Below are 61030 nucleotides of genomic sequence, written 5' to 3'. Positions count from 1 at the left end.
TACATACTTTATTTAGGAAAAAGTGCATAAATCCAAACAAACAATGGGTTCTCAGGGCATTGCCAATGGAAAAAAAATAGAAAAGACACATAGGGTGGTATGTTTTCATACAGCCTTTTACTTTGGGAAAAAATTCCCTTCCCTCCTACAGGTTGCAAATTAAAAAATGGCCATTTTTTTCTCATATAATTTCTTGCTGATCTGTGCAGACCTGAAAAGTCAAGAGGTGGTACTGGTCAGATGCAGCTATGCTGGCTGAACTTTGGCAAAAAGCTGGTGCAGTTTTTGCTTTCACTGTACTCAATTTCCCAAAATATCCTTGGCCCCTCACTTTCAGGAACATTAAAATTCATTAAGTATTTTTTTATTAAAAAAGGAAAAATGACACACTTCTTTAGCCTGTGATTAGGAAGTACTTGTTTATTTATAGACCCATTTGTTGTTTAAAAGCATTTCTTTTACATAATTGCTTCCTCAGACTGTTTGCTTATGTCGATCAGGAAACGTATTTTGGAAGATTAGGTCATTTATACTTGCGTAAATCTGAGCAATAATTCATATAAAGCAAGGTCAGTTTAAATGAATACCATATCTAGCTCAGGGATAAACCTATTAAATTAAAATCCCTGAACGTAAGACTCTGTTGATCACATACTTACAGTGGAAAATGCCAAATGAAGATACTTTCTATTTACTAATTTATGTCAATGCCACCAAGATGAGATGAAATTCCCTTTAAAGTTGAAAGGTGGTTAGTACATATCAGGAGATCAAATAGGAACCAATTTTCAGTTGGCAGTAAGTTAATGCTACTTCTATCAGTCATTGTAAATAGCTAACAAACAGTTGAATTTATTTAAAAAAAATAAAATTAAAAACTCAAGAGTAGTAACAACACAGGCAGCCAATCAAAGGAGATGGGTTGATCTCACTGTTATGTCTTAAGAACATGAAACAGAGCAATTACATTTGTAGTATCTATTTATTTTTTGAAACAATATGATAATCCTTACCACAATACTGGAGTCTCAATGATTCATGGATGAAAGCACAATTTCAGATGTATACCTCAGGCCTGCAAACTTTACACGGGTGCTTAACTTCACACATGAGAGTAGTTCCACTGAATGCAGGGCTGTATCCTCTCCTAACAATGGAGGTCAAACTGTTTTTTATTTCTAATAGTCAGAATTTGTTGAGAATCATTACACTGGATGAGTGATTTTTTCAGGTTTGTGTTAAAAATTTTGATACCTAAATTGCACAGTATTGTCTTTTATTCTCTCTTGGATGACTGAAATGGGAACTTATTCAATGAAATTACATCCACCTTGACATTTTGCACGGCAGGCTGGCCTTTGGCCAAAGCCCCATGTCCAGCAGCCTGCTGCCTGGTGACACCACTCATGATGCAGCCATTCGACTGGAACAGGCTGCCCAGAGAGGTTGTGGAGTCTCCTCTGGAGACATTCAAAACCCGCCTGGATACGTTCCTGTGTGACCTGGTCTAGGTGATCCTGCTCTGGCAGGGGGGTTGGATTGGATGATCTTTCGAGGTCCCTTCCAACTCCTAACATCCTGGGATTCTGTGACCACCGTGGCACATGCTGGATATGCTGTGTAGCACGGTACCACTCCACCCATTCTGATGGGCTGCAGATGTAACCATACTAATTAATCACATGTGTCATCTGGTCTGTGATGCTACAGTTGTCTTTCACACAAACAGCCTCTCTCGATCTCCCAAAACATGGCAGCTACTTCCTTGCCCAAGAAAAACCATGTGTTAGACGGGAGACGGCAGCAGTCCCAATGCTGAGAGATGTTTCATTCACAGAGAGGTTGTGTGGTTTTTCTATACTTGGTTCACCAAGAAGGGATAAGTCATAATTTGTAAACAAAATTGAGTTTAAATAAATTTTTGTGATACATTCTGCTTCAAGTATCCCCTAAAATGTATCACTTAAAGCTAGCATTAGAAGAAAATGCTATTAAGAGGGCATGAGGTAAATTCATTGAGTTGGTCAAATTGTATAACGCAATGAATTAATATGGTAATGTATCTTCAGAGACCAGAAGTAGATAATAGAGGTGAGCAGAGGTTTTCTAGCTTGGCTTCAGAAAGGCAAAAGTAATTTATCATTCTGCTGCAGTTTTGGAGGGAAGCATTTCTCATTTCTTCTGACTTTCCCTCTGAAATTCTCTTAGTTTCATTTTTAAACCATCCATTTTTCAAGGTTTTGTTTTCTTTTTATTTCAGACAGAGCTCCTATTGAATTCAGCCATACACAACTTTCCCTGGAGAGGCAGCAAGCACCAGATACTTTTAGTTTCAACCTTGTGCTTACAGGCTTTAAAGGTCTGCAGCAACCTAGGACTTGCCTCTCTTGGACGTTCAGCTCACTTCCCCAGCTACCATGAGCAGGATATGGAAATAATAAAATAATACTTTTTTTTTTGCCTCTGTTTTCAGGGTCAGCTATGATTGGTGGTCTATCAATAACCCCACTCATTTTCTTTATGGCCACACAAATACACATTATGTCTTTCTTACTTACATGCATTGTCCTGTATAAGCCTATTTTTAATTAATAGAAAACAAAGCCCTTTTAACCTTATCCACAGGAAATGTTGCCTTATTGATACTAGCCATAAATTAGGCTAATACAGCCTGAGTGTTCAACACATTTCTCTCAGGTAACATTCACTCAAATATTAAACAGTGAGAGAAAAGAGAAATCCTATTACTAAACCACTGGCATCAAGATGGACTCTGTAATTGCTAAAAGGCATATCAGAGAGAGATATTTTACTGTGCCATAGTAGTTTCAGAAAGTAGAGAAAAATATCTGATACAATTGAACCAGAGGGAAAGTTTAGCAATGGAAAATCTAGTTGCCTGAATGGGAATTTCATCTGATGCTATAGTGAGGCAAACATCTTCAGAGGAATTCAGTGGAGTAGAAAAATCTTTACAGGGGAGAATAAAAGCTGCTGTACAAACACATACTAATTAACCTTACTAATTTGTCTGTATAATGGGATAGTCTCTTTGTTTTTACTTTTGTTGTTTGGTTTTGTTTGGTTTTTTTACTTCAACCAAGGCACAGCAGTAGCAATACAAAATATTTTACTTTGCCTTAAGTATGCTCAACGCTGGCAAACAGTAGATATCTCTTCACAAATGAGCTGTCACAAATTACTCCTTGTTTGGTGGCGACATCCTTGGTCTACAAAATAGCTACAGGAAGCCTAATCAATTATGCTCCTAAAATGAAATAAGAGCTCTATGGTGCCAGGGGCATAGCTCATAAAATTAATTACAAGGCAAGTTTACATATTGAAGTATCAGTTTATGGAGGGACTAATAACTTTCGATGAGACTTTGACAGGATATTACTCACAGAGATTATGAAAACACAAAAATAATTTGCAACTGGCTACTCAGACAGTGGCTTGCATCTCGCAGCTGCACATCCTGGCCATCACCCAGGGTCTGCTCCTTTCCTTTGTCAAGTGCAGACAAAGATACCCAACGTTACTGTGATATCATTACTCATGCAGAGAGCACAGAGCTGTCCCCCTTAGCTGTCCGCATCTGCTTGGGCCACATCTCGTCTCTTTGCCTCTCTCTCCTACAATTCTCTGTTACTTCCTGCAGATTATGGCAATGTGGGGAAAACAGAACTAATTTTTTTTTTTAAGACTGGGCAACCTCTATGATGAAAAAAATACAGGATATTATTAGTGGCTGCAGTGAGGACAAGGCTGGAGGGTGAGCCCTGGGGTTCCAGGGAATCCAGCCAGGAGAGGGACTTCACAACTGCCCCGACCTTAGGGCACTTCCAAAGGCTGATAATGGGAAATATGATAACTCAGACATTGGTGTTTGCTCAACTGTGGAGCATAAAAATGTAAAAAGTGAATACTGACAGATGGTAGATCTTTGGGGAAAACAAGTAATTTTAATGGTAGAAACAAACAAAGCAAATCGTGGCATGGATTAATGTGGAGCCTGTCATGCAAAGCTTGAAAACAAGTTGTTAGTCAGCCTACCAAATGGGTGAGAAGGCAGGTAAATACTGGTATAACCATTACACCATTGGATAAACTGAGGCACCGAAAGGACAAGCACCTTGCCAGTATACTGCAACCTAAGGCAATAACAGTGGAATGCCATGGCCAGCGCTAGATACCAGCCACCAGCTTTCACTGGCTCTCTGAGTCATCTCCTGGTCTGGCTAAAGCTGTTTAATGAATTGCCTTCATGAAGCTTGAAGACACTGAGAGCCATGTAGAACATCAAATGATGAATAGCCTGCCTCAAAGATGCCATTCATAATCAAATCTTAAATGCAATTCAGCTGAATGGAGTCATTGCTCTTCTGTGTACCATTTACAAGCCTGGATGATGGTCTCTGTGAACTGGCACACTACCTTCTCCTGAAAGACAAGCCTTGAGCTATCCTGCACAGGAGCTCAAGAAGAAGATGTACAAAACCACAGATTAACTCATCACAGAAAGAGTTACAAGAGAAATGAGATGTGTGAAACCAGGGAGCACATAGGTGTGTCTGTGTGTCTGTGTACAAGCATCTTAACTTTAGAATGCACTGGCCAGTTTCAAGCAGGCACGATTGATTACTCCACAAGTAGCAACCTGGGAGATGCTGTGATTTCCCAGGTATTGAGTATGGGGAAAAGAGGTTGCTGAGTAGGCAAGAGGGGGACCCTATCCATGCCCCATTTGGGGAAAAAACTAAATGATGAGCCAAGGACACTGTCCAGAAAAGTTGAAAGGAAAGTTTTACAGCACCTTAAAGCAAACCGTTCAATTCCCAAGCACAAAGTATGTGTGTTCTTTAAATTATCATTACAGAGGTCCTTGTTACTTAGACTGGGCAGCAGATTTTCATTTAAATGGAGGTCTCTTCAGAAGTGCAAAGAGTCCTTTGGGGAGTTGCAGGGGAGGAAAAATGTAATTTTTCAGGCTCCAAGTGTTCTTTTGTGTTTTATAAACAGCTGAGTGACAGCCCAGTGATTAATAAGTTACATAAATAATTATAAGCGACATGTAGCTGAATCTAGTCCACATTCCAGACATGGTACATTAAATAAAGAGAATTCTGCTCTTCCCCTCAGAAGAAAATTTATCTGGCAACAGGAGATAAATCAGAAATGATACTGTTAAAGCACATCCAGTTTTTTTGGAGAGATAGTTCATCAAAACCAGAAGTTTCTACTGAACACACTTTCTCAAGCAAATTGTTTCATTTATTTCAGTCCTACCTTGCACTCATTCAGTATAAAAAATTACTTTCTTCCTTTATTCATCCTCTCCGGTTGAACTTATTATTTACCCAGAAGCGCCCCTCTGAAGGAGTTTTGAGCCTCATACATAGGAAGTTAAATGCTAGTTTGCAGTGTCACCACGAGGCTCATCAGATGTGTTTAATTGGTCACATTTTGCAGCACCATTAATAAATTCAAGTTGAATTGACCCCCCTTCCTTCAGTTAGGCACTGAGACAAAATTAAAGACAGTGCCTATCTATGTTTTCTGTTGTAAAGACACATTTTTTTAGTACACACAAATTGAGCAGTATCTCTATAAGAGAAAACCTTCCTAAGGTTTTTAGACCACCTTTCTGTCTCCCACAGCAACATGTAAGAGGTTGTAACAGAAAAGAGTAGAATGGCCCAGCACAGTGCCATAAGGTTAGGAAACACCTTTGTTTGTAACCCAGCTATGCCTCAAGGTCTTCATGTTGTGTGGAGGTTAAGGATGTGACCTCCGGTTAAAAAGTTGTATGGTTGGAGTGATCCCAGTGCTCAGAAAACATCGAGAAGTATTTTGAAATGTGTCTAAGATGATTTAAAAGCACTTAGCACCTCTCTTCCCTCCCCAGATTCTTCTTGTATACATTATTCAGGTGTGTATATACTTGACCATGATCCTCTGACATACCTTTCCCTTTCCATGAGTGCTTCATGCCTTCCTTGTTCTTACAGGGAAGGGGGTCACACAAGGTGTGCCACAGACACACTTTGGTGTGCCTTAATTTATGTCACTTTTATATTATAACACTGAATGGTTTTCTGTATTTTGGAGTTCTAATGAGCTTATAGAAATAATAAAAAAGAAAAATTCTGGTAACAAACACTGTTCTTTTCATGAATTTCAATAAAACACTGATCATCTGGTATATCATCTTAGCAGAAAGTAGCCACATTTCCAAGAAATGTGATTATTTCAATAATGGAAGTGTGTTTTTAACGATTTGGATTGTGAAATGAGGCATCATTTCCTAGATTCATAGATCTTAGGGCCAGAAGGGACCTGAATGAGCATCTGCTCCCAGTTCTCCCATAAGAATACCACAAGTTTTTTCACTGCTTATGCTGAATCAAATGCATTACTTCTAGCAAAACTAAGCCAGATTTTTCCAAAGCAGATTTAGTTGCAGTTGGTTTTGTTTAGAAGCTCCTGCCCAGCACCTGAAGCAGCAGAGAACTTGCCAGCAGATCTTATTCATGTCTTGCCCGTTCCCTCCCCAGGATACAAGGTTAGGCACTCATTCAGCCCTTGCTTCCCAGGCTGTGGCCATGAGCAGGAAAACCCTGACAGCATCCGTGAGATCTTCTATGCAAATCTTATCAACCTGACTTTCTTTTTTAACTAACCTTGATGTCTTGTTTTCCCCAGTGTACATAAAGTCCTTCTGGCAGAAATTTCACCTTTAATGTGCTCTTTATACTTCTGCAGTACATGCTAGTGACACCTATTTTCTTTTGCAAACTTTGCCCTGACACAGCATCAGCTTAATTCCCTCATTTAGGCCCTAGCCAAGCAAAACTCACCTTGTTTTCATCTCTTGTTGTAATTCATCCAAAACTCTTCCAAGAACTTCCAAGATTTATTCTGTCATTTAATCTGCTCTGGGGAAATGGATTATCCAAACAGATGCACACTTTATTTTTAGTTTCTGATTTGTAAGCTGCAGTAAAAGTAGAAAAAATGCAATCTTCAGTAGTAACTGAAATTTTCAGGGAAATTCTGATACATCTCAGTGACTATATGAGAAACGCAATCAAACAAGGCAAGTGCTCAAAATATACTGAGGAGAAATGGGTGAGAAAGGAACATTTGCTTGTTTATCAGGGCACAGAACTGCTGTGCAGAACAAGGCTCTTTCTTCCAAGGCTTCAAGTTCATTGCAAAAATAAAATCCTCCAGCAACCGATGGAGATGCCATATAACCATATCAAGTGTCCTCTGACTCGTTATATGTTTTCGTGATTGGTTGAAAAATGAACCCAAGCATGAATTTCAAACGTTTCTTATTGACTTACCATACTGCACATCATAGCACTGTTCTATTAACAGCAGATTTCAGGAGAAAAGCTCAAAAGACAACATGCTGCAGATCATGTGCAAATTGTTTTATTTAATTTAGTCACATATTGCAATTTTTAAAGGTTTTAACTTTAGAGACAATGAATGAATCTTATGAAAAGGAAAGCCATAGAAATAAATCATCCATCAGTAATTAAAAAAAGAGAATGATATAATTTCTATTTGTCAAGGTATAATGATGTCACCACCCATTTATCCTCTGCACTTAAAGGTTGAAGCTGTTCAACAAATCTCTCCTGAGCCACATACATCTGTTGCTTTAATGGTGGCTATAGCAAAGCTCTCTGATTAGTTCACACATCATTCATCAATAAGAACAGAAGGTAGAAGTTATTTCTCCCTACCCACAGTGCTTCATTAAAAAAATAACCTTTAATGTAATGAATGACAGCAGAATCAAGAAATAAATAAGATGAGAGATGGTGCCTTAGGAGGTCACTCTTTGAAGAATTCCACCTTTTTCTAGAGCAGAGGGAAATGAGGAGTCATGGGGAGATGGGGACTTAACATCTGGCACAAATACAGGCTTTTCTGTGGCTCAAGACAGTGGCTGTTAGTACAACCAGATACATATGCTATGTTACATGCCACTCTAAAAAAGAAATTACTAAATAATAAGAATGCAATGCTACTTACACCAAAGTTTGCATTGAGTTTTGCCCATATTGATAATTTATCCTCAAAACTCTTGCAAAGTAGAATGGAATATTTTAACCAATTCCAATCAATTCCAACAAGGAAGCTAAGCAATTTGTTAAGATTTTCATATGAATCTTTAGCTGAGCAACTTTGTTCTTGTAAAGTGTACATGCAGAAAGATAGAGTTCCTATTTCTCCAAATGTGTTAGCAAACAGCCCTCTGTGTTGACAGGTAAGATATTCAGCTGAAAGTGAAAGATATGGATCCTGTTTTCAACAATTTATTCAAAGAGAGCAGCAGCAACTGAAGACTCATCGTGCTTCCTCCAAAATGGCATACAGCCTTATCTCCATGTCTTATAGCCGTGCAGGTCGTGGAGGCTTTCCTCGAGGACAGGGGCCTGTGATTGACTTCAGGGAGAGGAGCAGATCTGAATCCAGATTCCACATTTTAGGTGAGCGTCCTAACCACTAGGCTGAGGAGGAGGATGAGGAGGGATCCTCCTCAGGATGAGGAGTCATCGTGAGTCTAACCCAAGGCTTTCTCTTACAAGGACCCAAAAAGGAACAACTGTATTTTTTTCTGTTTTTCTTTTTGCATCTCAGGCAGGACATTTGGTGTTAAAGTAATCCATTTTATTAGGAAGGGGTTGAAGGAGGAGATTGGTTTTGCCATTTAAAGTGTTAATAGAAATTACTGATTCAATCCAAATTGAATTCTTTTTCTTCATTTGGTTTGTCCAGCAAACCAAAATATTAGGCTCAAGTCAAGTATTAATTTGTGACACAGCTGCTGCAATTACAAATTTAGCTGCCCTTCCTGGTTTGTCCTGCATCAAACACAGTGAATAGCTACAAGCAAAGGCAACAGGAACCCTCAGGGTGATCAAAACGAACTTATTTTCATTTTCCTGGAAATGGACTTGGAGCTGTCACAGGGCCAGCTACAACACCCCATTTCAGTAACGCACTGCAGCAGGATGGTGCCATGGTTTAACCTGGGAGGCAGCTAAACACCATGCAGTCACTCACTCGCTGCCCCCCCTACCGCAGTAGGGGAGGGAAGAGAATTGGAGGAGAAAGGTTGAAACACTCTTAGATTGAGATAAAAACAGCTTAACAATTGAAATAAACTAATCTAAAATAATAATAATAACAACAATAATAAATTGTAATAATAATAGGAATAATGATAATAAAACACATAAAGTTATACTCAACTCATATAGCAGTTGCTAGCTATGCGGTCCCAGCGATATTAGATAAATAAACACTGCGAGCACAACAGCTTCAGCAAAAATGCAGCAGTCACAATAAGCAGGTGAAGTAGAAGGCTTCAGGAGTGGAACAATGGGCAAAATCCTCTGGGGATGGTGATCATCAAGGAAAGAGAGGGCACCCCCAGTAAACTGCCCAATTTATAGCGAGTGTGATGTTTATGTTATGGAATAATTCTGTGGGTCAGCTTGGATCTGCTGCCCTGGCTTTCACTCCCCTCAGCTTCTGCACCTGGTTAACTCAGAACTGCTAAAGATCTTGATCACTGCATACCAGTGTTGGCCAAAAACTAAACCAAAGTGTTTTATCATCTTTGTTTTCCACTAAATCAAATACCGTAGTCTTCTTAGGAATGCAGTTTTCCTGAATAGAAAACTGATTCTATGATTCTATCCCAGCGAAACCAGGACAGATGGGAACTTAGGCAGTCTCAGCTGTTTCTCAGGTGGATCCCTGAGAGTGCCCTGAGCAATTCACACTGCTACAGCCATGGCTGGTTTCAGCTCGACCAGCTTTGCAGAGCTCATTGTCTTCGTGGCTTCTCACGGCTGTCCAGTCTGCAAGTCAAAGCATGATTTTTCCTCTCTACAATGCAACCAGTGACATTAGTGTAAACTCTGAACTAATTTGTTTCCCACTGTAACTTCATCAGTAGTAATTATTTCAGCTGAGGAGAGAAATCAAACTGCAGACTGAGCCCACCATCCAATTAGTGGAAAAAGTACAGGGTTGGGCTCTAAGCTGCTGACTGCCAGGGCATGATAAGCCCAGACGCAAACTCCTTTTCAGCAGCATCTCCTTGCCAGCACCCCTGAGACTGTCATCCCTATTACAGCCCCTGCACTGGCTTTGCAGAGCTACAGCAACCTGTGTGAACTACACAAAATCTGTGCAAGCTGGGGCTGAATTTTCCATCAATCCCAATGGGCTTACATTGATGTAAATACATGGGAAATCAGAGTTAGAGGTGGGACATCTATTATCGATTGCAGTGCTGAAGGTAGCAGTCTTGATTTTCAGTTTTCAAATTGAATTTGCTTTGAGAAACAGTCAGTGGAATCAAACCAGCAGACAACTTGGCCATATCTTCTGTTTACAGTCTCTTTTAGTTAGAAAGCGCAGTTTATGGTCTGAGTACCAGTCATGCTGACTGTACAGTTGTCAGCACTCAAAACACTGTTGCTGACTCAGTCTGGGTTCAGTTTTGCCACCCTTTGGAGAAGCCTTCAGGGAAACACTTGGTGCAGGCTGTCAGATATTTTCCATGTGTGATCGCCCTGGTCTGGTAGGGATGGGATAGAGCAGGAGATGAGATGACCCCATTCATGCCCCATAAATGGGATGATGTTTCTGGCACCATTTCCTACATGGAGCTGGGAAGAGACAATCAGAGCTGTGTCCTCACAAACAGTTTGAGCAGGGATAAGCAAAGCCATCACCCAGTCAGCTCCCTGACACCTGTGGTTTCAAGCAGTTGACAATGTTGGCCTATGCTTGAGGAAGTTTGACGAGTCAAGCAAGATGGTGTAAATCTTCATCTCCATTTCCTCCTGAGTGAGAAATTTCTCAAGAGCACTCATGGCCACAGGAGATGGCTGGGACCACTTCTCTTTTCTGAAACATACAATGAAGTAAAGCTTGTTCAGAACCAACTCACCCTTCCTGGCTTCATGCAATGCATGAATTAATCCCACATTAGCATGGGGATGGACTTCCTCCCATTGTGGGTATCTTCATCCATCTCTAATTTCTATTCTCCTGAAAGCTACTTAGAAAAAGCATTGTTTCCTATTGATAAGCTAGAATTTTCATTATGCCCATGGGTTATGTATGTAGGGTAGACCGCACACAAATGTGTTATTTTAATACTGATTGCACTTGGTTTCCTCCCATTTGTTACCTATTGATTTTCAGGGCTTTGGTATAACCATTCTTGCAGTTAGTAAAATCCCCCATGTCCCAGTGGAATGACACAGGTTAAACAGTACAGTATATTTGTGCCTGGATGCGCATTTCTGCAATCTGTGAATTTCAAGGGCTATAAGCACAAGCTTACCTGTACAAAATGCATTTTAAGAGCTGACATTAAAGTTAATATGAAAGTTCAGAGGTGCAAAACAATTTAAATGCACAGAAGAGGTAGCAATAACGTTTCTAAACCAAGGCAGTGAATTATGTATATAAGAAATATTAAAAATGCAAAGCTGACTCTATTTGCATTCGGAATGCCCTGTAGCTGTTACCAAGGAGGAGGAAATTGCTTTATGCTGAATTCAAGGGCATACTACTTAGTGCTGTATTTAAGTCAAGGAGGAATATCACTCATTTTTATTCTACCACTTAACTTGGGCTTATGTAATCTGTCTGATAGCCGAGTCAGTTGTCTTATATTATTTTCTATCACAGAGAGAGAATATATAATTCAATCATTAAACCTTTATTTTCAACCAGTTCTGAGATCCTTCAGAACCATATTGCTGTGTGTAAATCATGGGCTGTCATCAGCCCAAGACAATGGAAATATCAGTATTGGGCTGTGCTCTCCCAAATGCCTTTTGGGTAATCACAGGACAAAATTAAACTTACCCACCAGTTGGGAAATATGGAGATGATGTGGAACATCAAATGATGCCTGCTTTGCTCACAGGGAGCTGGGGTAAGATGTCACTTCAGGGTACCAAGGTCTAAAAACAGAAGGTTGGTTCATCTAAATGGATTTAAACCTTGTCTGGGATGAAATTTGTGAGTGAAATTTGCCTTTTTTGGCCCCCAGCTCCATCGGCGGTGACTGTGGGCTGGACATGAGCAAGTGGCATGAACCAGTGCATGAGCAAATGCCGCCAAAAGCAGTGAGGAGGCAAAGGTCTTAAGCCATAGGTAGCAAACACACTGCTGGTGTCAAAGCCTCTGTACTGCAATCATCAACAGGGATTTTTCTGTAGTCTCAACAGCAAGGGGAATTAAAGTAGAAATAATTTTACAAACTAACAGTTCCTGTCTGTCTCTGGTCATATTGTTTCTTTGCCACTTCCATGTTTTCCATCCTGACCAGGGAAAATCAGCCAAATTTTTACAAGGTTTTTATTTAAAGTCAGCTTCACGTCCAAGATCTGTTATGCATGTGGCAGGAAAATATCACAAAACAGCTGCTTCCACCTATGGCTCTAAAAAGAGAATAAGAAGAAGACTGAAGTGGAGTTTATACATCTCTCACCCACAGCCTTCTGCATGCTGACCCAGAGACAGCTATGTTTTTTGTTCAGAAAGCCTAGATTTAAAATGCCTGATTAAATTAATCCTAGTTCACTGTGGTAAACAAAAGGAAATGGTAGCCAGGATGAACATATGCAAGGGCAACAGCTCTTTAAGTAGACAAGCAGTTTGCTAATGTTTCTGTTTACTTCCATTTATATTATATAATACCATAATATTATCTTGTATTTTCAGTAGCCCTATTATTTAAGGAAAAACTAAAATAAAAAACATTCAAAGTGTATCACATCCCAAAAGTCTCTCCATCCTAAAAACTACACAATACAGTAGGAATACAATTTTTCCAAACTGCCACGTCCTTACAATTAAAAGAAATTATCCTTTCCTCTTCAGGTGCCCCAAAACTGCCTCTGAGAGAACAGTACAGAGAAGGGGTATTCAAGCTCTGTGTTAGGTCACAGCATTGCCTCTGTCACTAATGTTATGAAAGTATTCAGGCTTGAAGGTGGTGCTGTAAGAAAATCTTGTTTACCATTATCAGGATATTTTAGCTCACAACAGCAGTAAGTTGTCAAAACTGAACTCACTTAATGTCAGTAATTCTGGAGTTCTCATGGGATTCACTGTTTTCCTGAAAAGACCAGGTCCCTCTTGATGTCTCATAGAACAACACTTATTGCATGGTTTTGGTCATTTTTTAAACAAAGGGACAAAGATGGTAGGAGGATTACAGCCAAAGCCAGAAAGAAAAACACTGGAGATTAAATTCAGATATGGGAGTAAGAAACTTCCATTAAAAGAGACAGTGATGTGAGTCTCTGAGTGTAGCTCACTAAGCGGAAAAGCAGAGCTGGAACATCTCCTTAATGAATATCAGAAACAAGGGGGCAGGAGACAGACAAATCAGAGGTCATGTGTTGTATCACCTATGTCAAAAAGAAGCAAGAAAATAAATGAGACTTGCAATAATAGACTAAAGCCATTAGAACAGGGATGGCTGGGGAGGGAGGGTTGAGCACAGAGCTGGAAACTTTGCAGCATGTCTGCAGAAAGAAATGAAGACGGGATCCACCCATCTTTGGCAATTACTGTAACAGAAGGCTTCTAGCAGAAATGGCCTTCATCTGTGTTAGGGGTAAAGGAGTGGTGAAGAGGACTGCACTGTCTGGGGCAGTGTGGGATAACAGGAAGAGCTGCTCCAGAAAAGTAGTGTTACAGGATGGAAGTCTGAGGTCCACTCTTTGTCAGGCATCGCTGCTTGGAAGAACTGGAGGAAATACCCATGGAGAAACCCAGAATACTGTTAATGCTTCAGCCTGACATATTTTGTTTAATATTAAAGGGCAAACTTATGCTTACTGTTAAATCGATATCAAATCAAGACTGGAATCTGTTTTACGATCATGGACAGTGAACTGCTTACTGCTGGAGTCATAAATGATGTCACATTTCAGCAGTCCTGTGGCTGCCAATATTCAGGCCAGAAATGCCCATTTTAATTAAAACTTTAATCTGAAAGACAAAGTGTCACTTGCTGACAGTGAGAAGTACTCCTTCTGCTCCTTATGTGCCTTTGTGCCAGTCTATGTACTGCTTAGCACCATCCTGTCCCTTTAGCAAGGCCCTGAACACAAACCTACAATTTACACTGTAAAAGCAAGTCTGGTGTGAGAGCTGAGAAGGGGAAAGGTCTTGAGCTGGCCTTTGGGGATGAAGGAATGCCACTTAATAGTGTATACCTATACCCTGTGCATGTCAAACACAACTTCACCGAAATTGGGAATTCCATTCCCTTATGTCCCTCCCCTGTACCACTGAACAATGTAGCATGTGCTTTAAATCAGCAGTGCTCAATCTGGCTTTGCTATTACTTTTGCTTGGCATGGGCTGGACCCAGAATCCTCTAAAGACAGGTGTATTTCACATCTGAGTCTTTGAATCAGATCCCAGAGGATGAATTTTATCAAGGATTTCATATCCTAGAATGACTGAAGTGAACAAAGACCTTTGCCACTCTTATTTATGTTGCCCCACTTGGTGAATACATGTCAATGACTGGGAAGGCTGCACTACAAGGTCATTTTTTATAACTTTCAAAGTGAAGCATTATTTAGGCACATGTCAAAACTTTCACAGGACTTAAGGATTAAACATGAGCCACAGGTGTTTTCTCAGGGATGAAAAGGTTTGCTGGCATGGGGGATGTTAAAGCAATGTCTCCCATAAATCCAAAGACTGGAGGCCTGTGAACAAGAATGTCAGGAACTGCCTCCCTCTTGCTGTATTTCAAATCTCTGCTGTAGATCCATGAAGACACAGAAACATCAGGATCTCATCACCACAAGGTCCACTCCCAGGTCAGGATTCCCTGCGTGGCCCATGACTGATGGCCGACCGCAGCCGAAATCAACTCACCCTGCTCAGTACAACTTTTCTAGCACAGAGACAATGACAAGCTCTTCTGCTACATCAGTCACCTTAGAGAAATAGTAAACTTGGAGGAGATTTCATCAGACAGAAACAGTGACGAGTCAGAAACTTTGCATTGCTCTAGTCTAGTAAAACTCTCAAAGTAGCTGAGTATGGTTATTTTGCTGTTGTGAAACATCCCTATTTATCCAATGAAGTAGCATGAATAAGAGGCATTTGCTTAGCTCTTTGTCTTCTTCAAACAGACAAAAAATATCCTCTCTGCAAAATTAATGCCTGCTTACAAATTCTAAGGCTAGCTGTCTCCTTTGCTTTGAAATTTGCCCCAGATCTGTCAAAATTGCTTTCACAAGTGCAGGCTGACATGTTGATAATCTAAAAAAGACAGTTTCTAATTGGAGTGGGACATATGTTACAGTCATGCCATTTTACAAGGGGAAGGTAATGTTTTCTAGTTCATATGTTATGATTCCCCTTGAGAAATTATATTGTTTCTCCTAGATCAGATTTTTGCCTTTTTGCCTTTTTTTGGTAAAGATCATCTTGCAGTAAAGAACTGGAAATATTCTGAGAGTTTCCACAAAAAGCTTTTGTGGAAGAGATTATGGTTTAACATATTACACATGCTCCATGGAGAGCATTCAACATCTACAGCAAAACATGTCTGGTGTATAATTAACATCTCCTTTTACTCTGCTTTTCAGTTCATAAAGACTGATGAAAGTACATTTAGACAGAAAATACTTTTAACACCTCACAAGTTAGGGAGTAGAGTTTATTGCTTCAATATTTAGTTTAAAATATCTCCCTTTTACTTCAGAGGTAATTATTTTTTCTATGGACAGACTTCTTCCACCTCTGCGTAAAATAATTTGTATTAGACACTCTTTGACTAAGAGCACGGGACAAAATAAGCTGACAAACCAGTGCAGCGTGATCTTCCCTATCAGTAATATAAGAATATTACTTTTAATTGCTTTATTTGAAAGTGGCAATAACAGCCTATTAACCTGGAAATTAACTTTGGACAACTGTTCCTATAAGATAATATATGGATTTGATTTCACTGAAATCTCTGTCTTTATGTGAACAGCTTTTAGCTAATTTTGTTGGCTGCAAATGGGTCCCTCTATTTCATTTAAATGGGGACAGAAGTAAAAGCAATGGAAAGTTTCACAATAAAATCCAGGTCTTTGCCTTTTGTCTCTCTGAAAAATCCTCTTCCTCACAGTGTAAAGGTTACTCTGTAAATTAGGATATAACTTTTCTCTAGCAAAGTTCTCTGCCTTTGCAGCATTAGCTTCCTGGTTATGTCAGGAGCCAGGGGCAGAATGACAGGCAATGCTTTCACTGATTCAATATGGTACTTGCAGATCTGCCCTGTTTTACAAGGTATTTGAGTACATTCAATGGCAGCAGCCACAGGATACATATTGATCCAGCAGTAGCAACACAGCCAACTTAGCCTGACCTGGTGCTCACTGCAGCCTGACTTGTGTGCAGGGATGGAAGTTGTTCCTTACTGTGAAATACAGCACAAAAACTCCAGCATTGCTTCTACCTGCAGCGTTCCCCAGCTCTGAATTCCCTTCTTTTCCCCCTGGTTTCCATTTAGTCAAGCTTTTCCTATTTCCCAGTGTCAGCTCAACTTTGACAACTCACAAGAGTCATTCTATACTTGCTCTAGGGTCTCTCCTATAGGTGTCTATAGGTGGTCCAAACAGGTCACAGAGGACATACTGCTACATAGTGAATACAGTGAGAGTGCACAAGGAGGGAAGTGTGAGTGCAGCCCTGCTCTCCTGCTCTCCACACGAGTGTTAATCCCCAGGACAATTATACCATCAAACACTCCAGTGAAGGAAATAATGTTCTACGATCTCCATTCAACAAAATTCTTAAGTACCGGCTTAAGATGTATGCCCTGCTGCCTCTGGAGTCAAAAAGATTAGTCATGTACTTGCAGTTAAGCACATGCATGAGTATTTAATATGTTCTAATGGTTCTGTATATTCATTTGTCTGTGAAATGGCTGCAGTCCTGAATGTCCCCACTGGAAACAGGATGAAACTCATACATCAGATGCCTTCAGCCCACCAGACTCTATACCCTGGCTGGAGGAGCACACATAAGCAGAGATTTTGTATCATGCAGCAATAGGTAGATATATTTTTTCATAGATTTATATGAAGTACTCATATTTGTTGTTTCTCTGAAAGAATGCTTTGACAAACTATTAAGAAAGGGACCAGAGGAAAACTTGTAACTTGTACTTGAAAGTTTTTTTTTGCTTTCTCCATGTTGTACAACACACCACAGATGTGATTGTGCCAACTCACATAAACTGATAACCATCAAGGTGGACTTTCATGCTATATTTTCATTTTCAGCTGGATCTCCTATATTCTTTAGTTTAGTCATAACAGCAGATATTATTCTGAGATTTACTCAGTGAACAACAGTCTGGTTACCACTGAGTTAAATAAATCCTATTTTAGGTAAATGGTTGTTATCACAGAATCACACAGAATCGCTCGGTTGGAAAAGACCTCCGAGATCATCACGCCCAACCGCTCCTGTCTACCCCCTAAACCATATCCCTAAGTACCTCGTCTACCTGCTCTTTAAATGCATCCAGGGATGGTGACTCCACCATATGATTATTATAGTTCACAATTAATTGCTGAACAGAACAGCAATCAAAACATTTGCTTCTGTTGGAATAATTCTGGTCAGTAGCAGCTTCAAGAATTATAATTCTTTAGGATATGCCAAGTAGACAATGTTATTTTACAGCAAGCTTGTAATTTCCACAAAGCCCTTTTTTAAACAACCTACTATGTAGTGCAAGAGGTGGCTTCACCAGTGCAGTCACTCAGGATGGCCATAGACCTGACTTAAGCAACCACTTAAGTTGAGTTTATGACTGCTTTGTGTTGTTAAAGTAACATGGGTAGCAAAAGCATGCTGACCAGTCTGGTCCAGGATATTCTACCATAAAGTGCCATAGTTCATTTACAGACGTGGATGTAAATTCTATTAAGATTTTAAGCAATTATCTGTTAATTAGATGCCACAACAAGAGTTCTATAGAGTGATATTCTTTATTTTAGAAGCAAAGTGGAGAATAACGCTGCATCACCTTGAATAGGACTGGAATTGATTATGGTTTCACTGCATTGTTAATGTCCCTTAAGTCTGAGCAGCAAGAAGTTTCTTAGCAAGGAAGAGATTCACAGTCCAGGCCACTGGACTCTGCTTCAGGTAAAAATTTCAACAAATGCACTCACTGAGACAATGATTTGGGCACTGTGTACTCTACGATTCCACTCAGAGAATGTCCTGAAGCATGTGTACTCGTGTAAGAATTGCAAAATGTCCTACTTACATTAGCTTCAGTGGATTTATTTGCATACTTAACGTTACACATATGTTGACGTACTCTGCTCTAGCTGCAGGCTATATGTGATGGGAACATCCTTACTTGTTCTTTGGTGCCATAATTAAACAACCATCATAGAAGGCCTCTGCCCCTACCAACTGAGTGAACTTCAAAGCAAGAACATAGTGCTGACTAACTCTACTTCCAGATACCTGTTTTCAGAGCCAGACAAGCCTCTATTATATATTTTCTTCATTATCTAATCATATTTTAATGTTTACAACCTCTGCTCAAAGAAGTGAAGGTTTTTGTCACTTCTCATCCAAGGTTGAATTGCCACTGAATAGAAGGCAATGGTAAAGGTCCTGTCAACTTCTATTAAAGAAAGACTGGGATCCCAAGTCAGTCACTGTGCATAAACTATATATCTCCTTAGTTTCCCACTTGCCCTCTCAGCTACCCAGTAAGAAATTAGGATAAATATTTCTTCGTATTTCTCATGTCTGAATGTTATATCACTTAAGCCTCTGTAATAACTTTCTTGAAGTGGCTAGTTAACAACTGGTATAGCACAAGCATGTAGCTTTGATCAATCTTAAATCCTCATCCCTTGACACTTTAATCAAAATAATTTAAAATTCTATTAAGCACAATATGCAGAGCATTAACGCTCTGAACCAGTGAGCAGTTAGAGTGTGGACACTGAGTAATATGTCTGAATAAAAGCCTTGTTAGAAAGGCTATCATGTTTTGCTCCTTGCTGAATCATCAGAGATGATAGTGGCAATATCACTCTTTCATTGCTAACATATGGCTCAAAGAATTTGACAGGGAGCTAAGTGTCTGATTACCTGGGCGAAGCTGCTTTACTGAAGTGTAAGTAAAATCTTCTGTCTTTTAAGACTTAAGTGGATCCTGGAGCTGCCCATCACCCAGGAGTCGGGGCAGCAAGCAGCCACCTTTCTGCTGCTGTGCAATTCCCCACCTCTCCAGTCTAACTGCCACCATCTCATTTAATTCAGATCTGCTGCTCTGTCTTGAGCTTCTTCTCTTTCTCACTCTGTCTCTCCACTGTTTTTCTAAACACCACAAAGCTACGTCCAGCATCCCAAATCAGAGCACCAAGAAGCTTGTCCACCAGCCACTGGGCAGCTCCCACCTCCCAGTGTAGCTACCATTCAAGAATTGAAACCACTTAATTGCCTTTCAAGGCTTTGTACTGACTAAATGTACCCATACTGACCCAATTTGTTTAGAGATTTGGGGTTTTATTTCAGTAGTAATCCAGATGTCCATCTGAATAATGACAAAGAAGGGTAAATGCTATGGGTTGATTTTGGCTGTGCCTCTGTGGCCAAGCCAGTCATGAGGAGCACACACAGAAATCACAAATATCCTCAAAAGCCCCCTTCCTTTGGACTGGAGCTTTGGTTTTATTTGTGCAATGCCTTAGGCATGCAGATCTGAGGTAAAGTTCGTATTTCAGGAAATATGTGCATATAAAACCTCATTTTTGTCTCCTTGTTTAAAATATAAAAGGGTAGATTTAGGTGGTCTCTCTAGGCCCTTTCAGCTCAATTTTCTATACTTCTGTGGAACCAGATGAACCATCTACCCACAAACACAAATATGTTTTTCCTACTATGCTATAAATGGGCCAATACTTGCATATAGTTTGAATCATGAAGAATGATAGAGAGGAATTTAGATTTAAGAAATGAAAGCAAAAGGAAAATTACAACAATTAACTAGTTGAGAGAGAAATTGGAGTCATTCCTGAATGCTGTTTATATAATGCAAAGAATCTCTTTAAACAGACAGAATACTATTATTTTTTACCATCAAATGTCATACTTGGGAAATGTACTTATTACAGTCCTGTGTATATACATTTTTTTTAAGGCCAAAAAAAGGTTAAGAAAAGATTTGAGACCTCTTCTCCAAAAAAATCACATGAAAAGCCAAATTAGTTGCTAAGCTAGCTCTGCTATTACAGTGCAGCTGTGCCACTGGAGTATATTACAATAATCTCCCGTGAATTGTTTCAGTTGCAAAGAGTTAGATCAGCAATTATGATTATCAAAATCCAAACCTGTGAATACAGAGAGCTTTTTAGCAGAGCAAGTGAAATCATTACCAATTCCCCACTGCCGAAACACACACCTCAGTATGCGTGTGAGCACGGTCTCTCATGCAGTTTGCTCTTTCCCAGTAATATCTGGTAAAAAGCTGCTTCACTAGGCTTTAAAGCCCACTGGAGATGCTGTACATTAACTGAGAAGACTGATCAACCCATACAGTATTAAAAAGACATTTGTAGACTCGTTTAATCAATAATGTACAGTATTAGTGTGCAATTTAGATCTAGAGAAGACAGCTCTAAGACTATGATACATCAGCTAATGAAAAAGCAAAGAGAGTGTGATTCACTTAAGCAGAGAGGCCAGAGGCAGCTCCTCAGCTGACAGGAACAGTGATGGTAGCACCCCTGGGTCACTAAGTCCATAACCCAGATGAGCATTTCTCCCAGAGCAAAGGGCTGGGCAGCTCTCTCTTGCACAGCATCCTTTCCCTGGATATAAACAGGAAGTTTTCAGAGCCACAAAGGCATCAGGATTCTTAACACGTCAGACAAGATGATAAAACGGCCCTATTTGACCTTGAAATGTTTCAGAAGTTGACAGCCACCCAGATGTCTACATACGCATGTGCCAGCCTGATCTGAAATCCTCTCTGATTTCAAGACTCTCTCAAGTGAGAAGGATTTCTGTGGGAAAAGGCGCGTGAAGAGGAAATTCTGCAGTGTTCACATGAAATACTCTAAAGCTATATAGCAAACCCATGCGGCAGCTTTCAGTGCCATTCTACAGAAACAGTTATCCAGTTCTAAGGGCTGGACTGTTCTTTAACATTTGGCCCATTTTTACTGCTAGTAAACTCACAGTTCCCATGAGGTATGAACTCCCTCCAGTGGGCAGAGCTTGTTCCTAAACCAGTTTGGAGTACTGAGTGAGCCAATGCAGGGACTGGGACACTGTAAATAAGAAGTGCTTACCTGGGTCAACATTCCTAATGCACTGTGCCCTGGGGTCAAAACCTGTTTTGAGCTGTCCCGGAGTTTCTGCCAGGATTTGGACCAGCAAAAGAAGCAGGATTAGATACCTAGAGCTGGCTCTTCTTCCCATCCTCTTTTCATCCTCTTCTTTACATCCCAAATATAAAGCTCGCTGCCCGTTTATAACGTATTCACAAGCATATACAGATTTTCATAGACATTCCCTACCCAAGTGCTTGCTTCATTAATGAGACAGATACATTTCAGCCTGCAGAACATGCCAGGCTCTTGGCGGTGACAATTGCTTCATGGATGCACCATCTGCTGCTCTCTCGGTGTGATTGGTTACCTACTTTTCATGGCACATTTCTTTTTTCTGGCTGAATGACTCCCAAATCCATGAGGTGCTCTTTGAGAAATCTGCTTAGTCTCTCCTGATGTCAATACATATGCAAACACATCTTTCCATGAGAATAGTCTTGTTGATCTTCATGTTCTCCTATGAATTGTGATACTTTTCCTGTCTGCAATTTTAGCAGAAGTCTGCTCTTTCCATTTATAGGAAGGCACAGGTAAAAGACTATCTCCTACCACCAGTGCTGAAGAAAGTAGCTGTGATTACAATATATGAATGGACAGAGATGGGTGTTTGGAAAAACAGGAAGACTTTCCATATTACCTTAGTCTTCTCCGCATAAATCACCACATGTCTCTCTGTCATGCCAAACTTCACAACTCCATGAAGGATACCTTAAACGGAGGTGGTGAGGAGGGAAGGTCAGCTGCAGTAAATGTTACTTGCTTGAGATGTCCAGGATTTGCTGCAGACAATGAAGATCTTTCCTGCATGAAAAAGTAGGGATTTGGACTGCTGTAAATAAAAGTTAAAAAAAAATGGGGAAAAAAAACCCATTCATAAAATTTCAAGTTTTCTGACATTTTCTGTAATCACTAATTCTTGGTAATGTTCACTGTCTTACTTTACGTAAAATCACTGCTGATAGAAGTTTAGTTTTATGTAATACTCCATATGGTGGATTCATAAAAACCTTCTACTGGGAATACCACCATAAACTACTATTTTCTGCTATAAAAAATAACCATTAAAGCCCAGACATGCACAAACAAGGTCATCTGCCATAAATTTTGAAATTGTAAAATACTACAAATGTAAATGTATTCAGCTCCCATTGCAATGCATGTAATTTCCATAGCTTTATTAGAAATCATGCAGTTGCAGTGGTTTGGTGATAGGTTATAAATATAGTAGGAATGAGTCAGCATGCAAATCCCTTCTGTGGAAAACAATTTGAGAGATTTTATAGCCCAAAGCTGTTTATTATTTTGTAAGAACAGTAACGCAAGTTCATGTTCAAAACCTGCTGAGAGAAGAATTTGCAAAACATCCTATTATGGAATAGGCAGGAAAAAAGCATGAGACCTATGTAATAGCACTGGGCTTGAGCATTTTCACATCCCCTGTTTAGCTGGTTTTTTTCCTCATGTACTTATTAGGGTCCTTGTGAGATTATCACTGTATCACACTAATAAAATGAGAGCATTCCTAAGGCTTGGGATTTCATTTCTCAGTTAAAGCAACAGTCCTTGAAACTTGAGACACATGGAACCAAAAAAAATGGTTTCTGGAACCTTGGTTTATACAAAAGAGTTGCAATTAATTTTGAAATAAAATTAATTAATTTTGAATTTTAGTTTTGGGTTTTTTTGTTGTGGGTTTTTTTCAGAATAATTTTTTGCTTCTGTGAATGAGGAGAGAATATATTTCTGACAATTCCAAATCCCTTTATACCCAGCTGAATCAAACAATTACTTGTTTTCCATAATAGATTACAATGAACAAATTCGATAAACATGATCTAATGATGTTGCCTAGGCATACTAGCAAGTGCAGAAGCTATTTACTTTCAAGGCTGTCTCCATGATGCATTTCACACTGCAGACAAACGTTTTTGATGCCATGAATAAATAATGAGGCAGGCTCTGCAACTGGACCAGGGTTGGCAGTAGAGGCAGACGGACATTTCCCAGCTTTCGGTGCCCTGTGCCAAGCAAAGATCTTCTCTGGTGTGAGATCTGCTCAGGTCCTATAGCGTGCAATGCCGGCCCAAGCCCATACAGGCACCAGCCAGGCTGGCCCTGACAAACCTGGCTCTGTATGACTGCACTACATTACATCGCTAAAAGCACAGGACCTCTCATAAATGTAGGCAGAGTATGCATTTACTAACTTTTGTGTATTCAATATTGCTGTCAGTACAGCTATAAGGATTACATATTCTTTTTAACCAGGACCATCAGATCAGGGCCATAAAGTTCATACTAGAAGAGAGTGAGCTTTATCTGTTCACTTGGTATCTAGGAGAAGAAAGATAGAAATTAGGTCCAACATTTTTTTTAACATTTCAGCAACATTTTCATAGAAAAATGTAAGCAAAGTGAGTAGTTTGGTGAGGGCAGTTTGCATGGAATATTGTAGGGTTTGGGTCTTTTACATCAGAAGAAAATATGTTATTTTGGATCAGTTTAAGTTGAAGAGGTCTAAGCTGATTGCTACAATGCTTGATAAGAGTTGTCATTTGGGTTTTCCATATTCCTGCTTCTCTCTGTAGGCTGGACACCTTTGTTATTCTTCCTGTGCAACCTCCCTACTTACTGACTGACATCAAGGCAGTGAGATGCACCCAGTATATACTGACTGGTATGGTCTCATGCATAGAAATCCACACTACAGCCCTGATGAAATGCTACGTAAGATTCGGAAGACGGTATTCAAGTGGAGCCTGAAAAAAAATCTGATTCAAATAAATTTAAAAGAAAAATCCAAATGTTGGGACTCACGAATGCTCATGTTTTGTTTTCACCAAATATAGTCTGATTCTGACATTGTTGGGCTATTTTGAACACTTTTTTATTTTGAATTCTCAGAACAATTTGGGAGAAATAGTAGGTTTTTTTGTAAAATGGGTGGACAATGAATAATCTAAAATAAAACTTAGTTGAAATAAAGAATATAACCTAAGTCAGCTAGATAGTGATAAGATATAAGAAATGTCTATTTAGATGAAGACACTGATTTGGAACCCATGTATATAGCAGTCATAGTTATAAAAATGTAACTTAGCCAGCACTGGAAAACAGTAATTCCTATGGTATATCTGATTTACATATTACTTACAAAAATTATGCTTTTACTTAAGAACCAGTAAGAAATTACTTTTTAAGAACTTTCAGTTCCAATTTTTTTTACTGTCTCAGAAGTATCATAACCATAAATCAAATCTAAATAATAATATTTGAGACTAAAATCAACAAGGGCCACATCTGTAAAATATATCCAGAACGAACGGGGCAGGAAGCCACCATTTTCTATAAGCCGCTAACATTTCCCTGTCTAAATAACCAATATTATTCCTGTAATTTCCTTCTCCAGTTTAAAAGAAAGGCATATTTATTTCTATATGCATGACAGAGTAAGTAGGATTTTTTTCTATTCATAAGAATAACAGGTCTTGGACTATTACAGTCAAACACCAAACCCATTTTTAATTATATTATTATTTTTCAAAAGAACATACTTTCACAACAGTAGACAGAATTGCATGAAACGGTTCTCCCTCACGGCAGTATGAATGCAGACTAACCCCATCACTACTGGCAGGACAGAGAAAATGCAGTAGCAGAAATCTACATTAAGAGCTGAAAGTCATGAAAATCATTGCCACTCAGTGTCCCACTTAAGCCCCAGTTCCCAAATTCAATAAAATTTTGCCCAATCTTGGATCTATTACGCACTTCCTCGCTTTGCTTATCACAGCGGTGGTATAAATAAACACATAAAATTCTTGTTCTCTGGTAGTAAAGGACATGAGGACACAGAGAGCTGCAGGTTGAAACAGCTCACAGACAACATTCTCCTCCAATTGCATATTTTCTTACAGATAGCCAAACACACAACAGCTGTATGTAACCAATATCTCTTAGGTCTTTAATTTCTGAATAAACTCAAGGCATGTTTGTACTGACACACAAAACTGCAGCTTACTGAGTAAGTTTTGAGCTAATTGTCACCAACATCAAAAGCAGATGAACAGAACAGCAGATACAAACCAACATAAAATTCCTTACTTGTATTTCTAGAGCTTTTAAAGGGTGAAGTAGGCTGCTTGCTTAAAAAACAGTTTAAAAATATAAGGTCCGTGTCCAAATCTTCAATTGCACGAAACTCTGTCTTAGAACAGCTCAGGAGGAGAGAAAAGGTGACAGCTTTGAGCCATTTTTCACCTTTTTTTTACCTACAATGTCCTGGACTGTTCTGTGTTACACTTTTGGCAGAGCTCCTCACAGGGACTGCCAACCTGGTAGAGCAGCAGGAGATGTGCTACGCTCTAGTCCTGCCTCTACCCTTGAAAGTCACATTTGTGGTGCACCTCTTGGAACCGCTGTCCTCACTCCCTGTGGGAAGACAGGAAGTGGGGAGCGGAGAAGTGCCAATGCTGCCCTTCTGCCACTTCAACCTCCTTCTGAACTGGGGCTCAGGATCTGAGCTCTTCTTGAAAATGGCATCACAGGGTGTGCATTTGCATGAATACCCACAAAGGTACCCAGTTACTGGCACACTCAACAGAACAATGTCTAAAAGCTAGGCACACACATATGGGAGCAAGATGCCTAAGGACAATTCTGTTGCATAGGTGTAGGTAAGGTCACCTAGAGGTCCCCTGCAGATGTGGAAATGCCAAGACACTCTCAGAAAGGTATTTGGGAATTCTTCTCTTAGGGTCTGTTATCAGTCCTGCTAACCATTAATGCCACATCTTTCTACTGCAAGAGACTTCAGCAGAAAGCAAGCACAGACATGAATCTGTCTTTTAAAAATTTCATCTCGGTTCTCTGAGCTGGGCTCCATAAGCCACAATACTACAATTTAGCAAACCAGCCTCTGAAACTGCCAGGTTTCCACCACCAGCTCACATATGTGCAAGTGTTTTTTCAGGCTTGTTTAACAAAAGTTGTGATTTCTCATTTCTTTCCTCTTCCACTGGATCATAATTTAAGATCTATCATTCAAGACTGCCTGATCTTGAGCCATGTCCATATATCACACAGAACATTAAAACCTGACCTTTATACACAGGATAATAAATACCTGTGAGTCACTTACAAGGTAGTAATTCACTCTCACAGTTCAGCAGAGAGTAAGGGCTGAATCTCAACATGAAAACCTTCAGTTGTTGCCAAATATGAGGAGGTTTATAGTAATACTTTTATATTGGGAAGCCAATAAAGAAGGCTAAATATATTTTGAAAACACGATGATACATTGGGAAATAGAAATGGAGCTGCGCAGTTACCAAAACACCTGGAAAACCCAGGCTACTGTAATCTCCACCTGCATAGTGCAAGGAATTACTGGGTTTGTGCTAGAAGCCAGGAGCATCTTCAGCCAGCTGAGTTGGTCTGACTTCAACAAAACAGGCCATGTGTCAGCCCACGCAGTCATCTGCCAGCTTCTTCCTTTTGTCATCTAATTCAGCAGCCTATGCCGCAACATAGCTGCTGTGAGATGGGGAGTGGGTTTGCAAGGCTTCTTTACTTTTAAGCTCTGCTCTTTGACACCTGAGCCACTCCAGCTCTTCTGAGGCGGTTGCTGATGCACGGGTGGTTAGCAGTCAGATGGAATCACAGGCAATCTCAGTATCTGCAGATGTAGTCCTCGGACCAAAAGGAAAGACAAGCCTTCAGGTATTTTAGCTTCCATTGGGCAGCACTCACGAGGGGTGAGCGCAGGCATGACCTTTAGAACACAGTGCAAGAAGAAATACTATCATGATTTAAACAGTTGATGTACAATGGCCAAGTCTTTTGAAACTCTCTGCTGCCTCTTGATAGCTATAGTTAATATTTACACAGAGAGCTCTTGAATCAAAGAAGAGGAAGGAAAAAAAGAAGCCTTGATGATGAATTTTCAGCCATCAGGAACATCCGGCACAATATTTTGTGCATTCATCAGCACACATTTTCTATGTGACATTAATATTCTTCCCTTTGCACATTAAAAGTGACCAAGAAGCAAGAGGGCACAGCCAGTGCCTTTTTGCTCTCCAGTGCATTTCCCCACCTTGGAAGCAAGGCAGTGGCAACAACGGGTGCATGACTTTTGTGCCACCTGAGACATCATTTTTCTGTCTTGTTCCTGTTCATGCCATGCGAATAGGAGCTGAGATCACCAGCTATTCTCCCATCATTTTGGTAAGAAAGTGCTGCTCGCCTAGCGGTGAATTACAGGCTTTTGCCTCATAATTTATGCTATCTTGAGAGGAGACTCAAGAAAAATTAATTCACACAGCCTAGAGAAAAGACTGCTAAGGAGCCTTTGTCATGGGTCATGTACTGATTTCATTTACACTGGTGTAAATCCTATATACCATGACTGAAATCAGGGGCATTATGAAAGGCCTGTAAGTAAAAGTAGACTGGCTCACAGTCCCTAAATACTAGCAGCGAACAAATTCGTAAAGCCAGGAGATAATTATTTTCAGTGTGGGAGCAAGGAAAAGGAATAGCACAAAGTGAACAGAAGAAACCCTGAAGTGAAATAAAGGGAAACATGTTCAACAAGAAGGATCAATGAGATACTGGAATGACCTGCTGAGGATGAACGCAAAACCACGTCTGTTTTGCTCCCTTCATTACTGGCGACATACTTAGAGAATTCAGTGTTGACGAAGTCCCATGAGGCAGGCCACAACGCCAGTGCTCCTTTGACTCTCAACAAAACACCTGCCTGCCCACAATGGCACTTGAGGTCCTTGCTCACAAATGCCACCTGTTTGCTAAGCCACAGGCAGTGTGCAGTAGGGACAGCAGGTTGGCTCCTCTCACCTATGGTGACAGACCACAGGAGGGATCCTGTTTCCTCTCAGACTATTCATCTCCATTGCCTTGGTGCAGAACAAGATGAGCAGTTTCCACAAAGAGCTATTTTTTCACCCCATACCGTTTGTTTTCCATGAGTAAGGTACAAAATGTATCTTTTCTTCCTGGAGGCTTGAGCTGATTATTTCCTCCTGTGAGTGCCTTGCCTTCATTTTGTCAACAGAGTGAGAGCCTTTGGTCCAGGTAGGCTTCATTTTGAAAAGACAGCCCCCGGCATTAAAATGTAGAGACATTTTAAAAACTAATGGAGGATTTTGCTTCATTAAGTAGCTCATAAAATTAAGAATCATTCAGCACCAGGGAGAAGATACCAGAACTAGTCAACATTATAAATGCCTGGTTTCACAAAGGAGCATGTAAAGGCTTTAATACAGCTCTACCTGCTGATCTGCTGGCAGATATTCCTGGATGTAAACTACTCTCACTTGAGCAGGATCCTCATTCCTTTCAACACCACAGCAGCAAACCTCTTTGAACTAGAAAGGGCTTATTCTGCATCTCAGTGACAGTGCTGAACTTACTTATGAAATGATAATGTAAGAAAGCCTTGGCAGAGCTGCTCTTGGACTCTATCAAGCTGGTGCCTGGCAAGGCACAGAAACATTTACAGAAAGCTGTGCTTATAATTTCCTACCTTAAGAAATTCCATAAAATCAAAAAATGTATGCAGTGTGATTTGTTTCACTTAGAGTGAAAACAGAAACACTGCAAAACAGAACCAAACCATGTGTAAGACTATTACGCACATGTTTTTCATGACTGCAAAAGTCAACTCTTTCAGTGGTCCCATAGATAGCTCTGCATGATGTTTTCAGCAACAGTGCTGAGAGAGGGGAAAATATTTAATTAGGAATAATCTTTTTTCCTTTTAGTGTCAGAGAAGTTATAAGGACTTTCCTTTACTCTGGTAATTTCACCAAAACAATGCATGGGTCCTAGTCTGCTGTACCAAAACAGATGCATATGTACACAGTTCCGTTCGATGCAACATAAAATAGTTTTTTTGAAGCAACTGTAATATCTATTATTCTTTCATGGCACATGTTCAGTGCTTAAATAAACCAAAAAAATCATTACCATTCATAATTCCTTCTCTATTTATTCAAACTCTGTAGTAGTCTTGCTGGGCTACCATCTCTTTAGAATGCCTCTTTTGTAGGCTGGGACGCTCTGTCTGCTGGCACCCCTGCTTTCTTTTAAGCATCTAATGCAAAATAATAATGATCTTGTGAACACAAATAACACTTACAGCATCAGAGAAATAGTTATAAAGCAGTTAAAAGAAAATGCAGACATTTCTTTTCTAAGCATGTTAGTCCTTTCCTATTCTCTTCATTGTGTAAATTAACATTTTTTTTCAGCTAAAAAAGACAAATTCATAAATTACTGCATTTGGCAGTGTAATGTAGCAATGGTGGCAAGGCACAGCTGGAGAGTTTGAAATGTGGCAGCTTTCTTCGAGGCCATCATTTTCCTGCTCCTGTGGGAATCACTGCTAAATGTGGCTACTGCTAATGTAATGAATATGAATCCATGTAAATCTCTGACACAGAGCTGGGATCTGTTTCCCCGTGGGCAAAAAGGAAAATTTATTTTTTTCCTATGCAAATTTTTTGAGTGTGTATGTGTGTATAACTCTGACCATACTTCGGCAGCTTACCTGATCTTAAGTAACCAGGTACTGTTGAACTTCTCAGTTCTCATTCTGCAGCAAACTAACAATACGTGCTCTCTCCATTTTGAAGATCCCTGGCAGAATAATACACCACCTGTTCAGCCCCCCTTTCCACCCTCCTCCTTACTAATTAAGCTCTGAAACTGTTTCCAAACAAAATTGGATTTCTCCTCTTCTGCTCCCCCTGCCTTCATCCCCTGACTGCACCTTTGTAAAAATTTTTGATCGGGTGTGAAAGGCACAGCAACAGCCACAAATAAGAGGATTGGCACTTCAGCCAAAGCTATTAGCGACCGCTGCATGGTGAAAGCTGGTTCGGCTCATACTGAGCAACAGTGTGACAAGCCCAGGGATGGACAGCAACAGAGAGGGTCCCTAACCAGTGTCCAGAGAGGTCTCAGAAATGATGGGGTGGACAGGACAGAGCTTCTTGGCTCTTCTTCTGGCCTGCAAAGGCTACTGATTGACTGATTCATTTTAAAAGTAGGACATCTGAATAGCTGACAGACATTTTGCAAAGCAGAGGGGAGCTGTGCAAGTTATGCATATTCTGCGTTTGTTTCCAGCACGGAACAGGCAGTTGGAATTTTAATCCGTGTAATTTTCTTCTCTGTGGTTGTACCGTGCCTCTCACAATGGGTCTTTGTCCGTTGCCAGGGTACTACTGCAATACATACCATAAATAATAATTGTAAAAACAGTTATAAAGCTAAGATTTTTTTTTAATAGTCTCTAGAGCTGGAAGTCTTTTCTGGGCAGTTGGCATTTTCGAAAATCAGGTGACCTAGTTAGGTTCCTAGTTCTGAATTCAAAGTCTTATTTTACCATTCATTTTCTTTAAAACTTAAGCCTTCAACTTGGCTCATGTAGATAAATATTAAGTGAAGGGGAAGCAATGAAAACACCTGTCAAAATAAACCAAGAATAATTTTTGGATTCCATTCACAAGTTTTTGGAGAGGAAAGATCAGGCCAGCCATCAAATAAGAACAGCTTCAGCCAAGATCTACAAGTAGAGGGACATTGTTCTGCTTGACAGTTCTTCATGGAGGTGATTAACAAGCCTGGCTGATGACCCTTTGGGCTCAGATGTATAGTTAGGGTATTGCACATCAGCTGAGCTATCAGCACACTTCCTATGTGCATGGCCTTGCAAACATAAAATTAAGTGTCTTGGCTTCACCCCCTTCACTGGGACTAATCAAAGTAATGTTGTCTTATATTTGCTGTCACTAAAACCATTGGTGTAGATACCACAGGCCCAGTTGAGGCACTGAAAGGCAATACTGGCAGCTAAAACAACAGATTGATTGCAGCTGGGATTCATATAACCAAAGATAGAGCTACTCCTGTGACAGTCTGGGTGCTATCCACCTTCTTCTAAAATGCAAGTCTTGAAGTCAGAGGAATTGCACCTGAAAATTTCATATATTTTCTCCTGATTATGAAGGGAGCCAATTCAATCTCCTCAGAGAGACAACTAGACTGGAAGCAAATAATGTTACCTGGTATGATTGCAATGACCTCTAACCTGAAAGTTCCAGTTTGACTCCTATATCCAGGTTTATATGCAGCAGCAGAGCAGCATATAAGAAAGTGTCATAAAGGTCCTTCCATTCAGTCCAAAAGGAAACTGCCAACTGGGTTCAAATTCCTCAAGGCAACCCTCACCTCACTTTTCTTTTCTGGTCTAGGGCAGAATTGAACTAGTGACTAAAGCAGAGGCCATGGAAAAGCAGTCTATTGCAGTCATCGTCTCTAACATACTCCACAAGAGATTTTATTAGCCTAGATAGGATCCCGCTCTGCTGCACTTGCAAGCACACTAAATCACAGTTCTGCCACGTCTTGATTCAGAAACCAGTGCAGTTCATTTCAGCTAACTGTACATCCAACTCGTGAGTTTGTAAAGGAGTTGCAGAGCTCACCATGTATAGCTGGACCATTGCTGGAAAGCAGGTTTTTGTCAAGGATATTTTGTGTGTGAAGATATGGTTTTAAATTTATGAAAAAACACAAAGATAGTTTTAAAGCAGAATTTGGTTTTAATGTTTGTGGACCTACTTCAGCTTCCACTGAAATTAATAGCAACCCTGCCACTGACTTCAGCAGAAGAATGGCCGAGGTCTTTATTCCATAGAAACTCTAGCAGTAAAATACAAGAAATTCATTTTAGCTATTATACTTTGGAAGGCTGACAACAACTGCATGAAGAACTGAACCTGCATCTCCCAGGGAGACACATAACACTTAAATCACCAAGCCATTCCCTTTGATATCCATGCTGTATTATAAAATTAATCTTTTGTAGCAATTAATTAGAGTAGTTATGAGGAAAGTCATGCAGTCTGAGACTTGCATTTATTGCTCAGTGTGGCCTTGTTTGTTTAGTCAGATTCCCTTAAGCCATTAATAGAGCTTTATGTTAATTTCCTTAATGCTTCCTATCAGCATGTTCAGAGTTACAACTCCACTAAGGCTTCACAGATTATCCCAACATATAGTACAAGTAAACAATAGATGCTATTTCCTTCTGCGTGTCAATCTCCCCAGATACCCTAATGAGATTAAATCTATGCCAGTCAAAAATGTTGGAGAGAATTAAATGAAACTCATTGGGCTGTGGCTGAACTTCCTGACACATTCAGCCCTGAAGAGGTTAAAAATAAAAAGCTGCCTGGGTTTGTTGGTGAAACCATGAATAAGTAAAGAAAGCAATTACAGTCTTTAGCCAGATTTCTTTACTCCAAAGTTATTTCTCTGGAAATACTTGAAAAGCTGGGTAAAGCACAGTCCTAATTTTCTTGAAAGGAAGTGAGCTAAGAGTAAATCTTGAAAATGCCAGACCTAAATACTGAACTGGAATTTATTCAAATGCCTTTCATGTCTAATGCATAAAGCCTGGCTATTCCATCAAAGTCGCTTTGACTCAACCCTAGGTGCTTAAACACGTGAAAAACCCTAAGCTCACGTAGGAGATTTTGAGCTTATGCATGTAACTTAACAACTGGCCCAAATCTCCCATTGGTCTCAGATTCCAGTAGTGATATGGAAACAGCCAGGCACTTGTCTCAGGATGCCAGAGAATTATAACTACGTTTGTTACATTTTCCTAAGGAAGTCAGGCAGTTGAAAAGTTAAACACTACTGTGCTAAAAATAAATTATTGCACCCCTTAAAAACAATCGATCAAACAAAAATCCCCAGTCCAAAACAAGTAGCAATCACTACCCTGTGGCTGCTTAATGTACTTAGTTACGTATGTTTGCTTCTGCAGACTCTAGAACAGCTACTCACAGCTGCAGAACTGGAGTAACAATCCTCAAGTCCTTCATTTCTGCAACTATGACTGGTAAAAATGGGAGTCTGGGGCTGCTTCAGAAAACCAGGAAGTCCTTGGAACTGCATGTGAGTGGCAGCTTGAAGGCTGCAAATTTCATGTATGAAGAGACCAGGTGCTCCATCCCATGGGAAGCAGAAGGTCCCAGTGTGGACAACAGATGAGACCATGGCAGGCCAAGTCCTCTGAGCTGCTTCAGGCACAGGACCATGGTCCCCACCATGGGCAAACTGACCTTTTCACCCAAGCATTCAGCCACTGGATCTACGTTTCTCTCCCCATCTCCTCAAAATCTGCAAGTCACCCAAAATTGAACAGTCTTTATGTCCACTGACATATTTATCACAGATAGCTTAAACCTGGGTATGTCAGCATTACTTGTGAGAAGAGGTTTGATCCTTAAATATCTCTTCTTTGCTGTGCAGAGGACTAGCTCTTCTAACAGTCTTTTGTCTTGGCCCTAATTAGCAAAAGCAGTAATAAGTCAGCGTCTCCATTTACATGCTGGCTTCCCTTCTTATGATTTACAACGGTGGGTGGGGTGTTTTGCCATCTTGAAAAATTATTTTTACAGCCTAACTTTTATTCCTTTTTTTCCCTCAAACATGAGCTTCCTACTTATGTTCAAACCCTATTCTCTGCAGATATATATGTTCACTGTAGCTTAAAGGCATTGCCTTTCCACCAACTTTTTGGAAGAGGTTGCAGTAAAGAAAAGCTGTGGGGTGCAGAACCTACTATGGAGGAGCTCATTGAACTCTGAGATCTTTGCTCTAGAGATGAACCTAAAGAAAACAGATGGGATGTATTCTGAGAGAAATGGATTTGTGCATGTCAGTGGTTTATCAGTTTCTAATCAATATTAAACCTCTAACTGCCAAGATCAGTAACAGCTGCAGGGTTATAGCTGTCACATAGTTTCTCAAACATATCAGCTAATAACAATTTTTGCTTTGTGTTTTTAATGTCTAGGGGATGAGGAATCTCTACTTTCATCTTTAATATTTTCAATATTGAAATTCATATGTGCTTACACGATCAGATGTCAGGGCCATGAGCAAGCTTACTCCCTAGCTTAACAGACAATAAACACATCAGAAAGATCCTACTCGTTCCACAATGTAGTTCTATAATGTTGAGTTAATGTGGAATCAGAGACTCTTTTCAGTAATGGAATGGGTCAATAGCTTTTGGTTTGGGGAACTGTCTGCCAGCAAGCAGAGTAATACTGCAACAGTTCAGCATGATACTTATATGGGAAGAGTTGCTCTCTATCATATTATTTCGTGTACCTTAAAGAATAGCTAGTAAATTGTCACTGCCTACAGATCCCCAGGAATATGACAGTGTTTGCTTGAATCACCTACGTAAGAACCCTTTTTTCCTATAATTGTCCATCAGGAATTGTTGACTCTCAACCAGCTCACAGACAAGTGAAATAATTGCATTTTCTGGTGAAGTTGTAGCTTTGTTGTAGTTGCAAAGGTACAGAAGTGGGCAGTGGCTAAGCAAAAGTGACTTTCAGTCACGTCATTTTTTAAATATGAAGTTTAACTGGATAATTGCAATTGTTGGACTGTCTGAGAGAAAAAGTAAATAGTTCCATTGGAAAAGGGATGGATTACAAAGCTTCTAAGTTTTTCAGCTGCAGAAACTTGGACTATTCACCCAGAAAATTGTAAGTGCTATGTGGTTTTTGCTCTTCAGGTGCACTATTCCTTGAAGTCTAAGGACAGAAACATGGAGTTGCAGTGCACCCTGAAGGAAAAGTGACAAGGGTTTTGTAGTGTCCCCAAAGCAGAAAATAAAATGAATTTGAGGCAATTATTTCCTGTCTCCTCTCTCATTTTGACAGTAGTGTGGTTGTGAGGGCTCTGTTCATTCACTATGTACAGTCTATGTTATTACAGGAGCTTGAGAAAAAGCCCCACATGGCAACATCTCTTTGCCAAATTATTACCCTCAATGCCAACTGCTACACAGCAGAGAAGATAAGACTTCCTTTTTTCTGCTGTGTCCTATCATGAAGGAAGGGCACAGATTTTGTTCAAATTGATCAGACTAAAATTTGGATTAAAAAATGAGCAATTTTTTAAGAGAATAATACTTTAATATGCACAGTGTATAACTGATGTACACACAGTAGGAGCAAAGATACTTGCTTTTATTGCTTCAATTAATACATTACAGGAAAACAGACATGATCACCTCAAAAGTGGGCAAGACCTTAAAAAATGAAGAGATCAATTTTTAATGTAATCCCCCTTTCTCCTTGTCTTATCTGTGAGTTTTCGTAAAAACCAAAGCTTATCAGGAACGTCTGTAAGAGATCGTTTTTTCTTGGTTTCAGAAGTGGTTTTCTTTGTTGGCATTCAATGGTTTTAGAAGAGAAAATAATGAAAGCAAAGAAAACCTGTAACCATCCCCAGCGGGTCAGAAGTCAAACGAGAGAAAGCTGATGTCTTTGAGCTGACTGAGCCACAATAGACAGGTCTTAACAGAGAAAGGCATTCCAGAGACTGTGCTAGGGACTATCAGACCTACCTCACTAACACCAATTAACTGGGAGATAGAGGGATCTTAGAGTTTGGATCAAAGACTTCCTTGTACAGATGAAAGATCACATCAGCTTTGAAAGAAAGCTCCAGATGTCTATGGAAAAAAAAATAATCTCTCTTCCATTCCACTTGTTTTTCAGTGAATTTTGAATTACTGTGTCAAGAAGAACAAAATATCATCCCAGCTGGAGAATGTGTCAGATGTTTCATTTAAAAACAATACAAAGTCAGGAAGGTGGTAGCCAACTTAGGGAGACTGTTTGATCCTTTCCCAAGATTCCATTGCTTTTGAGGCAGAGCAATACTAAATCATTCGCTCTAATCAGCTCTCCACTTAAGAACAAGCAATCTTTAAAACAAAACAAAAACCCAACTAACTGCATTCTCCTCCTTCATGCAAGGATGTCATGGCTTCAGCATGTAGTGCATGATACAGCAAACCGCATCCAGGAATAGTGACCTCACTGTGCTGTAACTTACTAAAAATGTTACAGTGGTTATCAACCAAATTGGCTTAATAGTGTTCCATAAAAAGTTATGTGAATAGCAAATTCAAATATATTTGATGCATTAGTGGATCAGAAAAACTTACTGGAAAACAGTATCTGACACCACGTTCATTGCCTCATCCATTTTAGAGAGCATATAGATGAGCTGATAGCGTTAGAGATTAATGCACGCAAGTGTTTCATTGCTAGCAAGGAACAGACATATTAGGGAACATAAAAGAAATGCAGTCAAACAGACTACAGACTTTGTTTTTGGGACAGAAAGTTTACTCTTATGGTCAGCGGGCATTTTGCCAGGGTAAGACTGCAATATGGACTCACCCTCTGTTTACTTGTTGTAATTCCTCGCATATGTTTGTGTCTTAATTCTGAGTGAGAAGACAGTCAAGGGACACATGAGTTTCTTGGTTATACAAGTGGATCAACAGTCTCGAGATATTCTAGCATTTGTTGGGAAGGATTTTCAGGCAAACTTTCACAGAGCACATAAAAACACAAGATGTCAAGATTAAATTGTTGGAGCAAACAAAACGGATCTAAGCTTGAGCACTGAAATAAGAGGGTTTTGTAGCTTAGGAAAAAGCACCCAACAGCTGTAGTCTGCTAGTTCAGGAATGAATTCTGCTGTAGTGTACCAATCAGTATGTTAAACAATAGTTTTGCCTCTGCCTGCTATGACTCTGGGCATTTTTTAGACTCCTTATAGAAATATATTTACCAAAGAGATGGGTTTATACCAAAGCCATAGAACAAAGTACTCCAAGTTTTGGTGAAGTATGGATTGAGTTCAGAGGTGCTTCTCTCAGCTTCTCTCTGAGAGGAACAGAAGGACAGTGTTTCTCCTCAGATTTAGGATTCACCTGTGTGCAGGAATCTTGTTTGGACAGAGAGGAGTATGTCAAAGGCGTATGCCAAAAACTGCAGAGCAGAAAATACACAGTGGTTCCAAATACAAGACCTGAATTTATGGTTCCTTTGAGCCGTGTAAGCATTAAATATTTAGATAGGAAATGTGCAGAACAAAATCCTAATTTTCAGATTATTCTGAAAAGAAACAAGCATTCAGGTACTGTGAACACTTGTTCGTATGGTGTCACTGCTGCTTGTTTTTGCTTTGATTTAAAATTACAGAAACAGAAGTAAAAATATTCCACCTTCTTAAATACCAATAAAATGGACAAAGTATCTTATAAATAAAAAAGTCCATAAAATAACAGACTTGGAAATATTCATATGAATGTTCTGCTGTAAACAAACCAGTTGACTGAGCAAAATAAATTTCTAAATTTAGGGGAGAACAACAGCAGAAAACAATGAGTATTCATTCCCTTTGGAAATCAAAGTGGATAAATAGGTTTAGTCATCCCTGTCTCAAGAGAGTCTCAAAGCATGCATTTTTTTCAATGTAAAGAGCAAAGAATTGCATTGCATTTTGAATTCCATTTTAAAACTAATTAAAGGTTTGATTGTGCCACTTTCTCTGTGTTGGAATGCACTTCATTATGTACTCAGCTTAAGGCATGTGCTCAAAAAGAACTACTCAAGCACTTAACATCATTAACTATGATTTTATGTGCTTTGCTGGATCTGGGCCAAAATGTATAGAGCATATTATTTATCTTGCAAGTGAATGACAAAAATTAATGTAATCCATGCAATTAATGAAATGGATTTACTCCAGATCTAGGTTACTATATCTCAAAGCAGCCTCCTTCTCATTTCATTTAAATGTTCAGGTTATTTAAGTCAGATGCATGGGGTTATATGGAAGATTTCAGATTCTGTTCACAGAAGCACCAATATAGAATAATAAACATTCATTAAGAGGCCAGATAAATTAATGGGGATATTTTAAATATGTTTTAATATTCTTTCCTGTACACATTGTAATTTTTGTGTTTGTTACTATATTTTATATTGTATAGTGTTTACTATATTTTAGGTTAATGTAATTTTCAATAATTGTTTGCTGGGTATTTTTGATTGCAAGCAATGAGTTAAACAGCAAGTGACAATTCTGATCCGAGTTTACCAGTAAGGCTTCCTATATTTCCCAATCATGTGCCTAAAAAGCTCTCTTAAATAAATATCTCATGCCCCCTTGTGGTTAAATTGAGAGAGTGCTGAATAAATCCATCGGAGTTGCTTTTCTTTTTATTTGCATACAGCATTGTGTGTCTAAAGGAAGAACATCAGCCAAACGGCGTAATAGCCTAATTTAGATATTTTACCAATAATGAAGGTCTGCAATTAAATAAAATCTAGAAAATGCTGAGCTGTTTTAGGCACTACCATGGCCTAACCTAGGACAGAGTGCTCAAAAATCTGACAAAAAAATCTTCATGTGACAATGCAGCATGAATTGCATTTACCAGTGCTTAGGAGGGCACTAGCTAAAGTCCACTTGTTAATGTCCAGTCATCTTAGGGTTTTAGGTATATTTTAATCAAAAATACAACCTGAAAATAGCAACTTATAACTTAAATCAGTGGATTTAGTGTAAAGGGGCTGGGGGTGGGCTTTTTTTTCTAAACTAATGTCCTATTTTAGGAGTCTTGGCAAAGCAGATAAATCAAGATAGATTTTTTAGCATATTTCTCCACATCCCAGACTGAAGAATAAGACTGAATTATTATTATGTGTCACACCCAGCATCCTGTTGTTTATAACAAAAAGAAATAAAAAAGGCCCACATGTGACTGATCCTATGATTCTGCAGTGGTAATTTTCTGGATTAGAACTGGAGCTAACTCAGTGTTCATATTAAAACTCCTTTCCAATATTTTTTGTTAATCTACAGTTGCAGTCCTACAGACATGTCTATTATACACCCATTAGTCTGCATGTGGAGACAGAGGTTCAGTTCCTCTTGGCCACAGACAGACTTTTTGACCTATAGCATAATCACTGAAAGTTGTACTGAAAGATGTTAGCAGAGACACTGAGTTTTTCTAAATGCCAAGGTCAGTCACTTTCATCAAAAATCAAAAGCTTCTGGGCATCCCCTACCTCTATCCAAATGCTTTGAACTCTCCTAAGCAGCTTCCCAGCATGACTGCCAAGTCTGTGATGCCTCTCCTCTCAGCACTCGGGGTACATTGCGTAGGCTGTCCAGCTGAGCTGATTGTTAGACACAAGTTATTTATTGATTTGCACTAAATAATTGGCACAGTTACCTGTGGAGCAAAATACGGCTGTGACGCTACAGCAGCCTAGCACATGGCACTTAAATCAGATACCTACTGTGCTCATCCCCTTTTGCCATGATTACCTCCCTGCCACACTCACAACTAATCAAATTAACAGTTACGCCCATCTGTTCTGAACCAAAATTCATGGCATGGTGTTAAGGTGGGCTCAAGCCCAAGTCCTGCTTCTTGCTCAGGCCTGGTGCTTGCCTGTGGTGCACCAGCCTGACCTCCCATCAGCCTCCTGTTACAGTGACATCCTGGGTAAGAGGCTGGTGAGATTAACTTTAATTGAGAAATTAATATACAGCAGGGGGCAAGAAAGAAAGAAGAAAATATGTGTAACTGGGAGTCATACAGCTGTTTGTCATACAGAGATGTGAAATTGGTGGTCATTATGCCCTTCTGCGCCTGGACAAATAGTTGCTAAATGAAACAGTCTTTAAAGAGACAAAGAGAGGCAGAAAAGGAGCTTCCCCGCTCTGCCCCCAGCCTCTGGCAGCCTGCTCCAAAGAACGATTTTAATTTTTTCTACAAAAACAAATGCAAGAGTATAGGGAACTATATGACAGAACTAGGTGACTGTTACCAATATCTTCTGTGATGTACTGTTCTAAGTAGAAAAATAAACAACTCACTACTGTAAAAAATTACAGTGCTGTAAATCCACCAGGGGATTGTGGTGATATCATAAACTATAAGAGCAAAGCTCAAGTGGCCTTATACAGTAACCACAATCCAGCGATGGAATTATAGCCCTATAACTCAAAATTTACTTAGTTCTTACACTTCACAGAGCAAGGAATTGAGCTTTGGATCTACGCCCTGCACAGACTGCCCAGGTTTGCTCTTCTCCTCATGCTCTTTCTGCCTCTTTTCCTTCACAGGCACCACACACAGCTCTCATTGCTCCTAGCCACTTCCCTTACCGTGCAGCAACTGCCACCAGAGCTCCTTTGCTATCGGGACTAAAAGTTTAATTTTGTGCCTAAGCAAATCTATGCAAGGTACAGTGAAATGAACAGAAAAGGAATTGCCTTGGCATCTGATAAGGATTTTGAGGAACAGTGTGGTATTAAAACTTCCTCCAGTATATGTTTATCTGATGCCCAAGCCAAGACATCAAGAATTAAAAAGTGACTCTTCCAGGCTATCGCCAGCCCATCCCAGAAATGTTGGGCACTGCTAGCAGGATCAATAAATTTTGCACTCCTAGCAGGATCAATAAATTTTCTTTACTCATAAATTAGGGGGACACTGTCCAACAGTTTTGAAATACTCTCAAAAAAAAAGGGAAGTTATACACAGCTGTTTCAGTATATACGGGCTCCAAACCAGCGCAGCAATTAAACATGAGTAATCCTGGTTTTTTTCTCTATTTCTTTTCAGTTGAAAATTGCATGTTTCATCCTGTATTCAGGTGATAGATTTGTCCTCTCAGTGTTTGTTTTTTTTTTCCACTTCTTCACTGGTTTTCCCCATTCAACTGCTCTGAGATATCACAGAGGAGCTGCAGAACAGCCAGTGCATGGGCTCCAGTACTCATTTGCACCTTATCATTCCCAGCCTTCCCATTAGAAACTTTCTGATCCCATGGTCACACCACAGGGATCAGTTCTTCACAAGAATCTGTCCTCCATATTTCAGATGAACAAGAATGTGCAAACAATTTAAAACAAAATAAATTGAGAGGAAGGGAAAGTAGTGGAAAAGAGTGACACTTTTCACACCACCATAAAAATTTCAGTGCTGAAGCAGCCAAGCTGTCCAGCCAGCATAGCATGTTATCTCAAGCAATATCCACTATTACATTTCAAAGCAAGCTGCACACAATCTGCCATAACTGGACAACTGTCTGCATTGTTAATCATGCCTGGTTTCAGCCAAGCTGGTACCTCTCTTCCCAAGCCCTGCTTCAACCAGCTGAGAATCCTTGACTCTCTCCCTGGGAGGTGGCCATGGCAGGAGGCTTGCTCAATGGCTTTCTGGCTCCTGGCAGGTTCCCATCACCTTTCCCAGGTCAGATGACAGCAGAGAGGTCTGTCAAGCCTTCTTCTGGCTCCAGCTTATTTAATCAACAGCAATGGGAGCCAGCGGGAGCTGGGAAGCCTCTGGAGCTGGCAAGGAGCTTCAGGCTGCCTCTCGGAGGCTCAGTTTGCCAGAGATGTGCACAGCCCTGATCATGACACAGGGAAATTTGTGTCTGAAATGAGGCAGAAGCCCACCTCGCCTCTCCCTATGCTCATGGTGGTGGGATGGGGACCTTTTGAGCTAGGAGCATGAGTTATTATTCCTATGCAAGCAACAAAAATAACTGCCGGTTGTGGACCATGGCCCCAGTGTGTTGGCTGTGTTGCTTCATGTTCCCTGTCACTTTTCCACAATGTAAAGAGATGTTACAGGCCTTGTGGCTAACACTCAACTCAAGGTTAAGCGACGGCACAGTCAGCCTCTTCATCACCACATGCAAAGTTCAGTACTTCCCAGTGAAATGCTGTTTCCCATTCCAGGATACTGTCTAACGTCACTGTCATAAAACAGCAAGACGAAAAGAACAGATTTTTCTCTCCTTTTTCCCCTTTAAAAAGCTACATTAAGAAAAAGAGAGAGAAAACCTTTATTTTAAATAAGCTCAACCTGTTTCTCCAGCTTTGTCAGTAAAATGTTTGCAGCCTCTTTATCCCTACAAAAAACATAGGTGTTTTCTTTCAATATTTTTCCTCTCTTAAATTGCTTACATTTTTTCTTAAAGTGAAAATGAGACCCTGCAACTCACAATTCAGCTAATAAATAGCATAATCTTCATGTTCCTCAGTGTTTATATACCAGACATAGGGGAACTATTAAACAAGCACAGTGTTTCTAGAAAAGCATCATTCTGAAAAAGGGGTACAAGGAATGAAGGCATCTGTATCTATAACTAACACAGGTTCAAAGCTGAAAAAGGGAAACATGGAATAATGAATCTATTAAGAGTCCCTTGGTTAATAGTTAACTTAAATAAAAGCTGCTAATGATATTTTAAAGTCCTGAAAGAGTTTTTAAGACATAATTTAATGCTGTATTTTTTTTCTTATGCGCTTTCCATTGCTTCCTGCGGACCCTAGATTTAATCAGATTTCTCATTCTTCTAAGACTTTATGAAGTCTTTCTTGATTTGCAGCCAACCAAAGCACTTTTAATAATGTATGGTAAAAGGGTTTAATTTTTAATAGACAAGAACGGGCTAGAGATGCTACACACTGTAGCACATTGGTAAGTACAGTATTGTACTCTGCAGAGTAGTTAGTAAAAAAGAAGAATGTATGTATATCCCAAATGTTACTGAAAACATGTTTATTTTATTACTAACACAAATGTATAATTGAAGAACCTGTCTAATCTGGAATTACTGTTCACACCTTATTTACCAAGAAGATAAAGTCGTTTTCAGCTTGTTACCATAACTTAAGCCTCTCATTTTCTCTCTCTCTCTCATGCTGTTCTGCTGCTCCAAAAGCTCAAGAGGAAAAAAAAGTGCCTATTACAATGTGAAGTTACACATTCATATCCTGGATTTAGCAAAATACGTTCTATCACTGGACACTGATCCACAGAGGTTAACCTTAAAATAAGATTATTTGTACCTTGATATCTGTGTGCCTTTGTCCTTTGTTTACTACTACTCAGCTAACAAGAAAGCTCAGAGCTATATGTAGATGAAAATCTGGTTTAAAATTGAAGGTCTGACTCTGCAAATCAGAGAGAACTCTTTCACAAAGGTTGTTTTTCCTTACCAAGGTATAGTACACAACAAAGGGGGCTTTAACAGTAGAGTAAATTCCCTTATTCTGCAAAATCCCAAAAGCTGAGCTAATGCCTCATTAATAAAGAGAGAAATTATCACTGTGCCCACAGTAATGGTACAGATGTTGAGGTTTATACTTGTGGTATTTCAGCAGTCATTCCTGATTTAGTATTGGTTTCCTAATGAGGCAAATCTGGTTCTCTGTGCGTAAGTATGTGCCTGTCAGTCACCCCTGATAACTTGCAAGCCTAGAAGCCAAGTTCAGTTGAATTTGGCAGGAAGAAGTCTTGCTGAAATTCCACTTCATGATAACAGTCATGGCAAGAGAGGACAGACACACTGCTCATGCAGGGATCCTACAGTAACGTTAATCCTCACTGGACCTCAGAGAATACCCTCTGTCATTTACTGTTCATTCACAAGGTCATGGGAAACCAAGCTTCACTGTTTCCCCTGATCACTAAAATATTTACTCTCAGTGAGAGAGGTACACTAGGCCTACATACATACACAAAGTCAGGCTACTGAGTGCAGTGGAGGTAAGACAATCTGCTTTAAGCCATATATATTCTGGGCATATACACCTTGGTTTGTGCACCAGAACTGAAGCACAACACAGCAAAGCCAGCACAACCCACTGCATGCCATAGGAATGGGTGAAAAATGAACAGAATTGCTTGCCAATGAAAATAAATTATACATTTTTAAATCTTCTTACTTCAAAATGAGCCATAGAATAGGTCATATAATCCATAATGGCAAAATGAATATATTATGAATGATTTATCATTATGGAAATGCACAGATGCTTATTGGTGGCATGAGTCATATAACATGCAATTTTCACGCAATATGTTGTTAATAATGGATAAGGATTTATCAGTATATTCTTATATAAAGAAAAAGCAATATTAAAACTTGTTCTTTCACTGAAATCAAATAACTTACTGTGCATTGAGTTGCTTATGAAATTGAACTACTCTTGCCATTACTACTAATTGCATTTTAATGTCAAATTCTTAAAGCAGATATACATCAAGTTACTGCAGTAACTCATCACAGATCAGATCCACCTTACTGGTGTACTACTAAGCCAAAATAAATGCTCTTTCCTGTGCCTACCTAGACTAAATGAAAAGAAAAAAAAAAGAAGCAAGCACTACCTTGTTCCAGTTTGTAGCACACACTTGCAGGGAAACTCAAAATTGGCCCTGTCTCTGAGACTTGTTTCACATGTAGCTGAGAGGGCTTGCTCCTATTTAAGTGGGGAATTTTCAAAACAGAAGTTCAGTTATGGTTGAGTTCTCTGAATAGCTTGGGAGATGAGTGATGTAAGATAGTCAGACAAAACAAGTGTGAGACAAGAAGCTAAGAGCTCAAAAGTCGTTTTCAGCAATACTCAAAGCCCCCTCCCCTCCATATGCCTTAATCAGACCCCTTTGTGGATTAAGCTGGAGCAATGCAAGAATAGACAACCCTCTGTCTCAACAGTGTTGCCACTAACAAATGTGTCTTCCCTCCTCAAATAAATTTTATTATTATTTATGATAACTATAACTATTAATAATAAGAATAAATTTAAATAATAATCATGCCAGGATGCATCAGCTGCTTCAGTCTGAAGTCAGCCAGGCCAGCTTATGCCGCTACCAAAGACAGTCTAAATAGAGCAGAATTTGCAGTCACGTTGACGAAGAGTGCTCTCATTATCCATTCTGGTACTTGAGCACTAAGGTCTGACAAGTCCTTCCTCAGGAAAGATAATGAACAATCATTGTAACTGCTTAACTTGAAATTTCCAAAGAGTTCCTGCTGTAGAGCCATCAAAGGCAAATTAATCCATAAGAAAGTACAGGGAAGTACAGCTTTCTGACTGCCTAGCATGCAAATCAGCTGAAAACTTCACTTTATGTTGATTAGAAAATCAGCATATGTAGGAGACAAACTGAATGTCAAGACAGCCTGATGCGGCTTAGACAACACCAATACATTTTCCTCTTCTGTCTAGGGAAAACAGAATTTGTATTTGTGCCAAACAACGCAGGAGAGTTTTTGTATCTTGCCAACTCCATTTAATTTAGAAAGCAAATATCTTCACACAGTTAATTGAATGACCATTGATCAAGAGAAGTTCATAAACCAGCAGCCAGGTAAAAGGAAAACCCAATGGTAAATGACCACATGTTAGGTATTAGAACATGAATTGCATTCATTATTGTCTTTATTGTCACCATAAAGAAAAGGAACTTGGAAAATCCATCTGTTCCCACAGATTGAAGCTCCCTGACAAGAGGCTCCAGAGAGTCAGGAACACATACTCAGGCAAAAGAGACAACCACTGCTCCTGACCTGCCAGAGCACTAAGAGGACATGGGCTCCTTTTAGTGGTCTCCTCCATTGACATTCTCCTTTTAATCCCTCTGTTTTCCAAACTTGGCCCAGACTTACAAACACCAAAATTTTGGTATTCTCAAAGCTCCATTTCCCTGCCAAGAATATTTTTTTTTCTTTTAAAAGCCACCTACTCTTAGAGTAGGTGGGCTAATACTAAGGCACTCTGAGGACACATTAGGCTTTCTTACTTCCTACATACATCTGTTTATGTAAGCACATATAACCACTCTCCACGAATCACTATTGGTCCAGTGCCTCTTCCCTCCCCATCTACCTCACCCCACTTTAAAACATCTTGTAGAATAGTCCCAAAGAATGTGAAGTGGAAGCATTGTCCCTTGAGACTATGCAGAACTGTGCTTATTCCCACCATCCTTCACTTTTTTCAGCAGTTTTCTGAAGGAAGCGTCAGATCTTTGAACCCAACCTTTTCTGCTGTCAGCTGGTGCCAGAAGGATTACACTCAGCAAAGAAACAACAAGCAAATGAATGTAAATAGTGTTTACAACAGCAAGGGAAAGCGGCACACAAAAGCCAGTGGCTGATTAAAATGCATTCTTTTCTCACAGGGGCTCCTAATTAGCTTACTAATACCATTCTCTTCTATTTTAACAATTTAATGGTCTCCTGTCACATAAAAAATGAGCAGAATCTTTCACAACCTCTCCACCTGGCAAAGTTCACCTGAGAGAAACTCTTCCCTTTTCACTTCCAGCTCTGTCAATGGGATTTCCCTCTTCCCTGGGAAGGGATGCATTTTCCCACACACACTGTGCTGGGCAGGTTCATCTGAGATGCCAGTAGCAAGTCCCCCCACCCAGCTCTCCCCACATCTGTGCTTCCAGATGTTACCTCTACATCTGGTTCCCAGGTCAGTACTCAACTGGTTGATCCCTTAGTCTCAGGTGCACCTCCTTAGCTCATTTGGCATGGCAAACCAATGCTCTGGTGTCCAGAAGTCTATAGAGGCCCTTATCTTGGGCATGGGATTACTCCTGATCCCTTAACTCATCCCCTAGAGCTCATAGAGCTCATGGGAGAAACTCCAGCACCCCTCTGATGCAGATACACCATTTATCTAGAATGAATATGAGGAATGATGGTAGGTGGGCAGGCACTGAAGCTGGGCTAAAGAGCAGCATTTCACAGGAATTACCAGGCAAGATGTTACACACTGTCTATCCAGTCCACTGTTCACCAGAGGGTTCACTAGAAAGTATGAGAGTCTAGTAGTAGGCATTGGACATCTCCCCAGCCCCCTCATGTCATCCTTTCCTCAAGAAGGCTTCAAATTCCCTCTAAAATTGCTTACTCTTGTCCCCTTCTAGGAGACACCCCTAACACACTGTCCTCCCACCCTAGATGATTCCCAGTAATTAGAAGAATTGGAGGAGACAGGGACCATGTATCTATCAGGAAGGGAGACAAGATGGTACAAGCTTGAATAACAGGGGCTTGCTGATCCTCCTGCTATCAAATAAGGATTTCTGTTTCAGAGAATCTAAAGCAGAAATTACTCCATGCATGCCACATAACTTTAAACCCCTAAAACCAGGCAACTTAATTCTGAAATGAGGTTACTTGCAAATACTTCAGCTTTACAGCACAGTAAACATACACAGTAACATACTGTCAACAGATAAGCAGTCCACACTATCCATGCTGCCCACATCATAAAACATGTTCTCTCAGGACAATTTTTCCAGTGCTGTGACAGAACAGACATTTTACAACCCTGGTGCTGAATTGCAAAGTAACTTGCCTAGAGTCCAGTTTTCCAGTATGAGTATTTACCATGTGCAATCAAATTTCTCCTTATGCAGCTGATTTTAAGTATAAATATATGAGATTTAGGCAATAATTTCAAGAACTTAAGTATAACAAATGCAAGAACAACACAATATGGTTTTTTTACTGACAGTCTGGCTCACCAGCCTATCTAGCAACCAATTCGGTGTGTACTTTAAGGGCACATTTAGAGTGCAGCCTGAATCCCCTTTTTGAACAGAACACGCATGGGCAGTCCAGTGCTTTCACCTTGTGCAGCGAAGTGGCAGATGGCTTTTTAAAAACTCTCTTGGAATTTGGCCTTAAGAAAACAGATCTAACATAACCTTTGAAATTTCTAAAAACTTAACTAATGGGCAGGTTTTAAAAAGCACGTTCCTAATTCAGTCTGAACACAAATTAACGTGTTCAACTTAGAGCATAGATACTATGTACGTCAATAGATCTCACTGATGCATAACATTTCCTATGATCCGATCAACCACTTCAATAGACAGCACTTGATTTCACTGGGCGAAATGTCCCTGGCTGTACATAACTCTAAACAAGCATTATATGGTCCAAAAGGACCATTTAAGCAGAATAATCCTTCTGAAAAAAGAACAAGGTGGTTTTGTCTGCTAGTGATGGAACATTGTGGCTGTTTTAAGTTCCTACTGCTACAGCTCTCAAATGCAGCCAATTAAGACATATTTTACCAGAAGAAAATATTTGTAAAGTCAGTGTATCCCTAACAAGAACCTATGTTGGTTAAAAAGGTTCATAAAAGAAATACCCAACATTCTTCAAATATATTCAAATTACTTCTCTAATTAATATTAAGAATTTAAGGTTTTGAGACTGATGTCATAGGGAACAAAATCTTTTTGTTTTCTGATCATATAAAATGATGGCAATTTTCTTTTCTGCACAGATTCTGAGCTCTCTAAGCAAGCTTAATTTGAGAAAAATGAAAGTCATTTCAACCAAGGAGTTTCTTCTATTTGCTTTAGCTACAGTGGTCTTTCTAACATCAAATAGTATGTGCCTAGATGAACTGATTAAGTTCAGTCTGCAGAGCAGGGAAGATGAAGATAAATATTACAAGGTAAGACCTGTATTACTCTGACATTATTTGGGGGAACTGTGGGTCCAATCCTGAGGACTTAGATTTTTTTGGCAAAGGCTCTCCTAACCTCATTGCATGGTATTCAGCATTACAGCACTAGCAGTATTAAAAAGGCTTGTTGAAAGAATTTTCAGGAATTTCTTCAGGAATTTACAGTGTAAATCAATTCATGTTTCAGTTTTCTTGCAATACAGCCTTGTGATCAGGTTGAGACTTTTTCTGAAATGTTTCTTCCTTACACAGTGGGGCCTCAATTAACATTCCTGTCAGGCATTTTATGCACATAATATAACAGATACATTATTAATCCAAAATTAATAAAGGCATGCTTGTAATACTCAAAGAATAATGATAAACAGAGAACATTATAAATCTAATACCATTAATGGTCTTAAAATTCTACTCTGGAAATTGACTATAAAAATATCTTTACAAGGTTGCACATTTATTATGTCTCAATAGATGCCAAATCAAATTTGCACATTTCATCTGTATTATTTTTCTTGTCTGCCCTGCAAATACTCCCTGGGAAATGAGAGCCAGCCTCTCTTTTTGACTCATCATCATTGGTGTAATAAATATCCTTCAAACCAAAATACAACTTTAATTATGCTAGTGAAATCCTGTGGTCTTCAGCTTACTGTCTTTTATATACTTCAGAAGAGGTGTGCAGGTGCAATCAGAGAGATAGTTTATTTACTATTTTAATCATGGAGTAGGACCTAGAGTGGTTCATTCTCCTTCTCTCACAATAGGTGTAGAAGCTCCCGGGGAAGTCACCAAGTAGGGAGAAGGAACTAAAATTAAGATTAGTAGCATTTGTGTCTTTAACAGAAATTAAAACACATATTTGTACATATTTGCTGTTAAGGCTTGTAAACTTATTTTTGTCGCAAAAATAAGTGATTTTCAACATAATCAGGGAAGGAACACTGCTATATAGAAAAGGGTCATTTTGATATAGGTATTTTTCAGAAAACAGCTGCCCTTTATATAATGAGACAGGTAATATACCAGGCTCAGTTCTTCACTGTATGCCAGCATAGAGAAAGTAGATTTTGTGCTGGTTGCACAAAAATTAGGAGCCCAGGAGCTCCTAATGCATCTTGTGTACTAGTGGAGGACGAAAGTAACTTAAAGCTCAGGGCAGTATCTGTGCTCCAAGGCCAGAACAGGCATGACGTGGATTGGACCCAAATGCTTTTACATTCATTTCCCTGGCTGTTAGGCCAGCAGGATATTGGGTCAAAAGCATCCACATCCAGTGCTTAGTAAGAAATGAGCTACACCTTTAAGTGTTCATCCAGACCACATGAGTGAGAGGCTGAGTCTGTGTCAAGTCCCTAAACATAAACAGCATCTTCCCCTCCAAACAACTTCAGTTGATGATATTAGCACATGCAGATCTGACAAGGACTCTTGTCCACACTTAACTGATGGCACAGGAACCAACACCTATGCCCAGAAATATTTCCCACTGACACCATTTGAACAGTTGCGGATACCTATATGGAGATGTGTTCTTGTGGTCAGTGTACTGAAAAGGTAAGTGGGACAATGTCTGCATATGAGGTAATCCATATGAAATAGCTCATGCTACAATGGAGGTTAGCCAATACATCTAAAAAGCATTAGATAGCCAAAAAAGAGTGCTATCCAACAGCTTTCTAAGGAGATCTGGAAATGAATACTTTGTGTGATTAGTAGCTGGAGTAATAACCTATAAATGATAGCATCCTTTTTTTAAATTATTTTTCTTTAGATTAAAGATAATATCCTGGAAGAAAAGCAGAGGAGTCTCAATTTTGAAGAAATGAAAGACTGGGGATCAAAAAATATCATTAAAATGAACCCCCCTACAGTAAACAAGATGCCAAATTCTGTTGCTAATTTACCTCTTAGGTTTGGAAGAAATTATCCAGAAGAAAGAAGCATTAAACCAATTGCTAATTTGCCTCTGAGATTTGGGAGAGCTTTTGGAGAGAACATACCTAGGCATGCCCCAGATGTATCACAAAGGTTTGGGAGATCTCCCCGTGTTAAAACAAGTTCCATTCAATCACTTCTAAATTTGCCACAGAGATTTGGGAAGTCATTGCCCGACAATCTGTCTCAAGATGCTCAGGAATCTGAACCAGGTAATACTACACAAGTGTTCAAGCCATATTTTAAAATGCATATTGAATCATATGTTAGCAATGATCAAATACAACCAGACTTCCTCAAGGAATATTCCCTAAGCACTTCAATATGAGTCCAATCTGCCAAAAGAAAGATTTGCAGTTCAGCAAATCAAAAAGTCTCATCACAAGAACTAGTACAGAATCTCTTCATGAAAACTTTTCTAATGAAAAGATGCCAAATGTTCACATGTCAAGATTAGGTTTCACAACACTTTTTTAGATCAGGTTTCATTCCGAAAAGTTTAAAGCTTTGGTGAAAAAGGTTCAGAATCATTAAAATATCCCATTTCAGCACTATAAAATGACAAAACAAAATTACCTAAAAATTACTCTCCCATTTTCTAAATTTATGCAAATTAAAGCTCTAAAAAAGGACAAAATTCCAAGCTGAATTGCAGCATTTTGAAAATGTTGGGTTTTTTTCTCATCTAAACCTATTTTTTTCAGTTTGTCTTACTGAGACAATGTTTGAGATTTTGGTTCTTCTTTCCAAGTTCAGATGGAAAATTTGTTTTGACATCTCAGAAGTTTTTTCAGGATAGGAAAAATATTTCCTGCCCATTACTAAGAACAATTTAAACCAGCTCTTCAGTAACAGCCCTTCTTATAATTTCTGCTGCTTTATCTGAACTGTCCATTTGTCTTGGAACGAAGTTTCAGTTGGCTACCCCTGACTTGCATCTGACACATGAGTAAAGTAGAAGTTCAGGCCAGGAAAGATAACTGATCTATAAGAAGCCAAGATTCTTTCTTATTTCATTTGATTCCTTTTATTCCTTTCTCGCTGTTTCACCTGATTATAGCAGATTTTGTTTTATTTGTCTGATTTTTTAGGGATATAAATTCTAACAGTTGCGTTAATATTGGAATGAAGTCATGAAGACAGAATCTGAAAGACTTGGAAAAGCTGCAATGTGTTTTCAAAACTAAAGGTTGTGAAAAGGAAACATGAGAACTAAAATGCAAACCTGTCTTCACGCTATGAATAATGTATTTATTCTGTACAAACCTGTGATGAATAAGGCAATGCTAATTATAGTGACTGCTGTAGTAGTTTACTTCAGTGGCAGCATAGCATAAATTCTATTTAATTCTGTGCAACTTATGTCCTGTTGGTTGTAAAACCTAATTTCAGAACAATGGCTGTATAATTGAAAGCATTTTAAGCAAAATTAAAAGAAGCATAGCATGAATAAAGAAGCATGGTACAAATAAAAAGAAACCTACAGTGTGAATAACAAACAGAAGCAAGATCAAAAACACTGGTACCCTTTGTGTCACATGCAGCTAAAGAAAATCAAGTGAAATGTAGAGGAAGCACTTCTCCTGTTGTTTATGCATCATGTTAGATATAAATCTTAAAGGTGACTTGTCAAGAATTTGCCACAAATAAAACCTAGCTTCTTGGACTCCCACAGAGGAATAACACCCAACCAAAGTCATATTGTAATGCAATTATCTTGGGTTTTGTATCTGAGATAATGCCCTCCCTAATGTCCTACAAGATCTGCCCTGTGGGTGTCCCAATTCCTCTGTTAACGTGAATGACATTACAGCTACCAGATATACATGCAGAAGGTGCTACTCCATTTTAAGCTCATATTTCCAATTCTTACGAAAACCATTCCCTTATAAGTGCAATATTGTGTGTTTAGGCTTTCTCCAAATCTGAGTTTACAGTAAACTTTGAAGAGAAGCTGAATTTGCACCTGTTACAGGGAAGCCAAATCTGGTGGACTATGAGATCTAAGGGATTCTTTCTTCTTGCCGTCAGATGCTACATTACCTTGACACCAGGTCTGGCCAACGGTGGTGCTAGGCATCTCTAAAAAACCATCCACACTATACAGCCACAGCTGACTACCAACAGACAAGAGAGCAGCACCTTTAGAGTCCCCACATACACACCAACAAGGCCCATATAAACATACAAATGGGCTGATCCTCTTCTCACTCACAGGCTAATCAGACTGAAAGCTTGCTAGCTGATCTCCCAGCCAAATACAGGCAATCAGGTCCCTCCAGTAGCTGTTCCAGTCCTGTGTTCTCTCCAGCAGCTGGCTCTCAGGCTCTTGGTCCCTTCACTGTTCCAATCTATGGTCTCACTGGTAGCTGGCTCCCACACCTCTTCTCCTGCTCACCAGTCAGTCCAGCTTTAAATGCATATTAAAATCACACCACTCACTCTACTTACCAGCTAGCCTGGCTTGAAATTTGCTAGCAGATCATACACACATACACGTGCACAGGAGAGAGAGCACACTCACACAGGAAAACATTCAATTATTGAGTTTAACAAGAAGATAGGACAGTGTGATGATCAGGCACAGAGCACAGCCTGACAAAAAAAGTACTGACAGCAGCTTGACTGCATGCAGCTGACCACTTTTATCCTCTCCATTTTCCCATGCTTGTTCTTCTCTCATGTATCTTGATCCTTCCCTTTGACTGTCTTTGGTTCTCCCCGTACATCCCAAAATAAGTTTAGCACTTTCCCACATCCCTTAAAACATCCCATAATAATTTTTATGTGATCCTACAAGCCCTCTCAAATATCCCATTGTGAGTCTGCTCTTTCCCATGAGATCCATGATAACCAGTTACAGAGCTCTGGCTGAACCTCCTCAAGGCATTGAGTGGTTCCTTTAAGGTCCCATCAATCAGTGATCTAAGAGTTCTGCTCTTTGTTACTGTCTTGTTATCTTCTCGGGCTTGGGTATCTGAGAGTTTAATTTATTACTTCTCCTGTCTCTTGTCTTCATCTCTTATGCTGAATAAGCAGTAACCAGATATTCTTACATTCTACATATCTTTAGAGGAACCTGGAAAAAACTCTTATCAAATTGATCATTTTTATCAGATAAATTTATAGTTGAGACAGAGCCAGAATTGCCATTCCTTTACAAAGTTAACAAGGCTACTTGAAACACAACACTATTCAACCTGTGACTGGTGAATCTAACTCAAACCAAAGTAGTGAGACTACAGTCCTGAAAACATCTAGTCTCTCTACTTACTCAGATTTGACGTATCAAAGAGATAGGGACATCTAAACAGATTATAAACAAAGAGATTGCACCTTTTGAAGGTAAGAGTCCCAAATCAATCTTTGGGCTTTGTGGAATCATAGAATCAAAGAATGGTTTGGGTTGGAAGGAACCTTAAAGACCACATAGTTCAAGCCCCCCTGCCATGAGCAGGGACACCTTCCACTAGACCAGGTTGCTCAAAGTCCCATCCAACCTGGCCTTGAACACTTCCAGGGAGGGGGCTTCTCTCTGAGTGTCAGAAAACACTTTACATAACAAGTGCTGGTGAAACATCAGTTTTGCAGCATAACACTTGGGTACTAGAGCCAAGTCCATGCTGAAGGACACTGGTCAACAAGTAGTCTGTGTGGGGGAAAGTCCAGGATGCAGACTACAGAGTAGAAGTTTTGCCATTGCCTGGCACCAGAACAGGATGTCGTCCTTTCTCTAGTCAGGAACACTGTGGGATCTTTAGGTGATTTACAGTCAAATGTACAGCAGAAGGAAATGCCCTGAACTTTGAGTTGTGTTCTGGTCCTGCACATCATATGAACCAAAAGCAAACAAGATTTGTAAGAATCCCTGAACAGCAACAGAAACTGGTTTTCTAAGCCACATATCACCTAGCAACAGGGAAAGGGTACACATCAATTGTCATTAATGATGGCTGTTATGGGAGGAGAGCAGAAGCCCAAACATTGGCCCAGCAGCAAGTACAATTAGGTTGCCCTCTTATTGCAAGCTCCAAAGCACGGATACAGGAGATGGTTGATGATTTATTTTCCCTCAGCAGAGGAAGAGCTAGGTGAAAAGTACATAAAGGAGGAATTATGCTATGCTGTGCAAAATTTCTGTTTGGTTTGAGAGCATGCGAGCCAAGAAAACAATCATTGGATAGTGCAACGGGAAGAGAAGGGGCACAACAGGCAACATACATTGCTAGAGCTGTTACTCACCACATTATTTATTATCCATATACAGATATTATTCATGAATTGGGAAAAAGCAACGAAAGGACTCACGTAAATCAAGTGACAGACTATCAAAGCTTACCGGCATGAATTCTGGTAGTGTCCAGGAGCTCCCAGCCTTCCCTGCCATCCACGTAATATTTATGTCTGTTGTAAAAGCCTCCATGAAAAAACACCACCAGGCTTATTTTAGATTCTGACTTAAGCTTATAGAGAGGACAGGTGACAATCTATTGATTAATTTAGAAGTCTGAGGGCTCACTATGTTGTTGATGACAATATATCATTTGGACAGATTTAGTGGAATGCAGAGACACTGTTGTTTTACCCTCAGAAGGAAGTAAAGATGTGGGCATCTGGCATTTGAAATCTTTCAGTCTTAGATTCACTTCAACTGCTTTTGCAACTGCCTTTTACATTTTCTTCAAAAGATGACAACCAGGCTAGCCTTGGTCAGGCATAAAACACATTTTTTTTTCCTTTCATACCTGTGCACATGGATCCTATGAAGTGATTAGCCAGAAGTATCACCTTACCTGGAATCATATCTAATTAAAAATATGGTGAAAACCAGCAGAAAAGGAGTTGCTCTTACAGATGTCATCCCAATTATCCACTTAAAGCCTGAGAGTTAACCAGTGGAAGAAATATTTTAGATAGGCTTTCAGAAAACAGATATATTTGTAGGCTACCATTGTACTTATAAGAAAAGTACATGGTTTCAATAGTATTCTGAAACTAGAAGGTATTAAATGCTATTCAAGTTCATTCCATCCCTTTATGATCATCCTCCAACTTGCTGATAGTGCATAAAGTAAAAGAAAATCCAGAAGGTTGTTTCTGCTGTTTGCAAGCCTTAAAAAGGGAGTCAGGTGATTAAGACAGACACAGATCAGAAAAACCTTGCACAGGAAAACTAATTTTTCTACATCCCAGTTTTTCAGAGGCACCCAAGTACTGCTTTGTCTCACACAACAGCACCTCAGCAGATAATTATTTCTTTTAAGCCCTGCTTTCAACAGGAGGTTGGACCAGATGATTTCCAGAGGACCCTTCCAACCCAGACTTTTTTGTAATTCTGTGATTCTTCAAGTTCGTGAGATGAAGACAAAACACTTCACAAAGAAATCTTTATTTCCTCATATACCTTCATAACTTTGACCTTAAGTCCCTCTCCAAGTAGCAGAACGTTTTCCTAGTCAATAGCAGCAACGGTGTAGATAGGTAGGAGTTTTTAACTGTTCCCATCGTCAGGAACATGCTGACCACTTAGCTCTTTCCCCCTGTTTTGTCATAATTTGGGCATCTGTTCTGGTTTTGAAGCTTTTGCACTTACTACATTTATCTCATCTCTGGTGCTCATAACAACTGACTTCTACCACTCTTATCAATTACCATGTTCATTGTCCTTAGTATGAAATCCAGCTACTTTGTGTCTTGCAAGACATTGAAAACTATAGGCACAAGCCAGAAAGCAAATAGAAGTCAATTTATGGTTCAACAGAGTTGAAAGCAAAGCATTTATCAGAAACTTCCCTCTTTCACTTCTCTCAGAATTCCTGCAATTCATATGGACCCAGAGCTAAAGGCAGCCAATAAGGAATATTTTCAATCATTTCAACTACAGTGTCACATTCTACCTATTGTAAAACATTTATTCTCCTTTCTCCTCAAATATATTTGATACTTTAGCCATAAGAAAAGAAATAGTTAACTTAGGAACTAAATTTCACACACTGCATACTCTAGCCCAGATGCATAGACATGCACAATGCAATACATATATTGAAGGGCACACTAAGCCATCATAGCTGACTTTGCAAATATCATATTTGTTTATAGACGGGTAAAAAGTGATAGATAAGCAATGGTTCAAAACCACAGGCAACTATTAGGCATATCCTAACTCAAAACTACGCTTGGGTTTTGACCCTTAGTTCCTAAAGCCACCCTGCCTCACATCAAAAAGAACATATTACATTACTTTGCATCACTGAAATTCAAAGTATACAATAGGTCATCTTATATCTCTGAGGAGATTTATACTAAATTTTTCAGTTGAAAAGAAATAAATCTACAATTTGTGAAGATGCTGAACACAGTCAGTAAGGTCTGATGAGCTTCATGTGCTGTTCATTCCCAGCAGGGCTTAGCTGGCTTGTTTGCATAAATTAGTGAAGGAGAACAGAGAGGAACTTCTTTACATCAGCTGCTGCTCTTAGCTGCTCAGCTCTGTGGGTACCTAAAATGTATCTGCATCTTGGGGTAATAAAAGTGTTTAGAATGAACTATATTAATGACCAATATGGAGAATTTTATTTTTAAAAGAGTGGAGACAAACTTTCTTTGAACCCTGCTGCTGAAGAAAAGTGCTCAAGAAAAAAATAAAACATATGTTGGGTGCTGAGCTTGTCTTTGAGTGTGGTTACCTTTTTTGACTAAGTACCTACTTGCCCTTACAGATCATCATCAATTCTGAGAGATGCAAGTTTGCCTTTCCCTGAAAAGGCATTTCAAATGAAATGGTACAGCCTAATTCATCAGCTGATTTCTTTTGGCAGCTATGAAAGAAAACTCAGAAGTTTCATTTAGATGCCTGTGAAGAAATTAAATACCGCTGAAAGTACAGCAGGATACCTATAGTGTAGTTATACTGGGATCACATATGGCTTATGAAGTCCAGAAATATGTATGTGTGAATGCAGATGATTCTGAATTGCTCTTGAATTGAAAGTGTCAGTCAGTGTGGAAAGAGCAGGGGAGGAGAAAAGAGCAGATGGTCTTCAGAAGGTACTTTCTGTGCCGGCTCAGCCACCACCATGTGCTTTTCAAAGTTCTATATTTCAAGACATTTTCTAACAAATATATTCTTGCACATATTTATACTGCATACGAATTTATGAACCCCAGAGATGGCCTGGAGGATTGCAAAGCCCACCCTCATCTCAAATTTATAACTAGTGATAAATTCTTTCTATGTCTTATTTGCTTCTCATGCCAAGTGCAGGGGATGCATAGTTTGGCACTGGCACAACAGCAGCACAGGCTGTGCCTGTGCAGTGGTGATTTTCCTAGTTATTCCAGAAATCACAGCAATGAGGATACAGTAACTTGGGCTGACTGCGAAAAGGGGCACATACGAGAAAGTTTGCAGGTAATGTATAATGTAATGGCTTTTTTTCCCGTTTTCCAACATATAACTGCAAAATATTTTCATCTTGTTAGTATTATCTCGACGGTTAATAATCTATTCTTGTTTTCTATAATACTGTTCTCTTAAATCGCTATTACATTATATGATCTCATGTCTGCTACAAAATATCTTGTTCAGATCCTCACCAGCTAGCAAGCACTAGAGATGCCACTGTGCATGCATATATACCTATTCTGTCTCTGTATTGTCAGAAAAACTGATAAGCTGTTTTGGCATTAGCTGAAATTATACAAACCTCTCTAAGCCTGTATCTGATAGCATTGTTCATACATGGGATATATGGTAACCCTTAAACTGTAGAGAATCTTTGTAAAATATAAATTGGCATTGTGGTCTGATCCTGCCCTCAGTCTGGGATAAATCTAAAGTAATTCCATTGGAATCAATGTATTTATTAATTGACTGGCATGACATTGAAACTGAGTGCAATTTAACTTATAAAGAAGTTAAAGAATCAATGAAAGGCATGAAGAAACTGCCACATATGATTCTGCAACATTCTTCTTGTGAGCAGGCCAAAAATGAGGCACAGGACCCTGAACTAAAATTACCTTAGTGGATAGAAAAGAAATTATCTTTACATGTTTCTTCCGACATGCAAGTCAAATCTTCATATTCTGAGTTATGAGGTAAAACTATGAAAATTGTATCTAATTAATTCGATAATCTAAATAGAGAATTGCTGTACTCAAATGAAAGATACACATAAATCCATTGTATACAGAAAATCTGGCTCGGAGATACAAAATTTTGAGTTTGTTTTCTAAAGTAAAAGCAAGATATTTGGGGTTCTCGAAATGCAACGCAAGTCTGAGATTCCCGTCGTTGCAAAACTGCAACACTGTCCTGTGGCCACGAGAGGGCAGAGAGAACATTTCTCGTCCAGCTTGATTTTGGGGAGAACCGCGCATTCCTTTACAGAACCTGGGCTATAAACTGCTGTAAGAGGCTGCTAGAGGAGTTAGGAAAATGCAAACTACACAGCTTTACAAAAGCTATCCCATTAACTTTCAATGTTAACAAAGTCTGGTCATACGCAACTTTCCATTTTAAAATAACTACTTCTGGAACAATTAAATTAAAAAATAAAATCACAATGACATTTGACGAAAAGACTGAAAGAGGGATTTCTTGAAGTGTATATCAAGCTGTCTATCATTGCTTCCTAACTTTTCCCTTTCAGCATCAGCTTAAGGATAAGAATATGTATCATTTCTCACTTCAATAATCAGTTTGCTTTGGATCTTTTTGGATCCAAATGCATATGTAGTTCTCACAGTATCGTGGCTATCAAAATCAGTGAGAAGTCCAGAGAATGACACCTCAGTTGTCGTTACTGAAATGCTCACATCCCTCTGTTTTTTCCACCACAATTAAGGGGAAAATATGAATTAGAGAAATTAATATTCTCCCTGCTTAGTTGAGCTGGCCTCAACTTTTCTCAGCCCACTGCCATGCAGGTAGCAGAAACGCTGTTTTAATCAGTTAGAAATTATATTTCTATTTTCTATTTCCACTGGCTATGTCACATTACACTACCTCAAGCATACCCAGTTTCAGTATGGAGGGAATATGAGTTTAATAACTGCCTCTGCAAATCTTCATCTTTTCTGCATTAGTCAACAGAAAGGTTAAAAGAGCTCTGACCTGAGATCATACATCTACCAGAGGAGACACAAATGACTCTTCTCTCTGTCAGAGCCATCAAGTGCTATTCCCTGAGAGCTGAATGTTTTCCTTAAGGTAGATTATGCTTCCAGTTCAAGAGGTGTCTTGTTGCAAGGCTCCTTCCTCTCTTTGCCTCAGCAAAAGGGATGATTTTCTTCATCCCATTTTCCACATAACTGCCACAGCATGGGGACATCTTCGACAGCCCTTGATTGTAGGATTATAGGAGCAAGCAGTCAACAGGGCACTGGGATAAGAAAGGAAAACTGTGGCCATGCTCTCAAGAAAAGCCATTGAGAGGTAGAAATGGAAGGACTACATGGGGAACTCACTGCAGAATATCTTTAATATGTTTGATTAGTTTAGTAAAGTTGTCAGGCTTATAACTGTCATTTTTGGGATTGGGTTGAGGTCACCTTTTCTTAGGTTTCCTGAACAGCCTGGGAAGAATTCTTAAATGAATATGCTTCTTAATGGCACCTCATTTCTGCTTTTGCCTTCTGACTTCCACAGCATCTTAGAAGTAGAACTGGTTGTAACAAGCTTATTCTCTGTATTCTTCATGACACAAGAACCAAAAAGCATGAGAGTGTTTTACTTAGCAGTCTTTGAAAAGCCTTTTAAACACACATACACAAGTCGATGGGCCCCAATGTCATGACTGCTGAGGGAGCTGGCTGATAGCATTTTGAGGCCACACTAATCCCTAAACAATCATGGCAATTGGGAGAGGTGTCTGAGGACTGGAAGAAAGCAAATGGCATTTGTATCTTCAAAAAAGGGCAGGATGATGCCTAAAGGCTGGTCAGCCTCACCTCCATCCCTGGGAAGGTGATGGAACAACTCATTCTGGAAACCACTTCCAGGCACATGAAGGATTAGAAAGTGATTGGGAGTGGTAGCATGGATTCACTAAGGGGAAGTCATGCATGACCAACCTGATGACATTCTACGATGAAATTATGGACTTGATAGACAAGGGGGCACAGCAATGGATATTGTCTGTCTTGACCTCACTAAGGCTTTTGACACTATTTCCCATAAGATCCTTCTCCTCTACTAAGCACTGGTGAGGCCATACCTGGAGTATGTATGTCTCCCAGTACAAGGGAGACATGGAGTTACTGGAAAGAGTCCCATGAAAGGCCACTAAGATGACAAAGGGTCTGGAACATCTCTCTTACTAAGAAAGGCTGAGAGAGCGGGGACCGTTCAGCCTAGAGAAGAAAAGGTTCAGAAGGAATCTCAT

General features: G+C 39.5%; 1 protein-coding gene across 1 annotated transcript; it reads left to right on the top strand.

The window, feature by feature from the left end:
• The first annotated feature begins 48523 nt into the window (after positions 1–48523).
• On the top strand, positions 48524–52203 carry NPVF (neuropeptide VF precursor). The gene is made up of 3 exons (XM_010185803.1): positions 48524–48695; positions 50479–50854; positions 51734–52203. The coding sequence occupies exons 1-3, from the start codon at positions 48558–48560 to the stop codon at positions 51739–51741; spliced, it is 522 nt and encodes a 173-aa protein (XP_010184105.1). The 5' UTR covers positions 48524–48557; the 3' UTR covers positions 51742–52203.
• Positions 52204–61030: the final 8827 nt, after the last annotated feature.

This window comes from Mesitornis unicolor, unplaced genomic scaffold (genome assembly GCF_000695765.1).
Source record: "Mesitornis unicolor isolate BGI_N332 unplaced genomic scaffold, ASM69576v1 scaffold2346, whole genome shotgun sequence".
NCBI lineage: Eukaryota > Metazoa > Chordata > Aves > Mesitornithiformes > Mesitornithidae > Mesitornis > Mesitornis unicolor.
The sequence above is the reverse complement of the archived record's forward strand: the minus strand, read 5'-3'. Positions and strand labels throughout refer to the sequence as shown.

Bases quoted from the DNA above. Each gene is read 5' to 3' on its own strand.
- NPVF (XM_010185803.1), top strand. From the start codon at position 48,558: ATGAAAGTCATTTCAACCAAGGAGTTTCTTCTATTTGCTTTAGCTACA. The intron at 48,696-50,478 runs GTAAGACCTGTA...ATTTTTCTTTAG, and splicing joins ATGAAGATAAATATTACAAG to ATTAAAGATAATATCCTGGA.